The 72,089-nt window shown below is 39.5% G+C and overlaps 2 protein-coding genes across 7 annotated transcripts; one reads left to right on the top strand and one right to left on the bottom strand.

The window, feature by feature from the left end:
* Positions 1-24,446: 24,446 nt before the first annotated feature.
* On the bottom strand, positions 24,447-40,610 carry GASK1B (golgi associated kinase 1B). The gene is made up of 5 exons (XM_049833768.1): positions 40,580-40,610; positions 38,697-39,981; positions 29,076-29,290; positions 25,038-25,264; positions 24,447-24,738 (listed from the first exon to the last, which is right to left on the bottom strand). Exons 2-5 carry the CDS (start codon positions 39,691-39,693, stop codon positions 24,531-24,533), a joined length of 1,647 nt encoding a protein of 548 aa, XP_049689725.1. The 5' UTR covers positions 39,694-39,981; positions 40,580-40,610; the 3' UTR covers positions 24,447-24,530.
* A 6,180-nt stretch (positions 40,611-46,790) lies between these two features.
* TMEM144 (transmembrane protein 144) lies at positions 46,791-69,401 on the top strand. 6 transcript variants are annotated; one of them, XM_049833940.1, is made up of 13 exons: positions 46,791-46,911; positions 49,597-49,673; positions 50,851-51,047; positions 52,251-52,373; positions 52,770-52,869; positions 53,302-53,382; positions 55,304-55,385; positions 56,507-56,580; positions 57,502-57,620; positions 58,943-59,062; positions 59,548-59,645; positions 61,643-61,696; positions 62,829-66,043. In XM_049833940.1, exons 3-13 carry the CDS (start codon positions 50,909-50,911, stop codon positions 62,910-62,912), a joined length of 1,074 nt encoding a protein of 357 aa, XP_049689897.1. In that variant the 5' UTR covers positions 46,791-46,911; positions 49,597-49,673; positions 50,851-50,908; the 3' UTR covers positions 62,913-66,043. The 6 variants fall into 6 exon arrangements, with proteins under 6 accessions (XP_049689897.1, XP_049689878.1, XP_049689886.1 ...); XM_049833921.1 differs by having other exon boundaries at positions 46,869-46,968; XM_049833929.1 differs by lacking the exon at positions 46,791-46,911 and adding an exon at positions 47,602-48,064.
* Positions 69,402-72,089: the final 2,688 nt, after the last annotated feature.

Genomic DNA, 72,089 nt, shown 5'->3' with positions numbered 1-72,089 from the left:
TTTCAGACCCATAAACCTGTAAAAATTTAGACCTTTCCAGCATCACAAGTAAGCCCAGTCAGTGAATAATAGCACTGTTGTATCCGAGTCAACTGATCTAATTATTTCTCGTGGCTTAGCAGGGTTTTCAGACATTCACAGCTGCTTAGATGAGGCATCACGAAATAGTATGAGAACACATGGTGCTAAAATTTCACATGATTATTTCAGCTTAGGCTGAAATGTTGCTGTTTTAAGACTGACCCCATATTTGCAATTCACCTAGCTCTTGCGTATTGCTGTCCTCCTCATCCTAAACACTGCTTTATAAGTTATGTTGCTGTTCTCCCTAAGGCTCAAAACACATCCAGCTCTATGGTCAGTACATCTATGGGATGTCTCTGATTACAACCAGCTTTCCTCTTACCACCTACCTTGAAGTAATCCTGAAACGTGAAATAATAGCAAATATTGATATGTAAAATTCCCTATGTTCTTACTATACAATCATGGCAGTTAGAGATGAAATATATACATAGTTCATCCATTGCCTCTGTGACAGATTTAGATCTGTTTCATGAGAATTTAGCATTTACTGTTTACTCACACAATCTGCAGCAGTTGCAGAAATGGTGCCCACAGCTTCAGCAGCATCTATAATCCCTCCTGACTCTGCCTCACCATGCTCTCGTGCAGGAAGAAAAATGGTGCCTATCTTTCCCTCCTTTACTGTACAATCTAGAGATAAGATCCAATACTGCAATATGTAATAAACATCCACTGATTGGAATTGCTGCCCCATGTCCTCCTCTACTGAAATTCTTGCTCTAACCCCAAGTTTCCTGCCAGGGGATCCTATGCTGGAAGAAGACAGGGGGTGGTGTTGGGCACGTGTGCCACAGGGCTGCCGCCTGCCAACACCTAGACATGCACGTCATGGGACCTGAGAGCCAGGTCCCAGGTGCTGGCTCTGATGGAGCCTGGAAATATTGTGAATTAGCCCCCAGCCACAGCCTTGGCACTTGGCGGAGGCCATTGCTGGCTCCTGCCTCAGCTCTGGTTAGGCTGCAGTGGCAGAAACTGGGACCTGGGACTAGTTTCTGTCACATACCAAGCTAATGTGGTAGGTGTGCCATGACATGAGAAGCACTGCCTTTCACTGTTGGGTATTTTTTTTTATTATTTGCTCCACAACCAGCATTAGTGCTGTCCTGTTCTTCCCAGTTACATTCTTACAAACATACAGGTTCACCGTCTCCTGGAGTTCATAGGCTGCAATCACTTATCCTGTCCTCACTATGCTTAACTAAGGGATGCTGCTCTGGGCTTTTTTTCTTTCTTTCTTTTTTTCTTTTTTTTTCTTTCTTTTACTTCACACCCTAGCCCTCCACTCAGTTTTGCTGCTTTTTCCTGAAACCTTTCCAGCTTATCAATGTCTTCCCTCTAATGTAGTGCATTGAACTCAGCGTGATTCTTTAAATTTAGTGGAATTAGCTTGACACGGAGAAACACAGACCCCTTCTTGTTTTATCAGCTGGAATTCTGATATAAGTACCTCAGTAAAGATTTGCAACTATCTTTTTTTAGCAGCCATAGTGTTCTGCAAACTCAGTTCGACTTTGGTGTTCTCCCTCAGATTTAGGCTTTTTTCTTCACTTCTCATTAACATAATTCTTTTCTTGCTATATATGTAGATAAAATCCTTACAAAACTCCTCCTTGCTCCAGAGATTTGACTTTAAAAATTCATAACTTTTATGAATATATCAGCCTACTTCTTTTCCACATAATAACATTGTTTTCTGTAGATGCTTGTTAGCCTTAGATTCTTTGTGCATCTTCCTTCTCTTCATTGCTGTTTTCATTGCTTCCAATAGTAATTTACATTTTAATTAATTAGGTTTATTTTATATCTTAATTTAGATCAACACTTACAAAATCCATTACATTTGAGATTAACATTAAATTACTGAATAGAAACATCTGGGAAGAATATAAAACACATATAAATTATCTCCTCGTTTGCCTTACAGTTTTCAAAAGGGAAAAATTAAAGAAGGCTTTCTCAAGACAAGGACTTTTAAGGGCAGGTTTGCACTTCAGTCTAGATGTATTGTCTCTGGATTTGTTCCTGAGATATTTAGGATTTGTGGGGGAAACAAACAAACACCCCCAAACCAAACCAAACCCAAAAGATTAAACAATACAATTATCAGTCTTTTCCTATGCCCTAATAGCAACTAATGAGCTGGTTTTGGGAGAGCAACAACTCTTGCTCTAAACCCATAGCAGAAAATGGAAGTGAATGTTCCAGGTGAGCAGCTAAAAGGGGAATAAGATTCCGAAAAAGAGACTTTTTTTTCCTTGGGAGCAGCACTGCCTCATGTAAGCATCGGCAGTGGGAAATAAGGAGTTGAGTAGAATGAGAATGGTAGATATTCCTATATATTTATTCTTTCCCATGGCTCAAATGGACACTTAAAGATAGGGAACCAATGCTGAGATATCCAACCAACTCAGCATGCCATCAGGTACACTATAAAAATTAATCTGTGCTGAAGAGGGCACATTGTGAATAACTGTAGGTCACTGAAGGCATTAATATGTGTTGGCACATTTATTTCAATTAAAAAACAACAAATAACTTGGTTATCCCAGAAGAATTTTTCATGCCTTGAATCTATCCATAGAGGTGGCAAGTTAAAATATAACATTTGGTCTTGTCTGTGTGGGAAAGATTTTTCAGTAAGTTATGATATGACTTTATGTCAAAAAATTAAGGCAGAAAAATCATGTGGCTTGTGGCTTTAACTGCCATGTTTTGTTTTGGCATACCCTATGTCATTTTAAGAGGAGTTCTAGTATGCACAGCTGTGCACCTTGGCTCCAGTGGTAATTGTACTAGTATAACTGACAAACTCTCTCTTGCAGGCAAAACCTTGGTTTTCCTAGATCTGATGCATGGGGAATAGCTATGGCTTCAGGAACATCCTGAAACAGTCACCACAACAAATTTGGCCTAAAGAGCATTCTAAACTATCTGCTGGGGCATATTAAATTACCACTTGAATGATGCATTGTGATAATTCCAATCAAACCAAAATTAAGTAATTAAGTGAATAGCATTGGTGTGACAGCCTTCCAATTTAGCAGTTGTACCCTTCTTACAGGCACCAAAAGATTTGTGCCTGCTTGGACGAGCAGTGACAAAGAAAAAACTACTTTCTTCATTTTCTCTGGCAAATAAATGCCTCTGTGTACTCTTACTATATGTTTGATATACATCCTTCAGCTTATCCAGGCTTTCCAATATATTATACATGTTTCGCTAGACCAGCCACTGCTCTACTTCTTTTAAAATTTCAGCATAAAGAAAACATTAATCATCAGTCTTAACTTTCCTGTATTTTTTTCTTCCCTGTGAGCAAGTCATTACAGTATGTCTGATTATTAGGAACAAGGAACAAACATTTCCCCTCTGTGAAGAACAGGAAACAATGTTTGGAGAACAATCAAGTCAATTCTCCATGGAAAAAAAAATGTAGCAACAGGGGAGAGGCTTGATCTTTTTCCAATTAAAAAAAAAAAAAAAATCCATTTTCATCTGAAGAAGAAGAAATCAGCTTATGTATTCACCCAGTCTGACCTCTTTTCTAAAGATGTATTTAATTGTAAAGTATATTTAAATATCAAGTATAACCATGAAAGGAAACCAAAACACTAGGAGTTTTGGAAGAAGTATTTTGCTTTCATCTTGTGAAATTCTTGTTTATATCTGCCTGCCATTGTAAATTATGTTTTCAGCAGAACATGAACAAATACACAAGGTACAAAGAGAGGCCATTCCCCATGAACATGCACTGCCACCTGCTCGCAGCTGTAGTTTACATGCGGGAGTCAGCCTGGGAAATATCATCAGCAAAGGCAAAGCAACTGCTCTTGGCCACAGCCCAGCTGAGGTCTTGTAAACATCAACAGTTCTCTCCTCTGGTTGGAGCTTTTCATTTTGTTCTGTATTTTTTCCAACATTTATTAAAGATCAGGGGAAAAAAGAAGAGGCAAATGTGTATGGCACTGGCACATGCAGTGGTACATGCATTGATTCCCTTAATCTGACACAGTTTGAAGTCATAATGTGTATGTATGCCTCCTGTCACTTGTCTCATCCCGTTGCGTTTCATACTCCAGATATCTGTTGTATTGCATAGTTTTTCCCTTTAGACTAATAATTAATTCTTTAGTGTGAGGCAGTATGCAATTTTGTTGCCACAGAAGCTGAGGAGTCACAATATGGTTCCCAGTTTGGCCCAAAGGGAGGAAGTAGTTGATGCCAATTTTTAACTGATGAACAATACTTCCCTGTGTGTCAGCTCAGACATGTGGTTTGTGCATCTGGGAGCTAAACACAAGGTTTAAATGTTCCCACTCGCACTCCACACAGCAGAAATTTGATGGAAATTTTTCTCCTCACTGTGCTCTACAACAGCTGCACTGACCGTCTCAATACTGCTATTAAAATCCCTGGGTCGGCACTCCTTCTCTGGCCCCACAACAAGTGCCATGAGAACCCTGACATCTCAATACATTACATTTCAGAAGAAAATGCAAATTTACCAGTCACAGGCAGCAACGATGTTGCCAGAGCTTACAGTTTTAGTATTAGTTTTGCCCTTTTCGGCAGTATTTCCCAACTTGCTGATGAACAACAGAATCTCAGGGAACAAAGACTTTTTTTCCCCCCTCTTTTTAAAGCATATTTCTAGATCTTTTGGCTAGGAAAAAAAAAAAAAAAAGAAAGGCTTGAAAAAATGAAACATACACAGTTGTTGGGGCACAGAAAACAGGGGGCTGCAAGAAGCAGCTAATGTTTATTTGTCATATTTTTGAATTCACTATTTTTCATCTGAACTCATTTCCACAGACATAGTCATGGTTTTTAGTCACCTGAGTCCAGTGTTACTGAAATAGCAAATGCTCCTTGCAGTGCCTCTGCGCGCTTAGAGCTGACACATTTCCACCAAGCGCCCAGCCTTCATGCTCGTTTGACAGGAACAGCATAGCTGCTCTGACCTTACCATGTCCAAGACCAAGACACTAAGAAAGGACAACAAGAAGATCAGAACTGCTTATTCTAAGGGGAGAAAGACACGTTGCAAAGGAAAATTCTATGAGTGGTGCCTGTCAGGGACAAATTCTTGCTGGGAGCTCACAAGAGACTGAGGAAACAATGTTCTTTGAAAGGCTGCAAACATAAAAATTGCTGTGAACTGATACCCATGAAACTCATTGCCGTTAGACGTTACAGAGCTTAAAACACATCAAGAAAAAGATTAGTGCATATGGGTGAATTCAAGCACTGACATGCACAAGGACATGAAGAAACTGGGGAGAATTTGACCCGGTGAGAGGGAGGGTATGAAGCACTACCTGCAGTATGTAAAGATTATAGGTTTTTTCCCCCAGAAAAAAGTGCTCCACTGGTGCTTGCCAAAGCACTCAGCCACCACCTGACATCAGGCTGAGAGCTTGTTGATTAATATGTGTAGGATAACCTTTCTGGCACACTTCTTTAAAATTACTGGTTGCATTGTAGCTGTGTTTCAGATTTTACTCCCTCTAGAACCAGATAGTCTGTCAAATGCATTCAGCAAATAATATGTTTACTGAATTTCATGATGTATTAGAAAGCTATTATTCAAAGGAACGCTCTCAATGGTTCATTCATCTTTGCTGAATGAATGGGTCAAGGCTCTGCTATATCGGCTGCTGTTGACTGAATTTGCAAATCCTCCTACACATGCAGCAAAATACCAAGGCATCACAAGAACAAGTTAACTTTATAAATCTCAATCACATTTTCCCTTTGCTTGAAACAATGCTGCTATTGTCTTATTTGCAAAATTCCTCTTGGGATACAGTGAACTTTAGTTCCAACATACCACTGTACTACCACAGAGATCTTAACATTTACAGTTTGTTTGCAAAATTAAGCAATTAAGCTTGCAAACCAAATCCTCGAAACATTTCTTGTCTCAGAATTCTGGTGTCTGGGGGCTACTTTATAATACATAAGGAGTAAATTCTGCCAGTAGTTGTCTCACACTGAGTACAGAGCAAAAGATTGATAATCATATCTTAGAGATTTAGCTGTGCATTTATCATAAACTGTGGGAATATTCTAGCAAGTTATAATTAGTATTCATTAATCACAAAAATGGATTAATTCCTCTGTTCGCATTCCATCCAGGTTTTAATGCATATTATGGACTGTATTCCACCTACTTTGTGGGTGTTTTCCGTTTTAACTCATGCCATTTGTACGGTTAGAGTTAAAAAACAAAACACAAGTACACTTCTTCATATCTCTGTAGCCATACTAAAGAGATTACATACTACCCCAAAAGTTAACTTCCATTTCCACTGGCACTGGAAAATCATTTCTAAATTAGTCTTACAGGAAAAAATCACTGTCATTCTAGTTTAGCCTGTGAAGATTTACCACTGGGTGTTCAACCCCTTCCAACCGGTAGAATACTGAATCCACTGATCCAACCTTTTCTTTTTTTGCAACACTGGGCCTTGTTCTTTCTGTACCTCCTGCTAAGTGTCACATACATTTTGCCTTTTTTTACAGTACAAAATTAAGGCTATCTATGGACCTGTATAAGAGGCAACCCTCAGTGAAAACAATAGCAAAATGCTAGTGACACCATTTCTAGTCTGGCAGTGAGCCTGGCACCACAGGCCAGTCAGAGCCTGTTGATTTTGGCACCAAGACATGATAGAATTTGTCATGGGAATATGCCGTAAAAGTTCATGAAAGGGGAGAGAATGTTTGCATTTGGTGTGTTAGGGAATTGAAGGCTACTAGTAAGATCCAGAAAGAGAGCTGCTATGGTCACAACCTTTGCTAGTAGTATTATGAATGGCTGCATATATGGCAACATTGCAATTAGCAAGCACACCCCAGAGACGAGGGTGTTTCAGGACTCCAGGCATGATATGAGAGCTTGTACAAAACTCTTAGCTGTGGGTGGAAGAGAGAAAGCTCTATCCTATAGAAGCTGCTCAGAAGAACTGCAAAGCTGCATTTGATGGCAAAGTTGCAGGCCTGAGTGACAAGCTGGCTATTGATGTTGTCCACAGCGACAAAGGAGCTGTCTGTGAGGATTTGAGGAAAAAAGATTAAAATCTTCATTAAACTTTAGCTGCTGGCAAGAAACCCATGAGATGGTATCAGGCAGAGGCCAGACAAAACAAACTGGAGGCTTGGTATTTCGAGCCAGTTTAAAAACCACAGACAATGAGGAACTGTTTGAAGCAATAGTGAACTTTCGAATTCTTTTTATAGTTTGTCTTGAATTTTTCCCAGAAAAACATTATCTTTGTGTGAAAAGTGCCATGCAAAAGTTAAAAATTCATACATTTCTGCATTTGAAAAGAACATAAAAGGGTACTGAATTAATAATATATCTGGCGCAAACTTCTAATCAAGAATGACCCATGCCTATGAGGATTATATTAAATACTTATTACGATTATTAAACATATATTATGATTTTCCTTAGCCTGCTCTTCAATTCCTTCAGACATCTAGTTTATTTAAATCATTACGCTCTTTACTATTTACTTACTGTCATGACTGGAAATCCTTCTATATCAAGAGCATGACTTCATCTTAGAAGCCTTTTAATTACAATTTCTTCCATCATTTTTCTGGCTTTTCCTGGCTTCCCCCAGTTTAGCTTTACCTCAGTTCCACATCCCAGCCCTGAAGTGCCAGGGCATGGGAGGAAAAATACTTTATACAGGGCAACTGGAGAGCAAGTGGAGATGGAGACAATAAGGCTCAACTGAAAGGCTAGGAGGGAAAACAAGGCTTTGTCTTCTAAACTCTTTGGCCTTAAAAACAATTGCACCTCTAATTTGCCTTAAAGGAATTGTAGCTCCAAGTCCATAGGCAGCCATGACTGCCAAACACAAGCTGCTGTACAGCCCTCTTGCCCTGGTGCACACACCCTCGAGCCTCCCCTCCTCTCCTCCACAATGAACCTTAGCAGCGCTCCATTTCACTGTCGTCTCCCAAGAGAAGCTTACATATTTCACATTCTTCCTCCCTAAACTATTTTCCCCTGGAGAAAATTTGACCTTGCCTGAGCTACACTGTACATATGCTGTATTGTATATATGCTGTGCCTGGCTTTGCACCTGCCTTGTGACTACATGGCCTTGCCTGGTGGTCACCACGCTGTTGGCTGAACTTGGTTTCACTGGACCCGCTCTGTCCCTCCTGGCCAGGGATGGAGGGACAGCACTCTTGCCCCTGGGGCCAGCCTCAGCTGCCAGCTTGCCTCCACTCCTGCAGGCCCCTAAGATAAATGGCTGGGGACAATCTAATCTTCCAGTGTTCCTCCTCATTGCTTTCCCCACTCCCAGGAAAGCAACTCTTTCTCTATGGCTATTACTGGGGACCTGCCTTTCAATGTGCCGCATTCAGCTGAGTTGTGTTGAGATACTCTTAATCTTGCTCTTATCTCTTCTGCTTGGTTCCATTTTTGAGCTAACTCTACGACAAGCAGCCCAGTCTAGATAAACAATTCCATATATCATCCTCATCCTAAAAAAGACAATTGTTTCCCAGTTCCTGTGCGAGTGGATGCTTACACAGATGGCACAAACATCCTTCTGCATGAAGATTTTGGCTCTGGCATTGTTTGGGTCACAACTGAATGCTCACTGTCCCACAGTGTATCCTTCATTTACATGAAATTGTTCAGCCGATTTACAAAGCCTTGCACTCAGTGTCTCCTTCACTTGCCAGAAGAGCAAGAGACTCAGGAGAAGCTTTACTGATCACTTCTGCCAAAGTGAGCAAAAGTTTTCAAGGAGATGCTTTATGGTACTCATTTTCCAGTGGCTGGCTTGACTTGCCATGCTCCATTAAGACAGCCTTATGTACTAAGGAAGGCTGAGAAATGGAAAACTGTGTCTTACAGTAATTTAGACACCACCACCCCCAAAACCCAAGATTAATTCCTATAGGATATGTGCTGGCACAGTCCCAAGCAGCTGGTCTTGCACAAAGCAGTCTTTTTTTCTTTAAGAGATTCTGGTGAAGTTTTGTCCCTGTCTATAAAAATTGCCTATATTATCCTGAAAATAGAAGCAATTTAGCTTTCCATGACCTGATCTGGAGGAAAAATAAAAAAGCTCATTTTGTTATGAAACCTAATTAATTTATGCTCTCAAAGTTCATGACAAAAACTTTGTTGACAATTACTTGGGAAAGCAAAGGAGGCCTCAAAAATGCTGGTACTTACCATACATTGCATGGCCGTCATCCTTTCTGATTCCCGGGGAGTACGCTGGAAGTTTTCTATGTGCAACAATTACACGATAGTATCCAAACCAGACACATGATTTCCTAATATTCTCCAGTTTCATGCTGGAGAACTACTAAAAACAACTACTTGCATGGCCTTCTGGGATGCAAGGCTAGGCTCGCAGCATCATCATGTTGCTTTTGCAAATGCTGTAACACAGGCAAGGCTGCCATGTTTCATATACAGAGATGCTCGTCTTGTACGAGAGTTTTATTCTACACCAAGGATTACCTTTAGAAACAATCACCCTGTCTTGAGTAGTCAAAAGACATTTAAGGATTTATTTAATTTTCATTTAATGCTTTTGTCCGGTTTTTTGTTTTCATTGACGTCAGCTTGAAACTGTTTATAAAACAATCTTGGAAAGCTCAAACAGTGAGTTCTGCATGGCTGAATTATAGAAAAATAAACAAAACTAGTCCTACTACTATAGTTATCTATCTGTCCTTTTGGATTTTTGATTTTCTAGGGGGGGTTCTTTTTTTCTTTTCTTTTCTTTTCTTTTCTTTTCTTTTCTTTTCTTTTCTTTTCTTTTCTTTTCTTTTCTTTTCTTTTCTTTTCTTTTCTTTTCTTTTCTTTTCTTTTCTTTTCTTTTCTTTTCTTTTCTTTCCTTTCCTTTCCTTTCCTTTCCTTTCCTTTTCTTTTTTCTTTTCTTTTCTTTTGCCTATCTTCAAAGTATTGCTCCATTTTGGATTTTACCTCTCTCTTTTGAGCAATTGGATTTGAAATATGTCTGTCAAACACCTGATTTTTAAGGGCATCACTAATTTTATCCTCAAAATTATATGTATTTCAAACCCCCACCAGCTCTCTCTCGCTCTCTCTGTTGAAATTGTGATCAAATCAGGATTAAGGAATTGAGAAGAGGAGGCTAAGGAAAAATTCAATCAGAATGTAGAAAGAAGTCTATATATCTGATGTATGGCTCCCTTTATTGTACTAAGCATCTTGATTTTTGAGCAAAGCAATTTAAAGAAATAGGTGCTAGCTTTTGAGAAATTATTTGATACACTTTAAAAAAATAGGGAAGTTTTCAGGCACAGACCTTAATCAATCGTAAGTCAATGGCACCTCCATTACAATTTTTAATGTAGTTATTATCACAGATAAGTACACAAGGCAAGAGTCACCATTTTACTAGCTGTGAATCAAAGTACATATGCAAATAAGTAAAGGTATTGATATGCAAATGATATTCAATTAGACACTTAACTGCACTTACAAATCTGTGCTCTAGCTATTTGCATACAAACATGCAGGGCACCTGACCTGGAAGAGACACCTGAGCACTTGTACATGAACTGAACATCCATTCCCACAATCCCACAATATAACCAGGTCTTTCTGCCAATGTTTTTTATAAAAATGCAATTACCTTTTTAACTACTTGCATCCTACTTTGGGGAAGAAAGAAAATGCCATGGAACAATAATTTTGTAAAAACTGAAGCTAGACCTCAGACAAACTCTATAGGCAAACTGAATCCTAATTTGAATGCTTCCAAATTAAGGAATGTTTCCAAAACTCAAATAAAAAACCATCTGATTGCATGTAATTTTTAGAGTGCTCTGTTTTTTCAGTCCATAATATTTCATAAATGTTCTTTTATGTAACTGAATTGCCTTGGATGTGTGAGAAATTCTATACATTTGAAGTTCTGAACTATATCAAAGCTCCAGGGAAAGGGGCCATTTAAAAGGACATACTTCTGTGTAGCTGTAGATAAACCACCTGACAGACAGAATGTCTACAACTCTGATGCTGAGTCTTAACACTGGTATTGCTAACTCCTGAAACACACTTTTGTCTGCTCCCAGAGCTACAATAAAAAATAATCACTACAAGAAAGCAGCTGCCCATAGAAATACAGGAGAAGAAACACATAGAAAAGTAGGAGATGAAAGAGAAATGTGTGTTAACAAGAGCCAGTGGAAGCACATGGGGTTTCATTAACAGCCCTCTGGTCCCCTGGGGGCTTTGCTTCACAACCCAACAGCCCCTGCCTGAGACAACGAGCTGGCAAATGTCACCCGTTCCAGAACTTGGCTCCAAATCAGAATGGCCTAATTAAAGATTAATGCTCTTTGCTGAAAATTAATAACTGCTTCGCATATCTCAGAGAATGAATTGAAATCTTTTCATATTTTTACAAGTAAATTAAAGCTGTCTAATTGGATTTCAGCTTCAGGAATTGCAGGTATTCACCTGGACATCCTGCGATGATAGTTTTAAAGCTGATTTGAAGCTGTATTGTCATACATGGGGCTATTGTCATCACCCAATTGATTGGCTTTCAAAGCTGTTATCAGATCCTAAGTCAGCTGTAACTCATAGAACTTTAGGAACTATTTTTCAATGATAGCATTAGGTTTGTGTCAAATTTTCTAATTAGAGTTTAAAAAAATGTATTACCCTTACAAAGTGAGAAGTCAAAGGGAATCCAACTGTTTTCATGTGCCATACTTTTACTAAAATATATCTAAAATGGTAAGTGTTGAGTTTCCATTTTAAGAACTGTTTGATAGCATAATTTTGTAACTAATTAATTAATATTATATAGTATCTAAGACTATGTCTTCAGTGAAAGAGAAATCAAGTGAACTATATGAATGAGCCCAGAAAAAAGTATTATCAGGAGGCAGCGTCAGAGTCAATGCTCACTTCTGCCCTTTGCTACATTTTTCCTCTGTTGTGCCAGGCAGAAATAACTCCCATTTTATGATTAAAAGAGTTCTGCTCTCAGGATTCATTGTGATGCTCACACACACATATTGTCAGTGTAGATTTCATAACAAACAGGAAGATAGCTTTTACTTTTCTGATCCATTTTGACCACTCTGAAAAATGTTAAACGTTCAGTTTCCCAACATCTGTGTGTTGTAAGAAAACTCACCCATGGAAAACTGAGCTTTCTCCAAGAAAATTGCCTAGTTTCTAAATCTGTTTCATTCATTCATCTTTTTTCATTACTGTATTTAGATTCAGTTTGCTGCATTATTTTAAACTTCTTTGGGTTTTGGCTTTGATTGTCTATTTGGAGCAAATTTCTTAATGATCTTACTCTGGAAACCAGAGATCTAACACATCATGTTGGGAAGCACTGACTCTTGAGGGAGCATGTATCATCATTATCACAAGCCTGAGCCAACGGTTACCATATTCCCTGGGACTGCTGCCATTAAGTCTTCAGGGAATGTTCTACCAGATTTTAAATGAGGAATGACCTTTAGATAAAATGGCAGCATCCAACCAGTTTAGACATCCTGTTTTAGCTGGAAATGTATTCTGAGCTGGAATGATTTTACAATCTTTTTTTTTCTGACAAATATTCTGCTATACTTGATTCATATTACTTTGCACCTCGAAACTGCAGCATTATGTAAAATGTAGCATGTACAGTTTAGCAGCTTTCGTATTGATTATGAAGCCTGAACAAGTAGAGACCTTTGCTCAGACAAAAATTCATGATATTACATACTTATATTGCTTCAAAGGTGAATAGTTTGCCAGAAAGCACTAATGTCCTTCCTCTAGAACCACATTAGGAATTTCTAATTTATCATATCCTTCTATGCAGGAGGCTGTTAAACTGGTTTAAATGAAAACCAGCTCTGAATTGTATTTGCAAAATGTGTGGAATAATACTTGGATTGTTTGTTAAATGAAAAGTATTGTTAACGTAACATGAACCACAGGTGAAAACTTCATGTGTGGATAAGGGTATAAGGTGTTCATTTGCTTGTGTTCTTGCAAGACCCTTGGAGAGCATTCACAGGATGTCTCTGAGGGGTACATCTTGTATCTGGAGTTAATGGAAAGATGTGTTACACCATGTCCAATCTAGCAATTCACTGTTATCAACTGTGCTTCTGAAAAGTTATTACTCATTTTGGCAAGTATAGAATATATTTTGGGATCATTAAACATGCTGAAGAGCCCCATGCTAAAGTTACTGTGAAGAATTCTCTGTTAAAAACCCACCAGTATAAATGAGAATCAGAACCCCATTAGGAACACATAAAGAACTAATGTGGATAATTCAAAGTTTCCATTTTTGTGAAATCATGCCCAGAGGTGTATGTAAACATTGTTAGTATTTAGGGAGGAGCTGGGTAAACTGAGAGAGAACCTAGATACAACCTCACATTACCTAATCCTCCATTAGCTATCTTCTTTCCAAAATCTATTGCTAGCCCCTTCTTTGCCTGTGATTCATGATGTGAGAGATGTGCCACAAAACACAGCACACTGACTGGGCAATCTCCTAACTTAGCCAGAAGTAAATGCTGAAAGCTGGATGTCTACATGCAGGCTGGAGGAAATAATCTATTTCCATTGGGAATTAACAGCTGTGGACTTGGCCAAAGTAGTCCTTTTCCAAAGGATCTTAATGGTTAGAGCACACTTGTGAACTGAAAAGTACCTGGACTGAAAACCTCCACAGTTAAATAGTATTTGAATGTAGGTAACCCACCTCTCTAGGGGGGAAGGAACCCTTACAGTTGTGAAGGAACCATTACAACAGTTTCCTGAAATGGATATTTCTGAATTTCTTCTGTGGAACCCATTTCAACGAGCACTCAGAAAATTCACTAGAAAACTTTTCAGGTCAGAACAGATCTCTGAAATGTGGAGGAATCAAGCTCTGGTCTCTAATGTGTTCATCATCCCTACGAAAAAGACATGCTAATTCCACTGGGCTTTGAGCACAACTCAGTATGAAGACAAAGGCTTAGGTTTATGGAAATTTCTGTAAACCAGCAAATTTTTTTCTCCACTGAAAAATATCAAAGTCGCATAATACATGCTTCATTTCAGTCCAGACTGCTTGAACGGATCTTGGCAATATCCGTATGCCAAGTGAGAAATGAGAAGCTTGGGAATATGGTGCGTTAATTGCAGAAGCTTCCCTGGAACTGGGGGTTCAGGTTTGAGCCTTACATCACACAACCTTCCATTAATGCCAATAAGGACTTTGTTATGGACTTGAAACATATACAAGAGCGGGACAAAATCTAGCAAAACTAACCATACGCTGTGTTGCAACACAATCCCACTGTGGCTCCAAGACTTGAGGTTGTTAGAGTGGCCCCCAGGGATGGAGTCTGGGGGAGAGGATATTAGAGCTGGCTACGTGAGAAAGTGTGGCCTCCCTTGATCCGGATCCCACAGTGAAAGTCATCCAAAGTGCAGGACTTTTCCAGGCCTTTGTCATCATATAGTGGCAGGGAGGGTGGCAGCTTATAAAAACTTCCGTTCGAGGAAATTCTCTTCGTTTTCTTAAACATTCATCCAGTCCTTAAAAAGTAGGATAGCCATGCTATTGAGCTCCACAAGTTGTTTTTGCAAAACTGAATGAATATCAGATCACATTTTCAGACCTACACTTCTGAAGTATTCTTTTCTCTGATGATTTGCAGTCCCTCCTTGCAAGGTATGTTTACACAGTTTTTGGCAGGACTCCTCCACCACCAAAGACGAAAAATTATTTATTTTTCCTTGCTAATTACACTATTACCTATGCTTAAAATCAAGGAAAGTGAATAGGCTGAAAATTTGACCCTAAACTATATGTGAGAGGCAGGATGCCAAGAAGTACTGAAACACATGTGAGTTCTGTTTTCTTAGCAGGAAAGGCAGCAACTGTGAAAGCTCGAGGATATCTACACTGGGTGGTAAAGCTGACAGCAGAAAAATCAAAGAAATCTTAGCACTAAGGCAACAGTGTAACAAAAAATACCCTGTCAGCTCTCCATGGCCATGCAGATTATCACTCAGATAAGACTGTGATAGAGGGTAAGAATTCTTTCCCAGTATGGTGTTGACACTGCATAAGCTTTAATGTGTTGTTCTTTGCCTTTCAGATCTCCTGCCTCAGAACACAAACACTAACAAGTTGATAAAAGCTGTGTTTGCACATTATAGCTACTTGCAAACTAGCATTTCAAGTTCAAGTTTAGACATACGAGAATGCAAAGCAGAATGAAGTGGAAAGCTGTGATTTTAATGGGGATTTAATCTCTTTTGTTCTTTGACTTTTTGTGGCTCTCAGAATACATCAACGCTTCTGTCGCATGAGTTGCCTTATTGGCTTAGTCCATGCTGATATAGCCAAGCAAGCATTCAAGTGTGACTAGAAGTATAGGTTTTGATGGTATTTTGCAGTCTTTCTAGCAGCAAGTACTATAAGCGCTACCCAATGGGGTACAAAACCTGTGAAGCAGCCCAGGCCCCAGCTGCGATGCCAAGCACAGTGACTCCTGCAGCTGGACAGAAAAAGCCTCATACCTCAGTTGGAAAGCAACTTTAGAAAGCAACTGCTCAGGTAGCCGGCAGTGCACTGAGTCTGGGGGAACTGCCATGTTTGCTAAGCATCTTCTCTGCAGAAAGCCAGAAGAAGGCAGAACAGAACTTGAACAGAACTGTGACATCTCATAATACAACTTTTTTAAGTCTGATTATTAAGAAAACAACACACTGCATTTTTAGCGAATGTAATGGGCATTTTTTATGTCCCCTTCCCTTTTATGCTACAAAGCCTTCTCAACTAACAACGCTGTAATGGAAATCTCCTGGTTAAAAGTGCAACAGGAACTGAATGACTACAAAAGGAACCCACAGCAGGAGGAATGAGCTAGCTGAGGCCCTCCACAAAAGTGATCAGTCAAGATGGAGCCAGCAGGAAATTGTGGATTGCCTATGTGATAACAGCTCTCATATTCTTTCACACCACACTGTTGAACAGCCTGAAAAAAACCCCAGGCTTCTGAGATTTCTCATCACAATCTATCTCTCACCTATGCCCTCCTCTCAAAAATTGAGCTAGATACACTCTAATAACGATACACATGAAATAAATTAGCAGATTCTCTCCAGGCATTTAGGTATCCAGGCTGCAACTGCAATTCTGGATAGTAACAGTGGTATCTGCTGTAACAGGAATATTATATGGAAGAAAAAGATCTGGTAAGAAAAAAAAAAGATATTACTTTTGTATTTGAAATCTGCAAGATGATTGGTACTGATGCTTCACATCTTTGGAGATCACCTAGAGAAAAACAAATGGGTATTTATCGGCTGCAAAAGAAGAATTGCATCTTGTGGGGATCAGGTGCAAAATAAAAACTGCAGGTGTAGTTTTGGGAGTTTTTCATTTAAGTGATTCAGCCCCAGAGGGAGGAAAGGTTAAGCCTATTACATGGAAAGAATCAGCAAGATTTAGGAGTATCCTGGGTATTCAAACTTAGAGAGCTCTCCAAGTTCAGTAACATTCATGTTACAGGCCAGTGACAGCTGTGATGGTAGAATTGTCCGTATGATCATGAAAAGAGGTAGCAGAATGAGTGAATGGGAGTTTGTCGAGATATCTGTTACAGCCATGTGGGTCCGAGCATCCTATCTAAGATAAAGAGCCTCAGATGCTTTCTTCACACAGTGAGGATTTTTAAAGCTAGGTCTTGTCATATTTAACAGGGCAAATCCTTTTATCTTCCTTCACCATGATGCTTTTATAAGGCAGCTCTAACTTCTGTTTGAGTATCACCAGTTTACTGCAGCTATGCCACAGCTGCCCTCAGAGTATGCTTCAGTCAGTTCTCACTTTAACTTTTTGACTGCATATTTCTTTTTCAGGAGACCTGAGGTAGGAAAAAAAATAGGTGACCAGAAAAGACCCTGTCTTAGGTATGTGATATATCCACGTATATCTGAAAATTAAGATGTATGACCTGCAGTTGTTTCAGAATTCCCAGAGCAAAGCAACTCGCTGGACTGCCAGCTTTTACCATCTGTCAGACATAGTTCTCACACTTCATAAGGCTGGCTTTCACACTGGTGCTATTTTCCTTAACAGTTAATAAATTCCATCCAAATCTCAAAGTGTTTTGCATAGCTAGCTGAAGAATACCTCTGATAAGGTGTGCTTGTGCAGCTTAACAGACCTCCATGGAATGCCATGCCAGCTTTTCCATTGAAGGAAATACAGATAATGTTCCTGAACAGTCAATGCTGAAACCAAATGATTAAATAATAAGTAAAAGTACTGCAGAAGGCTAAAAACGAAATAACTACTGGAACTGAACTAATTTCTAGAGAAAGCAACTTATTTCAAGATCTGATTCAATTAAATAATGGCATTGGTATACCCAGTGCCAAATACAGACAGAACAATGCATCACAGTTGGGGGGGGGGGGGGGGGAGGAAGTGTTTTGTGTGCATTTAATCTTTTTCAAAAGAACAAAAGCAATGGAACTGCTTTTGGAAAACCATCCTTAGGCATTAGAAGGTTGCCATCTGCTTTCTTTTCTTTCATTGAAGACAAAGCAGTCTCACAACACCCAAGCACCTCCATTCTTGCAAATAAAGATAATTTTATATATTCTTATATATTCTTATAAACAGGGAAAAGGCCTGAACAGCTTACAACATTGCAGCTGGTTGAATAGCCTTCAAATATAAGAACACGTGGAATTCCCTTCTGGGTCCCACCAGTGGGCCACCTAGCCCAGTAGTACATCTTCGACCGTAGCAATGTGAGGTGAGCACATGAGCTTGGTGTAATATCTGTGGCCCCCTTCCCCTATATTCCCCGGCATCCAGAACTGTTGTATTAGTAATGTAGGGGATGAAAGCTTGCCCAATTCTTTATAAAGTACATACATAAACTTGCTGTTCTTGAATTTGTCTAATGCCCTTTCAATCTCCTGATACTATCAGGTTCGACAGTCCATCATGTCAGCAAGGTCCAGAAACGGAATACCTGCTGTGTGAAGAACTTTCTTTTATCTTCTTAAAAGAGATACCAGTTTCACTGGGTGCTTCAGACCTCTGGTATTGCAGGATTTGCTGAATAACACTTTCTGCATTAACCTCATCCATCATCTTCATGATTTTGTAAACCTAAATTACCAGCTTTCTCATCTTCAAACTGAAGAAATCTCTCCTTACAAGACAGTGGTTTCAGCACACTGATCACTTCAGTTGCTCTTCTCTCTACTGACTCTAACTTCAGCTCGTACTTCTTGAGATGTGGAGACCAAGCGGCACACACAGTCCAAGATTTAAAACCTCTCCAGTGTTTTAAATAGTGACAAGGTAAAGCTTTTACATTAATCCACACCAAAGCTCATCTGCCAGGTTTAAGCTACTCAGTTTCATGAGGTTCTTCTAGAGTTCTTCACTATTAGTCTGTCGTATGAATGTGCAAAAGAGCAATTTGCATCCTTGGAAATTTCACTGTTCACTGCCTTCTCTATGTCAGTGATGAAGATGATGAATAAAATCAGTCCCAGCACTGATCATTGGAGGACCCCATTGCTTGACTTTCTTCCATTCTGAGAAGCTCTACCCTTTGCTAGCCATCTTCTAATCAGATTTCAATCCACAAATAAAGCATTCTTCCTATACCATGGAAAATTATTTTTTTCATAATGTAATTTTGAAATACAGTTCATATCATTCATGAGACATAAAAGAAGATACTTCTGCACTGCTTATTTTATTTCCTATTTCTGTATTTGGCTAGGTGAGGGCTTCCCGCAGAAATACAGGTGGAACAGGTTGACAGTCTTCAAAGAAAACTTGTAGATCCTGCTTGGACCCCACAAATATTTGTTTATAGAACTTGCATGCCAAGTTCTATACCCGTGCTATATCTCAGGCAACTCTCCTTCTTGCTTATTTGTCACTCTCCTAAGGTCTTCTTTTGACCTCACACTTCAGTTCTCCAACCTCTGAAAATATGGATTAACCTAACTAACTTAAATTTTTTATCTGGAAATAGGATAATTCAGTGGAATAGCAATGAATTTACACAAATGTATCATCTGAGAGAATTTAGCCTGAAGTATGCAGCAATGTGCAAAAATAAATATTGTTTTTAATAAAACAAATCAAATTACTTTGTGTGGGAAAGAGAATGTTTAAAACTGTTCAAACATCTTTGTGTTTCCTATTAGTCTCTCTTGGATCATGGAAAAAATGTAAGCTTCAGAGACCAAAAGTTCTCAGGTTACTTTAACTGTGTGACTCTCTATTCTACGTAGACTTCAGTGTCTGTCTCCTATTCCTGTACTTGCTCATGGTCTATTATAAAGTTTACCAGTCATCAGTCACTGCTTCTGTTCTGGCATCAATAATGGGCATGGCCTTTTCTGCTTAATGTTTGTTTAAGTAGGCATTGTCAGAATGACTAAAGAAGGCAGTGAATACTAATGCTGCAGTAACCAGAAACTCCACAGCGACAGTGAATCAGCTTAGTAAAAAAAGAGTTTCAAGTCTCGTGAGTAAACAGCTAGAAAATATTTCCACAGGAAGAGCTTCATAGTCTGGTTTGCATTGTTTCTCTGAAGAAGCAGTTTCAAGGCCATACTTCTTTCTAAACACTATCTAATCGTAGAATCACAGAATCATTTAGGTTAGAAAAAACCTTTAAGATCATCAAATCCAACCATAACCCAGCACTGCCAAGTCCACCGCTAAACCATGTCCCTAAGCACCACATCTACATGACTTTTAAATTACCTGCAGGGATGGTGACTCAACCAATTCTTTGGGCAGCCTGTTCGGTTTTGTTATTGCAACTCAGTGATCAGACCTGAAAATCTGATTAAGATATTATTTTATTTTATATATTCCTGGACATTATATGACAATAGCAGCAGAGATTCAAACAATTCATTACTCGTGATAACACTTTTACTGTTACTAATAAAAGGACAAATAAATTGACTTTTAAAATGCACAAATTCCAAAAGAAAATGGAAATTCAATATCTAATATAAAACTCAATAAAAACATCTGAGTTGATATCACTGGCAGTTTAGCTCAGATAGATACAAACATATTGCTGTTTTCCTCTACAACTGTAAGTAGAAAACTCTTAAGATTATATAAATGTGTTAGCAAGGGAAGAGTTAATCCTTTGAGAACAAAAGTTTCATCCATAATAAAGTTTTGTTTAAACTTCAGCTTGTGTATACCCGAAATTGGACTTATACTCACAAATACAATTCTACATGTAAACAGCAAATTGTAAAAACAACTCTTTATTAGCCAAAGTGACTATTTTATAGAAACAAGCCAAAGTATATATACATATACATGTATGTTTGTGTTCGCACACACACACATGCATGAAAGTGTTCCCAGAATTGCTACTGGAAGCTTGTCCCTTAATGTACCCTAAATCTGTATTTGCTCATTTGAAGCCACGGAATTTATCTTTCTTTAATATAGTCCATTATAGGATACACACACAAAAAAAAGAAGGAAACTGCTCTCACAGTGCTCCACAAAAGTTTTCATGTCCTCAGCTTCTGAAACATTTAAGTTTATTAACTTGCTGGCAGGCTCCCGAGGATTTTTAAGGCATCTGTGCCTGTGCTATTTATTTTTAACTCTGTCTTCCAATGTTATGAAATCACCAAACTCTCTTGACTTTCTTAGTAATTCCATTTCATGTGGTTCTGCCTTTCAGGCAGATTCAAGAATGACATAATCGTCTTTTCCCACCCACAGGTTTTGGACTGTTGCCGTTGGTTACGCCCTTCGGAGTAATGTGCAACATGAATCTTTGTCTGATCCCATATGCCCATAAATGGAAGTCAGCCCAGCAAAGATGACTAAAACACAGTTTCTTGGCTTTCTGTCCATCACCACCATAGGTAGAGTAAGTCTTCTTTGGGTTTTTTCCTATTGGTTAATATTACTTAGGCTCCAGTGCAGGAATGTCAGTCCAACGTCATGCTGTCTTAAAAGGAAGTGGACTGATGCCTGAATAAACTTTACCCCTGTTACTGAAGGGAGAGCAGATATATTGAATGTAGTAGCAGCGAATAAACAAGTTCTGCAAAGTGCTTCTTTCGTGTTTTTTACTGGAGCATTTATGCAAATGCACTCAAAAATACAGTATTCCTTTTTTTAAAAAATACTCTAGAACTTGGCTAGTATGTACTCATAAACACTACCGCAATCATACTTTGTATGATTAACAATACTGGATTCAAGTACCAAGCTCCACAGCAACAGGATAAACATTATGGAGAAAAGGCATCTTCTGGAGTTTGTTATCAACTTTAGAGAATTAGAAGCAATTTACAGTCCAGTCCTACTGCTCAATCTCATAAAGCCTCTCCTGACTTCCCTGAAGACTATGAGAGTGTTTGTACACATAAGAAATATGGCATGTGAACACAGCATAGAAAGCAAGGCCTCCAGCTATGCACAGTGCAATGCTAAGGCACCATTGCAAGGTGAGAGCAGGCTGCAGAACGCCTTGACCTAGACCCAAATTCAGACTTTCAGAGAAAGAATTGTTTCTTTGCCCTTCAAAAGTGTAATGTGTGCAGCAATGGCACAGCTCAGTCTGCCTTGGCCATTCGCTCTGGACTCACTGGTCCCTGCAGCAGTTCTGAGAAGACAGTGCCTTCATGTGCCTGTCTGGTCCATACTGGACAGCATGGAGAGATACACCTATTCTTCCCCTTGTACTTTCTATATAAATCTAACTATTGTTTCACCCTGCAGATTAGCTCTAATAACAACTTCATCTGTATGCCTCTGCCACCAAAAATGTCTAGTAAAAAACAGCTTTCATTTCCTAAGGGTATTCATCTGCAGGTTTTGTCTCCAGAAAATCTGCTCTTTACAGTTATGCTTTTCATGCTTGGTTAAATTTTTAAGTACTGCACAGCATCATGACTACTTGGACCTCCTAAACTCAGGACTACTGAGACGCAGTGCTCCAGGTCAGCTTCAGGGCAATTACTTACTAGTTGGCAATTACATTGCTCCTTTAAGAGCTGGCACTGAACTGCCAGGCAAATAAAATGCATGCATCATGCTCAAGGAAACACTAGTCCATGTCCAGAAAAAATGAAGAAGAATGCACCAAGTTATCACCATAAAAATAAATGACCTAACCTGGAAAGATAAAAAAATCCTGACTTCTGATTTCTTTCTCTTCTTGGGAAATGAGTCAATTCTGGAAAAAAATACAACTGGGCAATGTGGGGAAATGACTTGGCATCAGGATGTGCAGTCTAAAGACAGAAGAGGAGAAGCTAGAAGACAGAGTTCTCATGGGATTTTTGTTCATGATCAGGTACACTCTTGTATCTCCACTTGGCCCTCTTCTAAGTTCAGTGCAGCTGAGAATCATGTCTTTCTCTCAATCACAGCAGCGTGTGATAATCCATTTGAACAGGTATCTAGCAGGAAGAAAACTGTGAGATAGGCTATAAAATGAGACAAATTGATCATAATGGTCATCAAGGAGTGGAATTTACTGCAACAGGAATTCCATGTGAAATGGATGCAGAGGATTATTTCTTTCTCAAGGCTCTGTTCACAGTGCAAGCTACAGTAATATTTTTGTTTCTGTGATAGAAATTACCCAGCTAATAATTTACAACATTTTAAGAAAGGGATAATATGAAAATCCTGTAAAATTCTACTTTGGTGCTATTAAAAAGTCCAAGGCACTCTAAAACGTGTCTTCTCAAGGCAATAGTTAAGTTCTAGGAAGGTTTTACAAGTTTGTCTGCCCTTTGCTGACAGAATAAAATAAAAGATTATTTAGATGGCCAAGCTCTTAAAATTTTACTAAGTATCTTTAACTCTGCCTATAACGAGATCTATTTCTTCCAGTAATGCAATTATTGTTAATAGCTGTTCTGATACTAAGAAAGAAAATCTGTTTTAGCTGCAGTGAAATTGTAGTTATTTAAAACATTAAATTCACCCATCCGCATTAACATCAACATGAAACATTTTAGCTTCTCATACCATTACACAAGCATTTTCAAAAATATTTTAAAATCTTATACACTCTATACTTTTTTACTATACATAAAGACAAGAGTAGCTATGAAAGTATTCAACTTCTGCCATTATCTCACAGCAAGAAGATAATAGATATTTCTCTAGAAAGATAGTAAGAGTCTTTCTAAACAGATAGGTAGAAGGTATACGTCATGATAGACTATATCAGCTGATATTTTATTTCTGGAGCAGATGAAGGTTAAGAATCCAAAGTGCTTATTCAACCTTCTCTAACAACCTTACCTGTGGGAATACTTGGGGCGAGCCATCAGCTCGAATCATCAACCCACAGTGGTCAATCTTAATGGAAAACCAGAGCCTGAATTGCTGGCTAGAGCTAAGCACGCAGCACAAACATCTTCTGTGCCGAGTTTGACAGCACTCACATCCTTAGTAGGTCTGCTTTTTGATAATATTCTAAAAAAATATTGTCAAGCATATTGCAAAACCAAAACATGTTCACTTATTTAGCAGCATATTCATACAAAGCTAAAGCTGAATTTCTTTTTTAAAAATAGTGGTAATAAAGGACGATTCTGTGAGTAACACAGAGTTAATAGACAGAAAGTATCAGATCATCCACCCACACATCAAAACAAGCTGTACTGAAAATAGTACATTGTAACAAGTGACTCATGATGAATTGTACTCTGTACTGGACAGGTGAAAACTGTATTTGTCAAATTAATTACTATGTTAAAGCCACATTCTCCTCACTCTGTTTTTAAATTTCCCTCATGTCCAGTACAAACACCTCTGCATTTAAAAGAGCTGAATTTAGTCTTCAGATTTCAAAAGATCAAAATAAAATGAACCAAAAGAAGCCCTTAGAAATGGCGGCCTTTTAGTATTCATAACCAACAAAACAAATTCCCATAGTAGATAAGTTTCAGCAGGTAGATGCAATGACAGTTTTCATCAACGTATTAAGTGCTTACAAATCTCTGTTCCCATTTAAATTTGCAATAAAGTTTTTACTGACTTCAATGAGGGAAGTAAGAGTAATCCAGCCTAATGTACTGAAAATCCTGTTGCTAATTTTCAAACAGTTTAACAGAAGGAGTGTTCATGGTACCTACACATTACTACATAATTTATTGTACCATTTGGTTGTTTTTCATTTCACTGGTGACATAGAATAGACTGCACTGTGTTGAGCTGCAGCTGACATTTAAATGTTGCTTTTAAACCATGTAAGAGTTCTTATGTAAAAATAAACTTGAAAGTTGGGAAAAAAAAATTAAATAAGCCTGAATTATTTTATTATGAATTAAATCAATTTTACTGTCAGTTTTTGCCTCATACATATTTTTTGAAGACTATCTCTCAGATAGAAACAAGACTGCTTCATTCATTCATGGGCAATACTTTGGCTCCATGTGCATTTATGTAAGTAAGAAGAATTTTGGACCTCCTTTCTATTACATCAATAAGCTTTTCAATTCCTTTTCTGCCTCCTTGGCTCTCCCAGTATATTTTGTCAAGGAACAAAGACTGAAGCAACTTCTCACGTAAACGCTGGCTCCTCAGCACTGAAACTGCAGATTCAGGGAATCTGGAAAAGCACAAAGAAATTCATCAATTTTGCCACCACTCTGAATTGCAATATTTATGTTGTGGTTTAGCAATCAATTCTATGAATATAAACTGCAACTCAGCAAAGGAAGTCCATGCGTGCCTAATCATATGCATGTTAATTGCATCTTTTACAGCAGTGGGATTACTCAAACATTTTTAGACACATCCTGTAAATGTCTTAGGACGATGATATCTATTCCAGTAACTCAGTGTCTCATGCTCAACCTGGGAAGAAACTATCTATCTTTTTTACAAAATTAATAACTTAAAACTTACTCATTGATTCCTTGTAGTATTTTGAAGTCAAGATTGTCCTCGTTTCTGTCAAAGAAACCCTTATTGTCTATAAAGGCCAAGTGCCTTCGGTCATGCCTTCTCTGAACTATGTGTGTCAGGTCAACAGCATCCTGATCACTGCATTTCAGCTTCAATCCTTGCTGCATGCAGGAATCCTCCTTGAGAGGTTTGAATCCACAGCAGTTTCTGTCTAGTCGATTATAGATCTAAAACAAAGTACAGCAGAGTGCCAAGTGAAAGCAATATCAAAGTATTTGGGGCACATCATCACTGTAAGACATCATTCACTAACACAGCTGACAGGAAAGCAAGCTCAGGACAAGTATAATTAAAGTCAGCAGTGAATGGCATTGAAGACCTGGTCCCCATACTTCACATACTGATAGAAGCAATTTCTCAGACTGTGTATGTTATCCATTTTATAGCCATGATTTGTTATGTCAGTAGAAATTCTTTGAAAATAATGGAACAACACAACTGTGTAACTGGAATAACAAGATGGTGAATATAATTCCATATTTTTCAGAGGGCTGTAGTTTTTTTACATTTTCTCTGCTGGAGAACAACAGAAATAGCACAGTCTGACACACACAGAGGGTCTCCATTTTGTGGGACCTATTAGACTAATATTACGCAAAATAATTGAGAAGATTAGTAAGGGGCACAGCAAACCATCAAAAGCTACAAAATACAAGAGTGCATTTATAATCACAGAGCAGCCTCCCTGAGTTGCACTGTGGTGTATACTTTAATGACATGATGGTCTAGGCTATTTTTTCCTATGCGAACCCTCCCTTATTCATCACACAGCACTTAGCTGGAAGGAATATATGTGGTCTAACTTTCGTGGTGTAAATGTTAAGCATCGTGATGCTTAGTCATTTATGTTCCCTTTCATAAACAATGACAAGAATGAGGCATCCCCAGAGCAAAGGATGCCATTTTAGGATAACCATCTAATGCAGGGAAGATAAATCACTCCTTGAAAGTGCTTCTACCCCTGTTGACCAGATGAGAGTAAATGGACAACATTGCCAGGGTCCTGAGTGCACAAATAGGCCTTAATTGCCCTAAGCAACCTCACCTGGGACCTCCACACACACCCCCTCTGCCTGTGGGCCCAGGAGCCCCGTTTAAGCTCAGGCCTGGCACCTCAGCCCTCTTTTGAGCCCTTTTGGGGGTGTGGGGAATGTATCTGTTGCTTGTCATGCAACTTGATGCTTCTGGATTGCTGCTTGGGGCTCCTTCTCATTGGCCTTTGAGCTGGCTTGCTGCCTTGTCTGTTCTGGATGCCTGCTGGGCTATCGATGGGACCCGTGGCTTTTACCATCCTTCCTGCTGGGCTGCCTCTCCCACTGCTGGCCCTGCCTGTTCTGCCTGCCATGGGGCTGCCCTTGGCTCCAGCTCGTCTCCCCAGGGAGCAGCCCTGCTCCTGCTGACAGATGCTTACAAAGTGGAAGTCTGGTCTGGTGCCTCTAAGGCTTAATGAGTAGTTTATCAAAGGTAAATAATTTTTTCTGTCCTTGTTTGTTGTACCCTGTTAAGTCTTCAAACTGCTCTAAGCACAAAAGCATTAATGTTCACATAAGCCTTCTAAAATTACAATTTTATTTTTGTGACACCCCAGTGAAATGAACTGTTAGGACTCTTTTCCCGATGTAGAACTATGTTGCATGTTGAAAAGGCCTCCTAATTTTGTTCATCAAATGAAAGTCTCAGAGTTGTTTTGGTTTTTTCTGATGTAGTACTGTTGCCACCAGTCTTGGTGGCAGTGTTTGTTTTCAGATGTGAAAATTCTGAGGAAAGGAACAGATTTCTCTTCCTCTTTCTCTTTTCATGAGCAGCATTGAGCATCTGCAGGCACTAAAGCCCCTCTTGCTTGCAGTCTTCTAGCTCATGGGATCTCCCATTCGACTCATCCAAAGGCTTTGCCAGAAAGTGAAGCAGAGTCCTTCTAGACAGACTCCTTTGATGTATAGCCCTAATTCATCTGCACCACACTTCATTACATGCATTAAATAGATGAGTTCATGTTCTTACAGACAACCTCTTCATAATATCTTGCATCATTCCAGTGTTAAGACAGAATGATGGGACATTGTGGAATTGATGCTGCAAATTTAATAGTTTAGCACTGGGTTTTGTCATATATTTATGTACATGAGAGGTCCAAACCCCCAAAATTAAAGATGACATTTTACATTTAATGTCCTTATTTTACTTGAGTTCTTGCAGAAGGCAAGTGAAGGTCAGCGACAAGCATTTTTCAGCCTGCTCCTATGTTTTATAGCATTTGAAACCAGAGATTAGGAACATCTATTATGGGCACCAAACCCATTCTTCTGAGGTAAGTATGTTTAATAGAGAATACTTTTCACCATTATTCTTTATTTCTGAATGACTCATGAAGCACAGATTTTTTTAAAAAAAATTTTTTAACTTAGAACCCCTTCTTGGCATTTTTTGTTTTATAGCCTTCATGTTCTACTGCTGATAAACTTTAAAGTTAAGTCTGAGCACACCCAGATAAAATTTTAATCTTTAAGAACCATAAGACCCCCTTCCACTCACTTTCTGGTATGCACATTCTTGTCTGGTAGGCAACTGGAGGTTTAAATCACTCTGATACCAGCTACTATTATAAGAGTAATTTCTTTGTCATGTAAAATTCAATCCTGTTGGTACAGTTCAATCATGTTTTATCTTATTTTAACTGACTGCTCCTGGATAATAGAAGTTCTATTATGAAGATTAAAAACTTGTCTTAAAACACCTTAAAATTAGAAATCAACACAGAACTCATGAGAATTTTTAAACTATTCAACAAGAAGACAATGGTATGAAAACATTAACTCTGACACAATCTGTACTATTCCTATAGGGCCATTACTATGTTTAGAATCAGAATAATCCATGTATGACTTTATACCAGTTTCTAAGAATGACTTGCACATACTGGGACTAAAGATGGAGTCCTTAGACAAGTGACTATTTTAAGAGAAGAATTGAATGCTCTGTTTAACATAACAAGTCTGCAAAAATGTAACTAAAAAAAATTGGAAACATCCATTTATCCTGGAACAGGACTGAGAAGGACAGGGATAGCTATGCATAAGCCAAGTCATGATTTTTATATTTCAAGAAATGTAACTCCATAAAAAACTGAATTATATGAACAACCAAACACAGTGCATAAAGCTAGTGTTTGCTGCAGTTTTAAATAAACCAGTAAGTGCTACAGGAGGCTCAGTCAACTGGACCTGTCTGGCAGACAAGGACAATTGGAAGTAGTGCCATATCTCAGGAAGCCATAAAATTAGCTTCCAGACTGGTGGTTCAGTTCATCCTTATTAAAACACTATGTGTATTAATATTCTACTATACAATTGCTGTAACTGTAGCCACACATTATGACACCACTGGGCAGAGCCCTAGTTTGGTGTTATTTGGAGAGCTGATGATTATGTGCAATACCTAACTGAAGAACAGCAGCTATATTATTCATCAGTTCCTGCTCTGTTCTTTCCTTACTAAGTTGCTGTCTAGATTTTTAAAAAGAAGGAGAAATTAGCCACTATAACTTGGTCCAGATTTCAGCTGACCGAAACCATTTAAATCAACCCTGGGGGCTGGGGAGGTGCAGGAAGGACCATACAGTAAAAAAAGGTGTTTTATAGTTGTGAACATAGTCAAGAACTGTGTTTGTACAAAGGAGTCAAGGAGAAACAACATGCTGGCCTCAAGGTGAGGTAAAACAAGATGTCTCAAGACAAAAAGCCTTTGCTTTCTCTTTTAGAAAATGAGTCAGTTAAGTTCCCGATCTCATTCCCTGATTATAAGTTGCATTTTGGATATTTTAATCATAAGAAACAACCAGAAACAAGTTCAAACTGAACTGTGCAAATACATCTCTTTCCCATTTAAAAAAGGGAAATAAACTAAAGTGATTTTTCGAGGAGTCACATGTATGCTCATGTAACTTTTGAGGCAGATACTTGCATTCAGTAAATGTTTTACCTGCAGAAGAAAATCAAAGAGTGCCATCTTGGACCACTCATGATGATGGATTTCAGTACAGCCCCACTCAGCTTTGGGAACTTTACCATTCTGCCAGCATTTCTGCTTCAATAGCTGCTGATATTGCCCCCAGGTTAATCTCACTGATGAATGGGTATTATAATCTGTTGGACTCAGTGAGGAATCCCAGAGAATAACAGGACAGGCTTGACCATCTGAAAAAGGAAAAACAGATCATAGTATAGTGCAATACTGTCAGACTTACTTGATCATTCTTTAGACATTGCCTAAGCATCAATAATTATACCATTTTACAGATGTGGCAGGAAAAATGGCCAGGAGCTAATAACTTGACAGCCTTCATTTAATGTGGCCTTATTCCAAATATAAAACCACCCACCATAGGAATGGAAGAAGCACAGACATCATAAGCATCTTCAGTGTACAGAAAGCTTTCTCTGTTTGAAGCAAGAGATTAATGTACAAAACCATATACTAAATCAGACTATTAAAAAGTTTATAGGTAGATTAAGAGCCTACGATGCCTTTGTGAATCAAGGATGTAATTTCCCTCCGTTTCCAGTGAACTGATGATGATTTACAAGAGCTGAAAACTTATGCCAAGTATTTTTTCTGCATAATGGGCATAGAAACACTACAAATCCTATACTCAAAGTGGATTTATTTTGTTATCTTTAGTATTTTAGGCCTATAATGTATGATTTCACAGCTCTGAAACGATATATGAGGATACTGCAGAGTGTGAGCTTAGCATGAATAAACACCTTGACAAGTATTTTTTCTTTACCCAGGTATAACATGAGATCTGTTTTTATATAGCAGCTCTTTTGGCTACACTGTATAATTCCTCTCTGTAAAGAATATTCTGCTCTTCCCTGAAATGAAGTCAAGTGCCTTAGCTTTGGTGAATTCAAGTGTTCAGACTTCTTAGTGGGAAGAAAGCTCAGCAAAGAATGTAAAATGAGTTTTCCCAGCATAAGAACTGACAAATGTATTTCACCCAGTATCAACTAACAGGCCTATCTATTTTCTTAGGAAAGTAGAACTCTCCTTTTCATTGTTGAGGCAATGCTGCCACTGCCTTAAATGGTCAAGGACCCAGGACTGACTGTGGCTTGTTGTCGTGGTTTAACCCCAGCCAGCAACTAAGTACCACGCAGCCGCTCACTCACTTCCCCCATCCAGTGGGATGGGGGAGGAAATCGGGAAAAAAGGTAAAACTTCTGGGTTGAGATAAGAACGGTTTAATAGAGCAGAAAAGAAGAAACTATAATGATAATGATAACACTAATAAAATGACAACAGTAGTAATAAAAGGATTGGAATGTACAAATGATGCGCAGGGCAATAGCTCACCACCCGCCGACCGACACCCCGCCAGTCCCCGAGCAGCGTTTCCCTGCCCCCCCCCCCCCCCCCTTCCCAGTTCCTAAACTAGATGGGACGTCACATGGTATGGAATACATCATTGGCCAGTTTGGGTCAGGTGCCTTGGTTGTGTCCTGTGCCAACTTCTTGTGCCCTGGCTGGCCATGAGAAGCTGAAAAATCCTTGACTATAGTCTAAACACTACTGAGCACCAACTGAAAACATCAGTGTTATCAACATTCTTCGCATGCTGAACTCAAAACATAGCACTGTACCAGCTACTAGGAAGACAGTTAGTTCTACCCCAGCTGAAACCAGGACACTTGTACACACATTAGAACGAAGAAATCCTTTATATTTTTGGGTGTAGACAGAAGACCAAAATATGATGTCTCGGTACAGAGAGGAGGAACCATTTAACTGCAAAGCTTCTATTTACTAAATAGCAAGTATCAGAACATGTATAAAGATTTACATTTATTTATATTCAACTTGCAGGTCAATGAACCTAAAGCCCACACTATTGCACAATTTGTGACATAGTTAAATGCAGCCTAAACTGTCTCTTTGTCTTCCGCATGCCCGTGGAGCCAGAGATGCATCTGAAAAGAAGCTTTCAGAAACTTGAATGATGAGATCCATGGCACCTCCTTCTTCAGAGGCAAACCAGACAGAGAATAGCACATAGAAAACTGGTATGAGTGCCAACAGCAAGGTAAAAGCTGCTAATGTGAATGTTCCACCTGTAAGCAGCAAGAACTATTAAAAACAGGTCTCCATACAGCTGAATCAAAGAGCAACTTGTTCAAAGGATGCTCAGTGATCTAAAACAACAGGTAAGAAATTCTTTGCCCATACTTAGGAGTAAGTGATCTTGTATTTGCCAACAGAGCATGATAGGTCCCACATGCAATCAAGCCCAAGAGAAAAACTCCTCTCCAAATCCAGAATGTACTCAATCTGCTCTCTGCCATGGCTTGCACATACAAGGTAGTCCTTCTCAAGTCAACCCAATGTGCAGCTCCACCACCTTTTTAACTTCCCTCCCAGTTGTCCAATGTTTCCTTAGGAACACAGAAAGTGTCTTTCCATTAGGAACATCAATCTCTCTCTCACTAGGATCAGTACTACCTTTATCATCACCATGCTCCACACTCTTTCCTTGGATGAAAAAAAGTGCCGAGTGCCCCTGAAAATCAGGCTTCTTCTACTGAGGTGCCTGAATAAGTATTTAGGAAATTAATTTGGGAAATCCTAGCCATTTCCCCATCTTTCTTGCTCTGGCTCCATCACCTGCATTGTAGATGACTTTAACCAAGTCAGGTCAACTATTGGCGAAGCCTCCTTTCCAAGCCAGTTGGAAAAAGTCTATATAAGCATTGAGAATTGTCACAGCTTTCTTCAGGACAAAGTCTGATCTGATCTATTATTTTTATATCTCCAATAACAGCTTATGTAACTATTCATGTATTCTTCCACAAACCAAATACATAAATGGTCTTCTAACAAAACAAACAACTCCTGTCTGCCCAAAAGGGACATGATAAACAATAGTAATATAAACACTTGAAAAATATGAATAATATATTGCCAGTTTCCATGAAGATACAAAAACATTTTTAAAAGACCAAAGCTAAATACAGGAAATGTTTGCATTTCAGAGGAAATGGGAGCAGAAAAGATGAGCCAAAATAAAGTCTTTCAACACTGTAATATAAATTGAATTACAGGAATATGAAAGAGCAGCTTCAGTAAAGAGCAGTGACTCAAATTTTTGACACTTGCAGGAAAAACATGAAGATGCTGAATTAAAGCAGATAAGGGGTCTGATTCATAGCTGCATGAATTGGCATGACCCCACTGAAATCAGTGGAGCTCTTCTGATTCAAACCTCGTGAGGATGGGGCTGAAGTTAAATGAACGGTGAAAAGTAAGGGCTGGCTAAGAATCAAAGCTTCCAGTTTGATACAGCCAAAAGTGAGGCGGTTGAGCACACTTCAGAATAAGTCCAGTGTATTCTGCATGTGCCTCTTTCCTAATCAGCTTATATATTAGCACAAAGGTCTACTGCTTTTCTGTTACTGCAGCTGCATTGCACTGAATCTTGCCCAAAGCTGATTGACTTAATTTTATTTTAATTGGCCATTTTAGATCTATATATCTACTTAACTATCTAAAAATGATCTGCAAAATTGTATGGGAGAGATTTTTTTCAAAACTTGTGTTGGAACCAGCTTCCTAGTAATTCATGTAAGTTTTTAAACATCAAAATATTTATAAAAATTTCTTGGGCCCTTAGGAGGTACTGGCTCAGGATATCCTAAGTTGAATAAGCTAACAGATGAAATCTCAGGCTGCTGAGGCTAGACTACCTCAAGGTACTCAAACTGCTCTATGTGCATTTAGGTAATGTATCACTGCATGGCTTCTTCCACATAGGCATCATCTTAGATATCCACACCCCACATCACTTTGAAAATAGTCTGTATGCTTCTTAACCACAAAGATGCTCTTGCAAATGTTACTCTTCCGTCTTGTGCTCTAATTTGTGTCTACAGCATTTTTTTTTAACTCCCTCAAAAGAAAATATTTTCAAACATGCGCATGAGAGCATCACTAAAAAGAGCAAATCTTTCATGAGGTAGTTAGAATCATAGAATCATTTAGGTTGGAAAAGACCTTCAAGATTGAGTCCAACCATCATCCATGCCCACTAAACCATGTTCTGGAGTGCCTTGTCTATGTGCTTTTTTAATACCTCCAGGGATGATGACTCAACCACTTCCCTGGACAGCCCGTTCCAATGCCTAACAATCCTCTCAGTAAAGAAATTTTTTTCTAATATCCAACCTAAACCTCCCCTGGCCCAACTTGAGGCCATTTCCTCTTGTCCTATCACCAGCCACCTGACAGAAGAGACCAGCACCCACCTCTCTACAACCTCCTTTCAGGTAGTTGTAGAGAGTGATAAGGTCTCCCCTCAGCCTCCTTTTCTCCAGACTAAACAGCCCCAGCTCCCTCAGCCACTCCTCATAAGACTTGTGCTCCAGGCCCCTCACCAGCTTGGTTGCCCTTCTCTGGAGGCGCTCCAGCACCTCAATGTCTTTCCTGTAGTGAGGGGCCCAAAACTGAACACAGGACTCGAGGTGTGGCCTCACCAGTGCCCAGTACAGGGAAACAGCCACCTCCCTGCTCCTGCTGGCCATACTATTTCTGATACAGGCCAGGATGCCGTTGGCCTTCTTGGCCACCTGGGCACACTGCTGGCTCATATTCAGCTGGCTGTCGACCAGCACCCCCAGGTCTTTCTCTGCTGGGCAGCTTTCCAGCCACTCTTCCCCAAGCCTGTAGCACTGCATGGGGTTGCTGTGACCCAAGTGCAGGACCTGGCACTTGGCCTTGTTGAACTTCATACAGTTGGCCTCAGCCCCTCGATCCAGCCTGTCCAGATCCCTCTGTAGAGCCTTCCTACCCTCAAGCAGATCAACCCTGCCTCCCAACTTGGTGTCATCTGCAAACTTGCTGAGGGTGCACTCAATCCTCTTGTCCAAATCATTGACAAAGATATTAAGAACAGGGCCCAACACCGAGCCCTGGGGAACACCACTTGTGACTCACTGCCAACTGGATTTCACCCCATTCACCACAACCCTCTGGGCTCGTCCATCCAGCTAGTTTTTCACTCAGCAAAGAGTACACTTGTCTAAGCCACGAGACGCCAGCTTCTCAAGGAGTATGCCATGAGAGACAGTGTCAAAAGCCTTGCTGAAGTCAAGGCAGACAACATCCACAGCCTTTCCCTAATCCACTAGGCAGGTCACCTGGTCACAGAAGGAGATCAGGTTGGTCAAGCAGGACCTGCCTTTCATAAACCCATGCTGACTGGGCCTGATCCCCTGTTTGTCCTGGACTTGCCACGTGAGTGCTCTCAAGACGATCTGTTCCATAATCTTCCCTGGTACCGAGGTGAGGCTGACAGGCCCATAGTTCCCCGGATCCTCCCTCCAACCCTTCTTGTAAATGGGCGTCACACTGGCAAGCCTCCAGTCATCTGGGACTTCCCCTGTTGACCAGGACTGCTGATAAATGGAGAGTGGCTTGGCAAGCACCTCCACCAGCTCCCTCAGTACTCTTGGATGGATGCCATTTGGTCCCATAAATTTGTGAGTGTCCAGATGGCGTAGTAGGTCACTATTTCCTCCTGGATTAAGGGGGGTATATTTTGCGCTTTGTCCTTGCCTTCCAGCTCAGGGGGCAGAGTACCCTGAGGATAACTGGTCTCCCTATTAAAGACTGAGGCAAAGAAGGCATTAAGTACCTGTTAAAGCCCTTCCTCAAACTCCTCATTGTTCACTGCAAAGCAGTACAGCTTACCAGTGCCACATTTGAAAGAAACAGTTCAGTTGCCTGTATATTAGAAGAAGAGGGTAATTTAGTGTGGAAAGATGAGAGCGACTGACATACAGAGCATTACTTGAATTTTAGAGTTTAAGTTCTGAGGGAAATTACAAGGGACAAAGCAGGGAGAAGTTAGACATTTTTCTTTCTTACCTCTGCACCTTATTTGCATGGTTTCTTTCCTGCACTCATATGGATATCAGAATTAAGGAATGCATGAAACGTGCATTAGTTGCTCTCTAGACTATGAACTGCATTATTGCTTATACATGAACTTCTCTACCCAAGAGAATATTGGAAATATACCCTCTGATACCCCTCTGAGAGGTACAACACCATGGTGTAAGTTGTTTGGGTTTTTAGGCAGAAAACAGGACAGATAAATTGAAACATTTTAGAGCACTCTGAATGCATAAAGCAGTGTTTACTTTTTCTTATTCTGTGCCCTGACATTAGAGATTCATAATATCTTTGCCTGCTTTTGCATAACTTTTGGTGGGATGGCAAAGGCAGGCTGATAGTGCAGGTTATAACGTGGAAAAACCTATGGCTCCATTTATCAACATGCAGAGTAAAGGAAAATGACAAGTACAACCAGTGGAGCTATCTATCATGTCATTCATCTATTTGCACTAAACCAACCATAAAAGGTGTTACTCAAAGGAAGAGTTTCTTGCATGTTTTACGAATAAAAGTGGTTCTGGGCAAACAGTGGGTTTAATCTTTAGCTAAAAAAAGCCCAAGTGAATTGAGTATACCTGTGCTTATTCTTCTCAGTACAGGATAAAACACATTTAGCCAAACTTATGTTACCAGAAAACTAGGGGGGAAGAGGGGTGGTTGTCAGCATGTAGTAGTTCAGGCCCTCAGCAAGTGGCGCAACAAAACTGCATAGCAATAGCTGCACATTTTGTACCAAAAGCTGTATAAAGAGCTCAGCCTTGTTGCTATGATCCAAGGAACCAGAGTCCTATCCTTACAGCTGTCAGCCGCAACACAGAAGCAAGCCTGCTCCAGCCCATGTTGCTCAGGTTGTACCTCAAGCCCTAACACACACTGGCATCATCCTACATTGTGAATGCTATTGCCAAGCTAGAGGCAATACGTGCACTCATTTTACCTGGCTTCTGTGCAAATTAATTAAGGTAGGGCTGCGACACCAAGAAAGGTCACTTCTGTTTTTTCTGTGCCTTAGGTTACCATGAACAAATAATGAAGATTCTCAGTCCTGTGGTATTAATGTGACCATCCCAAAACTCAGACATGCAAGGGTCAGCCTCCATTTTCTCCATGATAGACGCAATTTTATGATTATTTCTTGTTGTTTTACAGGCTTATCCTTCTTTGTTTATAGGTGTTTTGGAGTTCTTGACATTTTTCACACCTTGTAGGTAGCAATGAGAATAATGAATGAATGCTTGCGTATGCCCAGAATCATGCTCTTTTAGACTGCAATATGGAGCTCAGAAGGGCTTTGCCCACCTGTACTCCCTAGGCTTTTTACGTTCAGCCAATTCATTGCAAAACAAATGAGAGAGAGTTATCATACCTGATTTTTCCATCCATGATGGAAAAATAAGCTAAACCATAAAAAAAAACCCGTTAACACTTTAAAAGGGTTTACAATTAACTAGGGAAGGCAAGGGCAGCAGACGGAGGACTTGCATACAGTATTTTGCTAGACTTTAAAAAAAAAACCCCTAAAAACAAACAGTGGGGGATTTGTGGGAATAGGGGAAACAGAACCTGTACAGGGATTTACTAAGCGGTTCTTTGAAACCACTTTTGACAAAATGAATGACAGTTTTGAAAAGCCCATTTTTTAAGATTTTAATGCTACATCAAACATGTCTTGTTAGATCACATCACAGCTGAGGCAAGCTAAAGGGATGTGTCGTGGAGGGAGATATGTCAGCCCAGAAACTGTGTACATTCATACACACATGCACAGTCTCTAATCCTGCATGGCTTGCTTTCCCATATGAATAACCATGATTCACACAAGCTACCCTGAAAAAAACTTTACAGTGCCCACCTACTCTTAACTTAAATGCATATGGGTTATAGAAATGAGCTGACTGTTCATATTATTTTTAAGAATATATTTTTGCTCATTTTCTCAACACAGATGTTTTCCAGATTATACCAAACACAAGCATATAAATAGTAATGAGCTCAAGTAGATATTAGGCATCTAAGCTCCAGCATATTTCCAGGCTAAAGAAATGGAGAGAGACAAGGTACAGTAACTGTTCCAAATGCTCTGTTCACCCTTTAGCTGGAAAAAATGAAGTGAGACCAAAATAATGTTATTTCTCTTCTCATCACCTAGCAACACTCTTCTTGCTATAGGAACATAGCCAGTTATGAGGAAAAGAAAATTAAAGAGGGCAGAATGACACTCCCTGTCCCAGACAGTCCAAAACATACTGTAAGGTGACAGACACTGAGCAACACAATGCACAACTGGGCTACTAGCAGTTTTCAGAGGCTTGCAGTCTGTCATCTCCCACAGCCACGCTGTGCAGAGTTCCTCCAGCCAAACTACCTTAATGCCTTATGACAGCTCTATAGCAATAAATCTTGTTCCAAAAAATAAATGAGGCATAATGTATCTTCCATGCTCTGCAAGTATGAATAATATTCAGAAGCCTCCAAACTGTTGTTCCTAGAGATTCATTCACATTGTTGTACAGGCTGCCAGAGGGAAGGTTTACAAAGCAGGAAGAAATTGGAGATCACTGGGTTGTCTTCCTGCTGTCAAACTTCAGAAAGTCATTCCTGCGTTACTTTTTTTTTTTTTTTTTTTTTTAAAGAAACACAGACTGATATAAAAGTTTTTGGTATAAGCTAATTGCAGCAGCAAGAAATGAACAGCAAAAACATAGCTAGCCACTTTACCAATGATTCATTAAAATGCAATGTAGTCTTTTTGGATTGTGATTTGTAACTGTACAAAACCAGCAGTTAAGCTGAAGACATATTTAACAAGATAGAAATGTTAGAAGTAGACTTCTAATTCACAATGTGTCTGAAATCGACCTTTAATTTCACAAAAGGTTAAAAATCAAACTTCTAATTGAAAAATTTATACCAATCATGCAACAGGTGTATTGAGATATTTACTGTGTAAATTTCTTTGCATGATATATAGATGTGTGCAGCGAACCTCAAAAGGTACAGCAGGATTCACTGAAATGTAGTTTGTTTAGGTTTTTTTTAATTACCAGGGGAGATGAATGCACTTTGGAAAAAAATTTCAGTTCCCCGAGGTATTAGTACCATGAAACTAGCATCAAGCTTTTGCAAGAAGGTCCCCTACCTCTCTGAGTAGGTTATCTGACTAAATACAAAAGCCCTTTCCTACTGCCTGTTTGAGAGATGAATTCTTGTGCTCACATTCAACAATATTTTAAGTCAATTCTAAAAGATAAGAAAACTTTAAAAAAAAAAAATCAGAAATACCCACTGAATCACAGGGCATTCTAGAATTTTTTCACCCGTTTCACTTCAGGCAGTCTGTACAACGTCATGCGATCTACAGATAACTCCCTCTCTTTTTCTCATTCCAGACTCTTGTGGAAGGGAAACTGCTACTGCCCTCAGCAGCTCAGTAGTATTTGATCTAAACTTTGGGGTACTGTGTCCATCAGACAGGATAATTGCACTGCAGAAGTTACACACAGATACCAGCTTTATTTCCCTGTAATGATGGGGTTAGTTCTCAGGCTCTCAGGAGTTAAAGATGGTAGCTGCTGTCCCATGGTTAATGTGGGACGGCGAAGGAAACCTCAGCATCCCACCTGCAAGCTGAAAACCATAGGAATGTGTTACCTTGGAAGAACTCCGATCTCCTGCTTACAGAAGGTAAGCTCCTGTTTAGCCCCAAGATCCTATCCAAATGAAAGGCAAACACCTCACTCATATCGAGGGGTCTTTTGACGATGCCACAGCGTCCCTGATTACAAGCAGCTCCTGTGGTGCTGGGACCTCTCGCAAATACTACCAGGACTGCTTTGTGAGAAGGTACTTCTTGGATGCTCTCTATCTGAGAATCTGCCAGCATGCGCATGTTTAGGATGTCGTCTTTGCTCAGCCAAGAGGGAGAGCTCTCGCTGTAAATCCTGATATTGCTTTCCTCAGGCTGGGGCTGTGCCTTTATAGCTCCAGAAATCCCCCCAGGTCTCCGGTGACCCCTCTCCCTGACTGCCATTCCTTTATGCTTGTGTTCATCCAGCTGATGCTTTCTTGCCTCCAGAGCTATTGCTTCTCCCATTGTGCCTGTGGCATGTGTTGCCCTCCCTGGCTCTTGGGCAAAGGCCTCTTCCCGGCTCATAAAAGTGGCTTTTGGAAAGCGCTGCCCATAGGACAAAGGGGTTGCATGTTTCTTCCTGCGCTTTGGCTTCACTGTTCCTCTGATATTGGCAGGTTTGCTGCGCTTGGACCGCAGGGTGATATAAACTACATTGGGTGGCAGCAAGGTCCCATTGCTACCAAGCTGGGTTTCCTGGAAATTGGGTGGTGACAGGGTGCCATCCAGTGGGATGCCCAGAAAAGGAGTTTGGGCTGCATCTTGGAGACTTCTGGAACTGATCTTTTGATGTCCTCCTTTGTGCTGGGGTAAAACATGACCCACTTGACTGATGAGGAATCCCAGGTAGATCACACACGCAGTGCCCACTAGCAGATTCCTCCTTGTCCTTGGGCGCCTGCAAGTCCAGAGCCTCAGCACCCGTGGGGTGCACAGGCAGCAAATAAACAAGTTTTTTATATTACTTGGCTGATCAAAGGTGGTCATTTCTCTAGTGAATCCACATGATGAAAACAGCATAAAGTCTTCTGTACATTCCAGCCAGGATGATGATGCATGATTTCCCTTCCCTGATTTCTATTTCTCCTTTTCCAAATAGCTTCCAGCATGGGTGATGGACAGAGGCTACTGATATGCCTGGGAATGTGTTTAGCTCTAAGGATGCTGACACTCCACCTTCTCGAGCTGTTAAATTCTTATCAGCCACCACAGGGGAAATGATTGGCTTCAGAGAATGAATGGAGCCAGCTGCGTAAGCAAAGTTTACTGACTTGTAGTCTAAAAGATCTGAAGTACCTCCTTTGCAAACTGCAAAAAGAAAATAGTATTTCATTTTGTTACGTATGGCATCTGTGGTTCTATATTTTTGAGATAGAAGTTCTAGATGATACAGTATGCATCTAGAAATTTGTCAGGATACATCTTTCACTTTCTTATTACAGTATAAATTAAACACCAAAATCATGAAATACAGGCTCAATTTGCAATCTCAGCTAGCTGTGTTCCAGCATTAGAAGAAAAGCTTGTCAAACCCAGATCATTATCATCTTTTTCTTATGAGACAAAGTCTTCACTAATCCTCATGTTATGAAAATGCTGTAAATAATACAATATTAACCACCAGTAACTGTAGTAGCAAATACACGCCTATTTAACTAATAAAAATATATTACCAGTGCCAAATTTCCCTGGTTGAATATGAATATAGTTCACATAATTCGTAAACACCCATTAAAGATGAAAGATGATTAATTCTCTTCACTCTTGTGAAGCCATAGATAGGATCTAGCTAACTATAGTTTTTTCAAATAAAATGACAGTGGCTTATATATCCTTGCAAAGAAACAAAGATAGAATAAGTGCATGTTGTGTATATATAGTGCTATAAAAATATAAAATCTCTTACCTATTCAGCTTGACACATCCTTCATTCTGGTAAACTCCTTAGGTTAATAAAAGTAACTTAGTAAAAGCTGACGATCTCAAAGTATTCTAGCACATATTTCAGTTTTAAGTATGGTTCACATTTAGGTATTTCATTGCAGGCTAAATACTGTTTGGAAGTTAACTGTACTGAGAGGTGGTTTGCATATGAACTGCTATAAACTTACATGAACCTCACGTTACCAAAAAACCCCCCAAACAAAACAACAAAAACCCCCCAGCAACTTCTATTTTAAATTCTGTAATGAAAAGTCCTGTGAAGTATGTGCCTTCCAAAAGTGCATTCCATCCATTTCTAACTCCTGAGGGCCCTCTAGTGCACTGCATGCAAACGTACTGAAGAAATTCCCATTTTTCATGTTTGGTTGGTTGGGTTTTTTTTGGTTGGGGTTTTTTTTAAATTTTAAAATACCCCGCCCCCTGAATTTTAGAACTTGTAGGAATCATATGTTCTTGTGATGAGAAATGAAAAAACAGATAGTGGCTTTTAAAATGCTATTAAACAGCTCAGGAGTGTTTCCTATTTATGCTTTCCAAAACAAGGCATAGCATAGTCGCTATACAGATGGAAAAGTTGAAGCAGAGAGAAGTTAAGGGCTTCTGCAGAGTTAAGCAGTGAGACACTGGCAAAGCTCTGACTTCTGACTCCTTGCCTAGTCTAAGTACAAAATAATAAAACGTATATGTTTGTTGTAATTCAAGCTAATGGAGATATTCTCTTCTCCATTATTAATACTAAGGGGAACAGACAGTTAAGGAATTAGTTTATGTTTCATATGGGTCCCATCACAATTTATAAACTTTGTGAGTGGATTTTTTCACTGGCTGTCACTTTACTTTTTGTTTAAATGTGTACTATTAAGTTTTCAGCATCTGTGCGTATTACCAGGAAAAGAGCCTTCATATCACCTGCTTTTTCCAAATCTAAGTTCTTGGCGGAATAGGGATTGTAAGAAATTTCTCTAGCCACCTAAGTTCTCTCTTTTTCTTTTTAGTTCAAATTTGACTGAAGGGATATATCCCAAACCAAGGTTAATTAAAAAAGTTCCAGACGAGTGTATCAATAAAGTCAGTACAGATGTGGCTACTGCTGCTTAACATTTTCTATGCTTTAAAGGACTTGCCAGAGATGGACATTATTAGATCAGCCTTAGATGTTTGCGGGTCCCTCTGAAAGATGAAGGGTCATTAGTGACAGGTACCAGCTTTGCAGCCCACTTGACCAACAGACACTGTACATGGCTCACAGTGAGAACGGCCTCCTATATCCTATTTAATACCAGTGCAAAGTGAGTGCAAAATATCAGCGAAGTTATATGGCTAAAACCAGGGTAAATAAGGGTGAGTGGGTATTGCAGCCTGAAAGCAAAATTTCACCCATAGCGCATATTTACACATATACATGAAGAAATTTTTTGAAATGCCTCAGATAGACTCCCCCCTTTAAAGATAAATAATGAAAAAAAAAAAAAATTACACCTCCTGGATTCTGTTTTGACTTACCACTGATTCTGACAGCAAATAATTCAGCATGAAGCTTTTACTCCACTGTATTTCTTCCAAGTGTCTTTGAATTATTTTGGGGGATTTTACTTTATATTGCTAATGGCACAGAGTTGCTTGAGTTGGAAATGTATCACACTGCAACAGTTGTTTTCAAATGCCCATTTCTTGCATGTAGACAGCACCATGACCTGTCCATTATAATCAAGCAGTGCCAAAACAGACCATTCCAGTTACTAACAGCTTTCCTTTGCTATGACAATTTTGAAATCTGTTATATAATCTTCCTACTGCAACTCTTTAAAGATTATCTGCAGGAAATCATAAAAAGATATGGAGAATTGTTCTTCACTCCTCATTTCATTTGTAGCTTTGCAATCAAAATGTGTTGTACCCACTGATGTATAATGTTGACTGCTGAGGGGGTTTTGAGGCTTTCTAAATGTGATGATAGCAATAATAATTCCTTTATTTTTCATGTTCAGGAGGGAGAACTCATTCTTTAAATGTTGCAGTTACATTCCTTGGAATGGATGGTGGTAGAAATTCAACTAAACAGGATTCAGTATCTTGTTAATTTAGCAGATATTTGCCTCTAATTTTGGATCTTTAAAAGGTAACATATCAAGAGAAATTCTTTTTTTTCAGCTCTTGTAGTGTACAGCTCCAGCACCCTACTAGATTTCACAAAATAATTAAGGCTGGAATGGCTATGGACTTGTTTGGAAAGACAAAGAAAATGTTGTTCAGGTGGGTAGTAGTATTCTTTCTGGAATCATTACCAAACCAAAGCTGCAGCAGGGCACTAAAGGGCATTACTGAGCTGAAAGGGTGCTTTCTCTGTGGTCATCAAATATTCAAGATCAATTTTTTGAAAGAATAGACTGACCAAATTCTGGCCTAGGTTACTGCACTTTGCCTATCTATATTTAGCCTGTAATGTCAGTTAGATTCTGTATTTATTCCTTGCTCTAAACTATATCTGTGGTATCGCCATCTGCATGCATTAAACTCAACTTCTCGTGTCATTTCTTTATATACCCATATTTCATAGCCAGTGTTAACCCTGCCTAAGTTTAGGAAGACAGGAATATCAAAAACAATATTAGAGAATAGCAATGAACAGAAGAGGGGAACTTAAGAAGTATTTTCTAGTCCTTGACATTCCTAGGTATAATTTGAAAATGTGAATGAGTAGCTGAAGTGCAGATCTGCAATTGTTTTCTTCTTTTTTTTTCTTTTTTTTTTTTTTTTTTGTTTAACTTCTGAAATTCATCTTCACTTGTACCTGCATTTGTAGAAGAAACCAGATCAACTTGTATTTGCGGGAAGGACTGTCACCCAGGGTGCTGCTGATGGTGCTGGACAAGCTATAGACTCTGAAGCAGCTGGTGGGCAGCACTGCTGCCAGCCCCCCTAGTAGGCAGTCTCTGGCCAACCTGTGGGAGACCAGTGGACTGAGCCGATGACCACCAGTCACAAGCTCCTGTGTCTTGACTCATGTGCTGGCAACCTCAAAGAGCACCATCCAGCTACTTACATGCTCTGCTCTGTTTTCAAATCTCTGAAGATGGGAAGATGATAGTAACCCATTTTTTAGGAAATAACAAAAATTCACCAGAAAGTTCTCAAAACCTCCTGTTCACAGGTTTTATGCATAAATCATCCTCCCCTATGCAATCTTCTATAGCCTTTCACCTTTGCATCCTTCTTAATCCTACCAAGTACAGCTTCTTCCTTCTCATCTGAATTATTATTCATACTCCTTTTTTACAGCTTCTTTTGTAGGTGATCTTCTTCCTTCTTTAATCTGAACCAGGTACAGCCTTTTGGGATAGTGAATACTACACCCGGAGAACTAGAGAAAAACACAGAGAAAAACATTTGTACCAACACAGTGATACAATATTATTATTATTAATACCAAAGCTACCTAGCAGCTAGTATGTTTCTCTCCAAAATACCAGACTGGGTGTCACTTTTTACAAGTATCAGTTTTGTATTTTAAAGCAATACATCTCCTATTTCTTCATCTAAGCCTTCCTTCTTGCTCCACCCGGTCATTTCAGTTTTGAGATATGGGATTTAAAGACGTTTATGTTTTTAGTTTTCCAAGATGTCTTAGTTTGGTTCTTCCCACTGTAGTTATGGCTGCACAAGTTGCTGCGATTCAGCAAAGAACAAAATATTGTCTGTGCTGGTTTGTAGAGCATTTTGCAACAAAAGACGTTCTTTAAGTGAACACTTGTTATATTCATAGAAGCCTCTGGAATTTGAAATATGAATGTTGCCATTTTCCATTTCAGTAAACACTGTGCCTTCATGGACTTCCTTTCCCATATACTTTTCATCTCCAACAACTGTATTGGTTTTGTTTGGCGAGCCCATATTAGCCGGCTCTGAGACGGACCCGCCGCCGGCCAAGGCCGAGCCAATCAGTGATAGTGGTAACGCCTCTGTGATAACATTTTTAAGAAGGAAAAAGTTGGGACGGAGAGAAAACTGCCGCCGGAGTGAGGAGTGAGAACATGTAAGAGAAACAAGCCTGCGGACACCAAGGTCAGTGAAGAAGGAGGGGGAGGAGATGCTCCAGGCGCCGGAGCGAAGATTCCCCTGCAGCCCGTGGTGAAGACCCTGGTGAGGCAGGCTGTCCCCCTGCAGTCCAGGGAGGTCCACGGTGGAGCAGATCTCCACCTGTAGCCCGTGGAGGACCCCACGCCGGAGCAGGTGGGTTCCCGAAGGAGGCTGTGACCCCGTGGGAACCCCGCGCTGGAGCAGGTTCCTGGCAGGACCTGCGGATCTGTGGAGAGAGGAGCCCACGGAGCAGGCCTTCTGGCAGGACTTGTGACCCCGTGGGGGACCCGCGCTGGAGCAGTGTGCTCCTGAAGGACTGCACACCGTGGAATGGACCCATGCTGGAGCAGTTCGTGAAGAACTGCAGCCCGTGGGAATGGCCCACGTTGGAGGAGTTCGTGGAGGACTGTCTCCCGTGGGTGGGACCCCACGCTGGAGCAGGGGAAGAGTGTGATCAGCCCTCGTCCTGAGGAGGTGAAGCGGCAGAAAATAACGTGTGATGACCATAAACCCCATCCCTGTCCCCCTGTGCCGCTGGGGGGGCTTGGTGGTGAAATCCGGGAGGGTAGTTGTGCCCGGGAAGAACGGAGGGGTGGTGGGAAGGTGTTCTGAGATTTCATTTTACTTCTCATTACCTTGCTCTGGTTGATTTGTAATAAATTGAGTCTGTTTTGCCCGTGACGGTAATAGTGAATGATCTCTCCTGTCCTTATCTCGACCCGCGAGCCTTTTGTTATATTTTCTCTCCCCTGTCCAGCTGAGGATGGGGGAGTGATAGAACGGCTTTGGTGGGCACCTGGTGTTCAGCCAGGGTTAACCCATCACAACAACCTATTAATTTCAATAAAACCAAACAGCACAAATGCATGAATCAGAATCTGTCCATATTTGAGGTGTTTCATTCATACCATCAGTGTCATTTCAACCGTTGTGTTAATGAGAAAAAACAATGTTCCAAAACCAGCATGGTTTGAAGAAACAGCGAGGAATAGATGAAACAGTGAGGAATAGGTGAGTATCAGTTCAAGTGGGATAGAGACGGTAATTAGAAATGATTGCTGGTGATTCCTCTGAGATCCATCCTTCTAAGTGAAACCAGGGGCAGGAAAACATTTTGTTTAATATCAGGATTCTTCTGAAGCCAAAACTCAACACCCCTTTTTATCCCTGGACGCTTGAAAGGATGTAGTTTCAGGCTAGGCTCCTTATTGTGAGTGTTCTTGCTTTCCATGTGAAGGCAGTTCAATGTAAATGATTCATATTTTTCTTGACATTTTCTTTTTTTTTCCTGAATAAAATAATGTAACATGTAGATGTGCACTGCCTTTAGAATAAAAAGCACTTCTTTTTGTCCAGGCTACATTTCTGATTTATCATATGGGATGATGTTCCTCTTGGATGCACTACAGCTAAACTGTTTCCATAGAGACGTTCTGCAGTTCATCTCTCTAAACGTCACACGGACTGACATTTATGTTAAAATGATCGATAAATGATGCACTTCTAGCTTTACCAAGTCCACGGGACTGAGAAATTATTCTCCAAAGAAAAAGCGTATGTCCTTATTGTGGATAATGCAGATTTGATTTGCAAAATATGAAGCATTACTTTAGAAGGCCTGTGCTGTGTTCGTAAGGGGATCGATTTGGGCTGCCATCTGGAAACTGTATTCCAAGAGGACAGAGAGAAATGTTTGCTTCGTGACTAAACACGCTGACTAACAGTCTGCGCTCTAACTGGTCTGGGTCAAATCCTTACAGGGAAATCTGCAGAAATCTCTCCTCCACACCATGCAAAAAACTTTTTTTTCCTACTCGGTTTTGGCTGTCGAACAACGCGGGGGCTTCCCAGAGAAGAAGGTGGTCAGTTTTGTGCTTAGGGGAAAAAAAACCAAAAAAAACCAAAAACCAAAACCCACCGTGTGCCGGCTGCCCTGACCTGGCGGGGAGCTTCCCGGCCAGCCGCCGCTGCACGGCCCGGGAACGTTCCTGCCCTCCCTGGAGCAGGAGAGGAGGCGCAAGGAGGTCACCCGCTCCCCTCCGGTAGCAGTCCCGCCTTCGCACCGCGCCTGAGGGGTTCCCGGGCACACGCTGCCAAAACCGGGGAGCCAAAAATCACGCTGCCCTTTCTTCCACGGGTGGCGCGCTAACAGCGGCGGGCCGCGAAGGACACCGGTGCCCTGCCGCCACAAGCACGAACTGTCTCATCAGCTGCCGCGTAAGACCGGGCAGGGGCGAAGGCGCTTTTACCGCGCCGGGAGCGCCTACGTTTGAGGTTTCGCTGAGCGTTTCTCCCCCGCCAGACCGGCAGCCGGCGCCCCGACGCGCCTCGCCCTCCGCCTGCGGGCCTCCTGCCCGCTCCCGGCCGGGGAGGAGGCGGGCCGAGGCGCGGCGCAGCGCAGCGCCCGGCCGGAGCGGCGGGGGGGGGGAGGCCTGTGCCTGTGCCCGAGCCTCGAGCGCGGCGGCAGGGCGGCGGGGGCTGAGGCGGAGGGGCGCGGGCAGCGGTTGGCGCGGCGAGGCCCGAGGCCGCACGGAGGGCCCAGGCGAGGGATCAGCCGGTGCGGGCCCATCGCCGGCCGCCCTTCCGCCCCGCCGCCGGCGGCAGCGGAGCGCCGTAAAACGCGCGGCGGCTGTCAGCCGGGGGGTAGGGAGCTGGGGAAAGGAAGGAGGGTGTCCGGCACGGCGGCGGTGGTGGCGGCGGGCGGTTGAGTTTCCTGCCGGGGTGCGTTGCGGAGCGGCTGGCCTGCCCAGCCGCTGACGCGTCCTGCCGCGGCGGCCTCGGCCCAGAGCTGGGCCTGCCCCGCCTGCGGGGCGAGTCCCGCCTGCAGCGTGGGCCCGGCCTGCGGAAGGCCGGGCGGGTGGGCCTCGGTGGAATCCGCCTGTGCCGAGGGCTCAGCCGCGCGGTTTTCCTCCTTGTTGCGTGATGCCGCTTGCTGAAAACCGTGCCGGACGAACGTCTCCCAAAAGCGTTCGTCTTAGGGAAGCAAAGAGACGTTTCTTGAGCAGCTAGTTGGGGGTCGCGGTGTCCCGAGACTCTAAAATAAGGACGAAAGTATTCACCCTTAATGGCAGAGAGGTGACAGGAGAAACATGCAAATACACAGTCAATGTGACGTGCAGCCTCTAAAAATACCCGTTCAGTGAGCTCAGACAGTTTCTCTTGGATCTTGGCAAGAGCTTGGATCTAGCTCGAGGTGAAAGCTCCCAAGGACAGGCTTCTTGATTTCATTGCCTGTCTGCAGAGCCCGTAGCAATGTGTTGCTGTTGCATTAAGTGAGCGTTGTAATCTGTTGTGTCTCTGTGTGAAGGAAGAAAACGGTGGCATATTTCAGAGGAAACAGTGAAAATACAGAGCACAACCTTCCAGTGAGGTAAACCAGTGAAGTTAGTAGGAAAAGGGCAATGAGTGCGGACAAAATTACATTATATTTCCTCTACAGCTTGGGAACCCTGAAATGCCCTTCAGTAAGGACTACTTAGTGAAAAAAACCCTTCAATAACAGCAACAATTCCAGTTGTCTCTGCTTGAGTTTCAGATACAACCACTGTGTTCTAATATCTTAGCAGCTTCAGCAAGTGCTTCTGGATTGGCGTTTGGTAGCTATAAATCTGGCAAGAACATAGGACTGTAGAGAAGAGGCTTTTAGTGAACTCTTTGAAGCTTTGTGACGTGCAAAGTATATGCAAGCATTTGCAAAAAAGTATAGTCAACTTAATGCTGTGTGCCAGTTCATTATTTGCTCTTGATGTTGGATCATGCAATTGTAGAAAAATTTAGCTTGGAAGGGACCTCTAGAGGTCATCTAGTTCAACTCCCTGCTTAAAGCGGTGCTATCATTGAAGTCACAGGCATCTATAGGATCTCTCCAGGCCTTGTCTGGTTGAGCTTTCTCTTGAAGGTTTTGAAATGGAATTGAAAGTTAGGTCTGAAATTAAGCCAAATTTGAAGCTAAGTGCCCCAGACTTTGGAAAGTTACAGAGTTTTAAGCAGTCTGAATGACGCATACTCTTCCTTGATTAATTGGAATTTGTGTTTCCATTTTTGGTGTCATGATTCTCGTTCTCCAATTATGCAACAGCCTTCAATGTGCACAATATAGAGATTTTAGTGGAAGATAAAAAGCAAGCAGAAAAGTATATTGCCCCGCAGCACACAGATTTTCACTTAGAACATAGAAAACTGAAATATTTTTAAAGTAACATTTCTCTGTACATTAACAAAATCAAAAAGGCTGATAAACCAGTTTAGATTTGAAAGGTTTGTAATATTTTACCTGTGTAATGACTTAGTTATTTAAAGGCTAAAGTACTGAGCCCTGCATTCATAGAGGTGCAGTGTAGTTAGCTTTATTTCTATGTTTTTAACAGCATGAAGTTCTTCCTGTGCAAAACCCAGCTCTTGCGTTGTACTTGCCCACTAAATGAATTAAACTTATTCACTTAGTGAATCAAGGTTGATGGAATGAAGGTAGCTGATGTTACCCTTTATCTATCTTAATCCATTCTTGTGGTGTCACAGTGTTTCTTAGCCTCTGAAGTCACTCTTTGAAGAAATCCCAGCATTATTATTTGCACTGCTCAGTGTCTATGGGTCCCAGGTAAAACATACGTTACAGAAGAGTCTTAAATATGGTGAAAACTTCTTGGACAATCTTATCCTCTAAGTAGGCAAGAAAGATGAAGAGTGAAGGAGAAAAAGATAGTAAGATAAATGGAAATACCTGTGCTGTTGTACCTTCATGATGTGTCTTCTAAGTGTCATCTGTGTTTTTCTTAAGTACTCAAGTTAAAAATATACTGACATCTTTCCAGGGGAAAAAAATACAGAAACTAAATGGTTATATTAGTTGTGGGATTGAACTTTTCACCTGCTAATGCAAATAATTAATTTCACCCAACACAGATGACTTTGCTGAAGCTCTAGATAAAAGCACAACCTCAGCAGATGCAGTTGTCAGTGTCCTAAGGACTCCAGAGAAGGTAAGACTGGAGGGTAAAATAAGATGAAAGAATGTGCAGCAGCTCAGCTCTTCCTTTTGTGCAGAGAATGTAGTCACAGGACCCCTTACAAGACTTGGCAAAACTTCCACCATCCTATTTCAGCTTTTTTCCTCCAGGCAGCAGCTAGTGCACCTACACTGGAGAATGTCAAACTGTATTAGGATGTCATTTGATTCAGTATGAATAGCATTACTTTGACAACAGGATTGCGTATGTATTTCTATAAATATGCCCCTTTATACTCACAGCCTGTTGAGTATCCTGTTGCTGTTTGAAGTTAAAATTTCCAAACACTGTTCTTATATGTAGTCTTTTAAGTGTGGTGTTAAGATTATGTATGCAAAGATCACGTTATTACAGTTGTCCTCCTAGCCACCTTTTCTGTCAAAGTCGTAATCCGTATCAAAAATATATATGTGGCATTTCTGTTGAGTGTAACCTTAAGATGAATCTCCCACTTAAAAAAAAAGGGGAGGGGGGAGGTATTGTGGGATTAAAAAATTCTTTGCCTTTCTTATTATAGTTATGTGGAATGAACAAAGAAACTTTAGAGGCAGGTTCTGCCTTTGTTTCCCACAGAAAAAATGAACCTTTATTCATGTTTTGTATCAGCTAGAGCAATCCCTATGGTTACCTTAGGATCCTATATTGATCCAACTGTGGCATCTATAGGATCTCTGCACCTGTTCCTGACTTCTAGGCAGCAGGGCTGCAAATTGCTGTAGCTTCTTCTGCCAGTTAAGATTTTGTCTAGCCCATGCTTTTTCAGACACCCCAGTGTGACTCCCCAGCTTTGGTTACAGGAATAAGGAATATTCTGATAGAGCATCTCCCTAAAGCATCAGGGCTTCCCATAGGCCTCACAGATTCACGTCCTCATAACCTTTGTGTGCTTCTCTACATTCACGTTGTATGTTTTCAGACATGCTTTTCTCTGAAGCTGATTATGAAACACACAATAGTGCTTTTTTGGTGCATCTGTTCTTAAGTTACTTCACTAGCACTTTACAACAGCTTTTCATGGGATTCTACAGTATACTTCGCAGTTCTTTCCAGCTTTTGAGATTGATTAGTAGGGTCCTTCAAGTTTCAGATTTCTGAACTAGGTTGGTATTATGTAATACTCCACATGTTTAATTCCACTTTCTGATTTCAGAATCTGTCAGGACCCACAGCAAAACAGCTCCACAAAAAGAGGCACCTTTAGAACAAAGATGAACATTGGGAACGCTTACAGTGCCTTTAACAACAGCAATGGAACAGATCTAGCTATTGGCTTTACCTCCTCCACAGTAGCTGTCCTTTTATTTGGGACAAACTTTGTGCCTGTTAAGAAGTTTGATACTGGTGATGGTAAACTTATTTATATTCTTTTGTTGGTTTTGTTTTTTTTGCTAATAGGAATAATATTTTACCAGCAAATATGAGAGTTTCTATAGCTAGAGTTATAAATATCATCACAGCCTTAATCCATAGAGCATGTTTTAATTTTCTTTGCTATTGTTAGGGTATAAAGCAATAGTGTATGGGTTCAGGATGTGGCAAATCTTTAGAAGAGTGTTTTTCTGTAGTGTTGTGCACTTTAACAGTGGTGATGTGCATTTCATGAGCATTTAACAATGGAAAGTAAAATGTCCTTTCTTCTACCCTTGTGGGGATTCTCAAATACATACACTGTTATTTATACTGTAAAAGTTGTTGGACTTCGGAGTATTGCTTTTCAATTGTGGACCTAACATAAAAACAATCAAAAATTGAAATTTTAATACTTTTATCTGATGGCTCAGTGAGAGGAAACAATAGTGTCTCTTTCTTACTTGGAATTTTATCACTTTACTGTACTAGGTTGATGGTGTATTTGCACATTTATATGAAGCATAGTCAGTTAGTTACCAGATCCCTACATGAATAAATCTGCCATTATGTTACTGCAATAATAGTATCTGCATTACAGGCTGGATATAACCTCTCTCTCTTCTTTGTGCCAAATATGGTCCTAACAAGACAAGGCTGGTCTTTAAAGTGAAAAGTCTTAGCTCAGCTGGCATAAAGTTACCTGGTCTGCCTAGTTGACCCTTAGAGAATCTACAAAGGTAGAAGAAATGTGTCCAAAGGTTTTATTATCCTCAGTGTCCTGGATTAGTGGAAAAGCCTGAGCCGTGAGCTTTGAAGAGTTTTGTCCTGTGCAGTCATCTGTGTTAGCTGCTAGTAGGGTGGTGGGAGAAATTTCTGGTAACTGAATATCCTCTTGTCAGAAGTATGTCAAAATTTTCATGTGTTTGAGAATTGGGGCTTGTGTAAACTTTGTCCAGCAAAGTGTCTTTTGTAGCTGCGTATAAAGAATGCATGGTAAGGAAAAGGTTTGACAGAATTATAACACCCCACCCTAAAATAGATCTTTTGAATATATTGTGACATGGTTCCTGCAAATTCATGAAGGAGGCGGCCACCTTTCAACTTTTTCTGTACTATTTTATCTAAAACGTAGTATGTTTAGAGATTCACACATGCAGTATTCTACAAATTCTCTATTGTGTGCATTTGATTTTTCCATAGGCATGTTCTTCCAGTGGATTCTCTGTGCCTCCATATGGATAGTTTCTTTGGTGGTCAATTTAATCCAGAATTGCCCCCGGTTTTGGCCTCTGGCTATGGTTGGGGGTTTCCTGTGGGCTACAGGTAAGGATACAGAGATTCTATTTCTTGAAGCACAAAATAATCTTAACTCTTCATAAAAAGACAGTGATAAAAACTTTTCCATATTGAAGGTAGTAGTTATTTGGTAGTTTTTTAGCTTTTTAAAGCCTTGGTATTAATGGAGCTGTGCCCGTATAGCAAATACTGTTTTATTATGCTTGTTTTATAAGCAGCGAATTTATACCAAAAATAACTTTTAAAATGGTATTGAGGAAAAGTCCATGTTTAATGTATTTATTTTAAAAACCTCTATTTCCTACCAGCTTGTAGTTGCCTAAATTTTTTTGCCTTCTGAACAGTCACAGAATCTAAAGCAAAAAGCATACAAGATCACAGTCTAGTTTTTAACTGATTTTAGTTTTATTTTTTGTATTTCAGGCAATGTTACAGTTGTCCCTATTATTAAAACTATTGGCTTAGCTCTTGGTCTTTTGATATGGGCTTCTTTTAATTTGCTGACAGGTTGGGCAAGTTCAAGGTGAGTATGTTTAACTCTTAAGTCATGCATAATTAATGTTGCTAATTCTTCATTAACTCCAGTGGAAAAAACTTATCACCAATAAAGAGGATTTATCATATATATAAGATCTTTTTCCCTCTTAGTGGAAAGTACTCAGGTTAATTATTTTAGCTTTTTGTGTTTCCTCCATCTCAACAGGAAGGAGAGCGCCCAGTGATGCTCATTAACATAATTGAGTGAATAAATAATGTATTTGTCAATGTAAATTAAATTAGTTTAAAGATTATTTTTGTAAAGTAGACATAGCTTTTTGCAAGCCAACCAAAGCACTGATCCAGTATTGCAGATACACGCTTAGACAGAATTATTTACATGAGTAAAGATTTCCAAGACTGGGTTATAATTTTTATGTAGTTAGTGCCACTAAGTGAAACTGGTTAAATGTTCCAGATTTGGTTGGTTTGGAATTGACCCAGAAGAGGTGTCAAGACCAATCTTAAATTATATTGGAGCTGGACTTTCACTATTAAGGTAAAAATTTATTCTTATAATAAATTTCTGTAATGTAAAATATGTATTTAATAACCACAGGGACATTTTAACTAGAGGGCAAATGTATTGAACTATTTTTTGCAAATTGATTTACTGTAGAATTCATGAGCTATCCATACCTAGCTGGTCAATATTGTATGTCAGAATAGAAACATACGTGATATCCAGTACAGTGGTGAAATGGTTATTCATAAAAACAGAAATATATTTTTATGCTGGTACAAATGTTCAAGGCAAAGCAGCGATGCACTGGTTGTCTCCCTAGCTAGGTTATTCAAATGGTTCACTTTCCCCAAATTGTGTGAGAGAGGGGAAACTGACTAGAAGAATCTTGGTGAGAACACCTCTGAGAGATTTCTGATCTGACTTCACTCAGTCAGGGGTAAAAATCCTTCCTCTTAACTAGAATATGCCACAGGACCCCTTTCCAGATCCTTCGGCGTCCATGAAAAGCCAGAGGCTTTGCATTCTTTCTTGTCCTTAATAGCTCCCTGTCTTGTAACTTTTAAGCCACACTTAAAACAACTCCCAAACAGTGTCTTCCTTTGGGATCTTCAGAAGGATTTCTACTCTTATTTTTTGTTTATTATTTTTTTGCATGCACATTTTGGTCCAAACACAGAGGAAAGTTATGTAGCAGTGTTCTTGCCTTCTAGCTGGGTGGCCAGGAAGGTCTTTCTAGGAACGTAACGGTGGCCCTAAATCCCAGGGGCAGTAAGTAGGCTTGCCATAAGCATGCCAAGCAGCAGATGCATGTGATGCCTTTAGGAAAAGAAGGGTCTTAAGAACATGGAGATGATGGAGCCATTCTTGATTGCTAGGAGAGAGCTGCTGCCTTAGATTAATGAATTTTGCTTCCACTCTTCCTCTTTCCTAAGAGTCCGTGGCTTTTTACCTATTACTGTTACACATAGCATGTGATTTTGTGAGGTACTGGCAAAATAGTAGCATTCATTCAGCTCACCATCTGCTTCCTGCCTGTGTCTGACATATCATGGAGAAGTGATCAACAGGGAGAAAGATCGTGACCAAACGTCGTTTTTCTGGCAAGCTGCACAAACCCTGTGTATGTTGCTCTGTAGAGCTCAGAAACATGTATTTAATTTTAGCCTCCTGTGTGGAACTTGGATATGCTTGTCTAGTCCTTCTGGAGGAAGCTGACATCTTTTTATGTCTACCCTTATTCCTTCAGTAGGAGATGAATCATTCTTCGGATGGAGACATTCTGTTTACAGTTATGAGAAGGAATTCCTAAATCATTAAAATATCTTTCATAAAAATAAAAACCAGATCCTGCCAGTTCTGATTACACATATTTACCTGATTTCCTGGAGCTGAGCGTACAAGTAGTAATGTTACCCTTTCTTCTTTTTATTGGCTTAGTACACTGGAGCATCAATGAGCAGTATCCCTTCTCCTTCCACATAAGCGTGAGGCCCTGTAGGAGCAGTATTCCTTCACTCACATATGATAGAAGACTGAAAACTAACTTTTTTCCTTGAGCACAGAGCCAATTCTATACAGGTTTAAGCTGTTCCATATGGAATTTTCATGCAGATGTTCCATTGTATGTGTGGTTTAGTACAAAAGGGCACTGTTTACTAAATCGACTGTTAAGATGTGGTTGTAACTACACGTTGTAAGAAGGAGACATTTCAATCCCATTACATAGAAGAGACATCTATAAAGTGATACAAAGACTAATTTATTTACTTAGTTTCACTTAAGTTGTTTAAGACTGTTAAAAGGAATTGCATTTTTAAAATACATTGAAGTGACTCTAGGCAATAATGAAAAATAAAGTAATGTGCTTCCAAATGTAACTTTTGCCTCTGGACACTAAATGTTATGTCCTTATGAGCTGATGTGGTATTTATTGGTGTATTTTTTCTCTTCTGAGTGCTGTCATATTTCTTTTTATAAAAACTGAAGTCCAGAGTTCTTCAGCTTCATTAGAAAGCACGCCTTTACTGAGAGAAAGAGTAAGTACTCTACAGTTGTTATTTTACAGCAGTGAAAGTACATATCCGTTTAAAAACAAAAAATTTGCTTAACGTTAACCAGATTTGCTAGGATTTATGTTAGACTACATAAAACTACACAAATATGCATTGATTCTATTTAACTTGTGGATCTTGTATATGTAGTCAAACGTGAGCAACAAAGAAAGTTTTCCCAAGTGTTCATTCTCTATTGTCAGCTTTAAATGGCTTAGAAGTCCTTTTTCATTATGACAGAGATGATATAAAAACCAGAGTGTATTACTTAACTATCTGAGAAGAGGAAGCAATTTTAATGAAAACTTAACTATAAAACCAGGAGGGTGCTTAGATGAAAGGCAGCGGTGTATAATTCTGTCAAGAGTTGCTGATTCTCAGCATCAGCTGTGGCACAGGTTGGGAGGCCACGGAAAGGTGTCAGACTGCCTGTCACTCCTTCTGGGAGCCCAAAGTGCAACAAAAGCTGGAGAACAATAGGCTCCTACTACCACTGTACTTTACTCTTGTGGGTCAGTGCTCAGTTGCTACCTGAACAGAGAGCGCCTCAGAGTTTTCTAGCTGTGCTCAATGCTTGCTGGAGGTTCCAGTCTACCAGACCAAATCACAGAAGGCAATCTGATAGCAGGGTTAGAATAAAGGGACGTTGCAATTTTTTCATGCTGCAGACAGGGGTGTTAATTTCCCTGTTGCAAATAGTCCTGATATTCTGATAGTAACACCAGCGCTATCAACAAAAGACAAAACCACATCATAAAATCTATAGATTAAATTATTCATAAAATTTAAGGAAGGATGGGTTCTGAAAGTCAGTCTACCTGCATGCAGATTAAAAAAAATGCTAGTGCTATATTATGTAGTAAACCCAAAGTCTATATCCAAACTTATACTTGTAAGCTTTGAGGTAGGTAGATCCAATAATTAGTTTGTTATATTTAAAAAAAAAAAATTTTCTATAGAGTATTTTTGTAAATTCCTTTTGTTTCTCCTATTTTCATTTTATTTTCTTGGAGCAAAACTGTTCTGTTTAATACAGTATTTGAGATTTTTTTAAAAAAAAAATCAAACTAAACTAAACTTTCCTGAAAACTCTTGTGTGTTTGCAGTCTATTAATGTTTCTGAAGATACCTCTGATGACTCGTGGGTGAAGAGACTTTCTCCAGCAAAAAAGAGACTCATGTAAGTTATTAACAGTTCTTTCACTGGTGCAGGCCAAGTAGCCAGACAAAGTAGTTGAACACAGCTTAAGAGCAGAATTTGTGTCCTGTGGTTTTTCTAGTGCAGTCATGCACTAATAAATATCAGTTTTTAAAGCACTAGTATAATGTGCCAATCTATATCTGAATAGCTACACAACTAATTAGATTATTTCCTTTGTGCTGTTGAGTGTTCTGTACCTTACCAATTAAGTATTAGTTTCTACTACAAAAGAACAACATTTGGCAAAGTAAATAGTAACTAAGTAATTACAGAGCTGGTTTTTATCATGTGGTTGATCAGCACTCCAGTATAGAAGGAGCCTATGCTAATAACGTGCTTCCAGGTGTGGTTTCTAAGTGAATACATCTACAGAAGGCATGGCAGTATGGTAAGGAGACACCAAAAATGCTCCAAGGTGGAAGCAGCAGCTAGCAAGGGGCCAGTGTGGGGAGTGGAGACGGCCAAGAACACAACTGTCTGGAGGCAGAGAAGGGGGCTAAAGAGGCAATGAACCTGGGAACAGTTAGAAAGAATATATAGACTGCAACAGTGAAGCTGAGGGTGGGACCATTTAATTATATTTTTGTTTGTTTTCTCCTAGCTCTGCTTTTAGGAAATCCTAGTTTGTTGATTTACCTTGTCATTAATCTAGACTGCAGGCTCTTGGGGCAAGAATTGTCTGTTACTTGTCCACAAACTATAGGAAAACTAAGTTACTGTATTGAACAATTTCTACACTAGAAAATAAAAATATGCTAAAATGTATTATTTTTATAGTGTTGCTAGCACTTGTCATATGATACACAGTCTTTAACTGCAATACTGGACTTGTCTTAAGTGTATTGTCTACTTCCTTAATTAATGCTAGGCTATTTTCTCTGATTTTTGCTCTTTTTAAAGAGGATGTAGCCTGGCTGTAGTAGCTGGAATACTCTACGGTTCCAGTTTTATACCAGTACTTTACATCAAGGACCATGGAAGAAGAAATAAAACTAAGTACACAGGAGCAAGTCAATTTGGTAAAGGCTAATAGATCGCTTCTACTTAGTTTCATCAGTATATTGTGTTCTGCTTTTGTAAGAGTGAAATTCTTGATATGCCTGAAAATATACCACGACAACTTACTAGTTCTGCACTATGTTATATGTTGTTCTAATCATAGTACTAGGATTTGCTTTTTCTCAGAGATGAATTACACCATTAAAAGAACAGTAAGAAGCAGCCCAGAGGATACCATACTTAACTCATAGCTATGTTTTAGAAGGCATTAAATACTAGCACTCTCAAAATACAAAGTTCATATGCCTGGAACATGAGGTAAACAAGGGCACAAGCTGTACCGATTGCCAAATTACTACACCAGTAAAGGAAGAGAAGGAGGTTGATCATAACCAATGAGCAGAAAGGATATATAACAACATAAATAGTTAAAACCTTGTATTTTTTTAAATGGAAGCCTTTTAACATAAGCCTAATCGCCAATTTCAAACAACATTTCCCCAGAAACATTTTCCTTAAGATTTAGTGTATAGTCTATCAAGTAATACTAGCAGCAGCTTTAAGAGCAACATATTGCTGAGATTGTGCAATGTTGCCATTAAGAAATTGTTTGTTATGTAACATACAATTTCTCTTGAATACTGCAACTTATTTTTTCCCCAGCTAGACAAAACAGATGTTATCATTACCATAGCTGCCTTTCCTGTTGAAAATTTACAACTCCAAGGAGAGAGAGATCACCCTGCTACGTGCTTCTGCTTTATCATGTTGGAAATACTTTTAGCACATATGAAGTCCATAAAGGGTTTATTATTGTTAATGATTATAGTGATCAAAATTGTGATGCATTCTTTAAGATAAAAAAGGACAAAACTGTGCCTTGTTTAGCTTACACAGTACGTGCAGTTGCCTTGCCCTTAAAGGTGCAAAAAAGAAACAAGGCTATATACAGGAATACAAATGGAGATGGTAAGGAGAGGATTTAATTATGTTAAATATCCACCCCAGTTTTGTAGCCTCCCCTGAAGATTTTCTTAAGGTTTTAATAAATTAATTCAGTAGTTTGACTAATAGAGTTCCGAAAATAACGACTAACAGAAATGCATAAAAGCCTGTAATAAATGCTAGGGTCAACACAGCAGTTAATTAATGTTTAATATATATGTGATTGACCAAATCCATCCACAGTCAGACTGGCAGCTGTGTTCGTCACAATCACAATTGAATTTGAGTTGTTAGCCAGTAGCACCTTACGTGTTTTTGTCTGTGTGAATGCTATCAGTGAAATAAATTTAGTTAAAATTAATAACTGATGTTTAATATTTTTAAATTTCTCTTTCAGATTTAGATTATGTTTTTGCACACTTCAGTGGAATATTTCTTACAAGTACCATCTACTTCTTGATCTACTGTGCAGTCAGGAAAAATAAACCTAATGTTTATCCCCAAGCCATATTACCAGGTATGACTGTTTTAAATTAGCAATTAATGTCAGTTACTTCTTCTGACCATTTTGCAGTGATTAGTTCAAACTATGTGTTGGAATTGTAATTTGCTTTTCAAGTATCTTCATTTGACTTTTTGTCTCTATTGAAAGATCACTCCTATTAGGTTAATTAATTAAGGTTAGGAAACAATGATAAATTTTGTTCTTACCTGAAACTAGAACAAAATGACATTGCATGCAGTGGATTTTCCAAAACTGACTCTGCCAGAGTGGAGAGCACATTGCCCAGAATATTATGAACTTTAATTTGCTACTTCAGTTGGAGTAGCTGATTTTTTCCCTTGAGCTTTGGGTTAGATTATCAGAGCCAGCTTGTTAAAGTAGTTGACATACTAAAATACATACATACAGTTTCTGTATTGTGCTATAAATATAAATGTTCCACAAATTGCTGTCTATACCTTGCTGAGCATGTTTTTGATTGGAATTTATTTTTCTAGGATTTGTTTCTGGTGTGCTTTGGGCAATAGCCAATTGCTGCTGGTTCATAGCCAATCACTATCTCAGTGCAGTGGTCAGCTTTCCAATAATTACTGCAGTAAGTATATAAAAAAAATATTTGTGACTGTAACTAAAAGTGAAGGGGTTTTTTTCCCTCCCATTTGTAGAATTAAATTGAAATTATGATGTGTTTAGAGCATTTTAATCAAGCACATACACTGCCTCTTCTGCTTGTCTTTGCTAGCCTTTGTTTTTTTAGGAACATGCGTGACTCTGACAAGCACCATCTTGGTCAATGCCAAGCATAAAAAACCAGAAGAATTGAAAGTGTGAGTCTTTAGGTTATATAAAAGCCAAAGCTCTGTAATCAGAACTATACCAATATTAAATAGTAAACTGAAGTGAAGAAGAAATGTTTTATGCTTTCATCTCAGCAAGTACATTTTGTTCTGGATGTTTTAATTTGTGATTTTTATCCTCTAGCAGTCATTTTGCTTAATTAAAGTCAGGTATTTTTTTTCTCTTTACAGCTCTTGAACAAACAGAACAAATTATGTATTGCTGAAAATAATGTTCTTATGCAAATGAGGGAAAAATAGGTTCACCCATTTTGTCTGGTTTATTCCTTTTATGATACTGTACCTTTAAAGCACTGTTAATTTCCAGAAGCTGCATAAATTCCATCATTAGGTAAAAATAAACTTTGCCTTTACTCCTTTGCCAGTCTAGTAGATGGTGAGGCAAAAATGGGTAACTTCTAGCAAGTGAGAGTTCATAAATATCAAAAATAAAGTTTTGCTGAACAGCTGTATTTTGGAAGCAAACTAATGAAACAACCTTAATAGGGATTAAGCTTTGCCTCAAGATGCAGTAAATCAGAATAAACTCCACAGTATGTAATGAAAAAAAAAGATTTGGGATCATTCTAATTAGAAATTGAAGGATTAATGGAAAGCAGCTTTAGTAACTTAGTTATCAGTGTGCCTAAAGGGCAGGGATATAAAATCACGAAATGAAAAATTTAAGAACAGCACTGATGAGAAACTGGCTATCTGGACCACAGGTTCAGAACTGCTGCTTTGCTTCATCCTAGAGAGAATTTCAGACAGCTATTCATCACATCCCTTTAACAATTTGTTTCATTTTTAAAATGCATTCCTCTCACAGCATACATTATCTAGGAAGTGAAATAACACCTTAGCTATTATTCAAATAATAGTTGGCAATTTCACTAGGAAACAGCACCCACAAATACATTCAGCATGAGGCACTGTTTCCTGCTGGCCTTAGTCTGTGTCCTGTCAGCAGTGCTGAAGATGGAGAGAGGAAGATCCAAACATATGTCAAGTGTTTCTGAGAGCAGCTCTAATGGGAAGCATTAACAGAGCCAGTTTTTGCTTCATATTCAGATAATATTTTCTCATCAGTCATGAAAATTCAGATCGTTGCTCCCACAGGGGAAAAACTGTATTACCAGAAGTGCCTGGAAATTATCGTTGTGTATCACCGTTTGCTGTTAGCTAGGAAATCTGTACAACAACATCACAGATAATCAGTAGTTTTCTTGACCTGTCTTTCTGGCTGGCTTTGTGCTTTATCCAGGTGTCTGCTATACAGGAAATACATTTATGTTCCAGTCTTTCGATACCATACTGAGTGATAAAATCAAACTTTGTCCAACTAGTTAGTCATGCTAATAAAGGAAATGTTAGGAATATCCATGGTAGCTGCCAATAAACCTGAATAGTCCTCTGAAGTGTGGTAACATTGTGGACTGTAGTTTGGACTAAGGTGAGGCATATTATTTAGAGCCTAGTACAGGAAAGTACAACAGCCAGTGCAGATTCCACAGTGTAATTTAGAAAGAAATTGTGCCTTCTCTGAAAAAGCCTCTTGCCTCTTTAGCCTTTCTTGAAGATTTTATTGTGTCTTACTTTGTAAAGTTTTCAGTGATGTTTATGCTTTTGCCGTTAGTGCTGTAATTATACAGAATGGAAAGGCCTAAATTTGTTATCCAGACAAAATTCAACCACCCTGAGAAGGCGGTACACTTTAAAGAAATGCTGTAATGTACAAATGAATCTTATTCTTTAGGGTCCTGGCCTTGTTGCTGCAATGTGGGGAGTCCTTGTATTTAAAGAAATCAAGGTAATCTTACTAGGTCTCTTACCTAGGCTCTCTTGCTTGTCTCTAGCTCTAGGAACAGTACGACTTGGTATACAGCTGTATCTCTTAGATTTCTCCTCATGAGTATTGCATTATGAAGCTGAAAGTCATACCATACAATACCACGTTTTCCAAGAAAGATGAAGAACTGTGAACAATTTTTACAGAAATGAAGATTTGAATTCCATAACTGTATGAGCAGCAGTGGGAGTAAATGAAGACTGTAGCAGGGCCAGGAGGCAGGATGCCAAGCACAGCCTGAAAACAGTCTTTATTTGAGCCAGTTTTTCAGTGGGGGCAGGGGAATGAGCAGTTTTCCTAATAATTACATAGCCAAGTAGATGAAGCTTCTAGGGTCAGGTTCACCAGAGGACCAAAAAATGAGATGGAGGTTAGTTGGCCATGCTCATTACGGTATAATGTAGAGATCCTAAACTGACATGGCAGTGATTGCCTACAACAGGCTAATTTACTCTACAGGATGTTAACATACATGGCAGAAATTATTTTTCTAGTGGAATTCAAAGCATTGAATGCTAGCAGTGTAATCCTCAGGTTCCCTTAGGTAATCTGTCCAGGATCCATAAGTACCTAATTAGCCGTTAGAGATTATCTTACTCAGTATTTTTGGTGACTGTGTAAAACATGTTAGCATCCTTGAATTGGGAACTGGAAGTGCTCTCTCTCCTGCACTGCAGATTAATGTTGCACCACATTAGAAGACCCTCATGTTCATTATCCAAATCTTTGACTCACCAAATCTTTCATTCTTTTCATACATTTTAGAATAGTCTCTGCATAAGTGCTTACTGCTTAAAAATAACCTGAAAATAGACAAAGGCCTTTAAAAATACTTCTAAAAATTGCTGAATTAATTTGTGAATATTTTACTAAGTGTATGACATCATAGATTACGTCTATTAAACTGTTACGAGCAGCAAATGTTACAAACATTATATGAAATAAAATAGTATAAAATTTACCATTTCATGTAGCAGATTTATTAATTTTGTCATAAAATGAAACCCTAGTTCTTTATTTTACTTTTTTTTGTGAAGTGGTATCTATTATGACAACATGATATTTTTCTTTTTCTCTCCCTTTGCCTATCCAGGGACTGAAAAACTACATGTTACTCTCAGTAGCATTTTGCATCATTTTGGCTGGATCACTCTCCACAGCTTTTTCTAAAGTTTGAAAGGATCTTCTGAACCAGTAGATGGTGCTACTGTTTAATACAATCAGAAAGACAATATTGGTGTATCGCAATACATAATAATTTTCAAAATGTATGTCTAGCATTTACCATAACTTGCTTCAGGCAAGTGGAAAAAAAAAACCAAAAACCACACACCCAAAAAGACAATGCTTTGCTAAATGTTTCCATTTGGCATGAAAGAAAATCTGGAAATGTTTTGTTTCTGCATTTCTTGGAATAGTAAGAATATCAAAGGATTTTATTAAATAAAGCTAAATGATTTATACTTACTAATTTTTTTTTTCCTGGTTCAGGTACTAAACTTCATGTCATCATAAATTACAGTTCACTGTTGTGATGGTTGATAAAGGGATTTTAATTCTTAGTCTGTAATACTTCATGTATTTGCAAGCTGATTTGTTTTATTATAACATTCTGTCTTGAATATAAAATACATCTTGGAATATTCTTTATGGAACTGATACACATGAAGATGTGAAGCATTTTTTTGTTTAGAAGCATTATTCTTTAAAGTCATCAGTTTACATAAAAACATTATCTTCCAATTACTTCAGAATCTTGACGGAAATATAGAAAAAAAAAGTGCTGTAAAATAAATTTCTTGTGTTTGCTGCTAAACTGTGCAAGAACATGATGTAGAAATCAGGACCAGGATACAAATAGTTGGGGAACTTTGGGGTTTTTTTATTTAGGTTGTAAATAAACATTACATTTCTGCGTTGTAATAGGAGCTAAGTATGTGGTTCAAAGTTTGTTTCCAATAACTTTGGGCATTTTCTGAATTCTTACTGTTCTTTTCTATGTAGCATATTCAAATCTTAAAAATTATGCATGGTAATGTTTGTTACATTGAAGCATCATTGTTCTACCCAAAGCAAGGTCCTCTATATGTAAATCACTTCTGACAGTTGTTGTCTAATTTGTTTCTTTAAAAAAATAAATAAAAGTAGGTTTCACAACATTTTTAGGCAAACTAGCCAGCTTCTAACTACCTGTCCTGCTAAAAAGCCCTAATATCCAGAGGAAATTCCCTATGAGGAAAGTTACGTCCACTGTTCCATGACCACCACTAAATGGAGAATTGTTCTTCTTGCTCATCACAGCTAGCCTTTATATATGCAAAGCATGTTGTCTGAACCTCACTAATATTTTCTTCAGTATATTGGGCAACCCCAGTTCCTGCAGTCTTCCTTTGTAATGTGCTCATAATTTTTCTTGGTCTTTCCTGAACTCTCACTCAGTAGACTAGATCTGCCTAGAAAAACTAGGCATGACAGTCAGACTACAGTCTTTAAAAAACCAAGAGCAGCAGCAGTAAGATTTTTTTTTTTCATCCAATTTGCAAGCTTTTTTTGTGATTACACTTCATAGTATGACACTTTTTGCCATCACGGCTTGATATCGAGAATGTGTTCAGATTGCAATCATAATTTCTCCTTTACCCTCTCCACCCTTCTTTGTCTACTATTTATCAGATTTGATCTCAGAACTGTTACTTAGCCTGCTTTTTCCCATCCCATATTGTTTATTCCTACCCAGGTGTCAGAACTTGGTGTCTGACAGGTTTTTTCCCCCTTAAGGCATTTCTCTATTTTTGCTCTGTATGTTAACCATGTCCTCCAACAAGTTGGCAGCATTTTCCAGCCAGATGTCATCTGCAAATTTAATAAACATACTCTAATTATTGTAAATAATTATGAAAATGCTGCATGATACTGGCCTTTACTTACTTTTTGGAATCTAATGTAATACTTTCTTTCACTCTGACAGGGAACAATCGATTACTCTTTTTGAGTACAATTTCCCTCTGTCTTACAGTGGTTTTATTTAGACTGCATTCTTCCAGGTTTTATGTTATATCTGATGCAGCTGTTCAAGTCAAGACACATGATATGTACCACCCTAATACCTGATATTGGAAAGATAACTGACTAGTCAGTCTGACAGGTCAGACACAATTTCTTCTTGACAGATCACTGATTGTTACTTACCTAGCCATTATTTTGTTGACTCAGATAAGGAAGAGTAATTTGTTCACATTTTTGAAATAACTTGAATTAAACTGGACATTTATAATTTCCCTGGATCTGTTTCCCTTCTTCTTAAAGATCACAAGAACTTCTATATTCCTGGAATATACCCCATGCCAGAAAATTGCTGATAAACAAAGACTTGGCAAAACCAAAACCAAAATATGGGTCCTCTTCTTCACAGATATGTCAGTTCTTTTCCAGTCAGTGATATTCCTATGTCACTGTTTGCAGTTGTGTTAACACTGACTGTCATATGTTTAAGACTGACGGAACAAGGTTGCAGTGTACTTTAGTTTATAATGCCACTGCTGAATAGTGGGAGATTCTCTCTTATTCCCACACAGTCACTGACAAAATTACTAGTCTTGTAGCTCACTATTTTGCTAAAAGAATTACAGTGCAGTACAATATTTATAAGGATGGTGTGATTACAGCTCCAGTCCACTTTGATGTACCAATGCAATTAATTGCTCAGGAAGGATCATCTGTTTAGTTTACTACTACCTGTAGGCCACCTTCCACATTTGCTTAAAGTCTGCAAGTGCAGTCTACACTATTCAGTGAGCTATAATCTTCACTAGTTTATGTTAAGTGAATTACTAATGCCTCAGTCTGGAAAAATGGTTGGAAAATGTTCAACCAGAACTCTCAGGGAGGAGAACCATGTCTGCATGGGCTTGGACAGTGAACTAGCCTGTTCACACTACTGCTTCCAGGGCAGAACTAGCTTTTAAAGAGTGCGTAAGACCCATATTGCACAACAGGTCTCTCAGGCCCCAGAAATCCCTAGAGCACCTTCAAGGCAGAGCAGGAGCAAGCAGAAACAAGGGTCAGAGAATCGAGATAGAAGACCGCATGGCGTGACTGAAAACTGAGCTAAGCATCAGAAAACCAAAGATGCCTTTTCTAGCAGAGCAAAGCTCTGGGAGGAAAAACGAACTGGGGAGCAGGTGAAGCTATGGGAAGATGTTAACAAGGTTAGGTGTATCGCAGAGCAGAAACGGAGTGTGGTATTTCCTAGTTCTCTTCCACAGCTAGGCAAGCCACAGTACCAGAGTACTGAGGGGCTGTCATGCAACTGCTTGGTCATACTCTGCTTGGTAATCTGCATCCCCAGCTGTGCGAGGAATCAGCAAGCAGGATTGCTCAAGCCCAGTCACTGTGGGACTTGGTTTATCCCTGTCCTTGGCCAGCTGTTTCCCATCCTGCACTATAGTGAAGCGCCATAGGCCTTGTCTACTACTGCAGTACCCTGAAGCTCTGTTTTGTTTGGTGCCGTGAGTATGCTGAGTGAATGCATCTTGGGTTTTTCAGATTTTTAGCCCATAACTTGTAGTGACAGGGCAAGCTGCCTGCTAGTGCTGTAGTGGAAATGTTATGACAGGTTAACAAGTAGTAGAAAAATTTGTCCTGGCAGTGCCTGCTTTTACTTGCCTCAGTTCAGATTCTGTTTTGCTCGCTGCGTTTGTTATTTGTTGTGGTTTAAGATAAATCTGAAAATGGGTAATGAAACTGAATCTGCTACATCCATCCCTTATTAGAGGACTGGCTCTGTCTCATGCTGGTTGTGCAAAAAAATGAAGCTGCCCTATAGCTTGGCAGTTGAGATGGTTTTAGGTCTGAACTGTTACCATATGCTTCTTTTTGCTTTAACCAAAGAGTCTTTTCTAATGTCTTAAGCTTCTACTGTCTCTCTTGAGGGATGCTTTTAAGTTCATGTCTGGTATGGGCCCAGCATCCATCTGGATATGATTACAGGGAACAGTTGAATCTTCCAGGGCAGGAGCACCTCTACATTTCTTGGTTCTGTACAAGGTCATTGGCTTTCTGAAACAAACCAACAAACTGACTCCCGACCATAGCAATTGCCCTGTAGATATATGTAGTTTGATGGAGTTCTCAAGTCTATATTGTAAAGCTATCAGATGTGCAAGCTTAACTGCTGACTGCTAGAGCGTTAATTAAAATTCTTGTTTGTGAAGGCTCAAGTATGACCTTTATTAAATTCTTTCTTAGCAGCTATCGTATTGGATTTGTCTTGCCAACAGCCAAAAAAAACCACCCCACCTCTTGCAGCTCTTTTTTGTGAAAAATCCCTTGTGGTAATTCATCAGGGTTTATGGTTTAAATATGTATTTATTCCAACATATTTTCTTATGATGTTCATTTGGAATATATTGGGTAAATATTCCACTTATTTCAGAGATTTTCTTGTTCTTGAAGTTTCAAGTTTCAAGTAACACTGGTACTTCTGTTATATTAAAATGCTGGATTAACAGATATCTGTTTATAGAGCTATTTATACAAAACAGTCTAGCAGCAACTGAGTTTAATAAGAGAAAATTCTGCAGCTGATATAAATTATCATGGCCCTGTTTATACCAGCATGTTTTTATATTAGTGTAAGAACTGACCCAGAATATTTCTAATATTTTCTTTTTTTTTTTTTTTTTTTTTTTTTTTGCAGGGGGGGGAATGTTAATTTTTTTTGTATATATTTAACTGAAGGCAAAACAAAAGTAGGACCAAGGTGGAAGAATCACATTTCTTGGATAAAATTATACTCTCAAATATTGGTTTGTACCTGTTTAATAACTTCTAAGAATATATTTGAGCTTGCTTTAAGACTTTTTCCCTGGTAATACTTAGAGGCAAACTAGTCTTCAAAATATAAGTAGACTGGGAGTTTCCAAGTAAGATTTTTGTGCAGTGTTGGGAAACAGGTAACTCAGTGTCACCTTTTTTTAGATTTCCCTTACCTCCTTTCCCTATGTTTATTATCGATTAATTTTCTGAGACTCACTGCCTTTCTTCCAGTTTTTTTATTCTTTTGTATCCTTATTAAAAATGATTGTTATCTGGCAAAATAATTTAAATACATTAATTCCTATGTCTTCAAATATAAACAGTGAAAATAGCATTTTTTTATCCTTATATTCATTTTTATATTTTATCTGTATCATAATTTTCTTTTTCAACCAATATTCAAGGTTGATTAAATGCGAGCTCAACAGTCTGACCTGATCCTTGAGCTTTCTTGCATCATGCGTGAAAATAAATGACAGCCAAGCTGATGCATGCTAGCAATTAGTGTCAGTTTTTTTAAATTTTGACCTTGCTTTCAAATAGAAGACTGAAATTTAATGCTGTGTTCCGTAATTACTGAATAACTAATGGATTCCACTTTCCTTTAGCTATATATAATGCTGATAGATAGTGACTACGGAGCATTGTATTTTAGGTGATACAGCTGAAGTGATGGTTCTTATATTTTTCATGCTTATCACAAAACATCTTTTAAAAATCTAAAATATATCTTCTCTTTAAAGTAAACACTGAACAGTTCTTGTGCCTCGTATTGCACCAAAAGGCCTGTTTGAGAGTCTAAGCCGAGAGAGGAAATAAGACTCAAAGGAAGTGGGACCTGCATTTGTCTTGCTAGTATCAGTGATTCAGGCAGTCTGACACCACTGTGCATTTTCAGGTTGTGTAAGCAACTCCTGATGTTCTTATGTTTTGGTATTTATATAGGAACCAATATATTAGTAATTAAATAAATTACACTTAGAGATACATTAGTTATTTCCCATGTCCTAGCGTTTTTCATGCAGTGGATCTTCTAAAAAATTTCCTGTAGGATCAGGAGACAAACCACACGGTTCTGAGGGCCAAAGCAGGGAAGGGGTGGGACTGGAGAGGGTCTTCACCTTGCTAGTTAGTGAAATGGGAGAACTGGCGGTAATGTTTATGTGCTCTTTGGTTTGCTGCAGTGAGGGAAATAACTGTCCCACTGCTCTGAGCTACTTTCACTGAGCCCATAGGCAAGATTCAAAGGACATTGTTTATTCTTACCATTCATGGACCAAAGAAAAAATTATAGCCTCTAACTGATGAGTCATTTTTCCTTTTTATTGTTTGCAGATGGAGGCTGGGAAGAGGAGCACTTGTTCAGGAGTTGCAGAATGATAGCTGCTCCCCAACTGTATTTACACATCTGAGTTTAGATTCTAGCTGAGGAAGAGCCCAAGGAATGCAGAGGTCACAGGCTTTTCACAGAACCAGCTTAGGAGAAGGGCTGATCTGGTACTTAACTGGATAGTAATATTTCACATCAAGCGATGCCTTGACTCTGCAGTTCATTTTCCAATTGATTTTCTGCACAGTTGAAAGGTTGGAACTTGTATAAAACCATATCATGGCTTGTGTTCCTTGAAGAATACTGTGCTCATCATTTCAAAGGAAATAGTTTAGACTGTTGGCTTGTTGTGAGTCTTCCAGATGTACTTGGTGAGAGCATGCATAACCTCATCTTCAACTTCTGCTTTAGATGTTTGTGTCTAGCATTTTTAAGTGAAGTAGTTGAAATTTAGTTCATAATTCCATACAAAAGCTACTATTTCTAGCCAACTAAAGCTGTATGTGATTAAAGAATGTGCTCATTTGAATATTTTTAGAGCTTGGCAGCATTTCATGTTGTATGATGTTTGTAATATGAAAAACAAGATATTTTTAAAAAATAAATTAAGCACTTGCAACTTGTGACTCTTAACAACATACATTGTATTTCCTTGGCTTTAGAGAGGCTAGTCACCACAAAACTTTCTTTTGCACTCTTCTAACTTAGCAGACATTGAAGTAAAATGCTTGCCTTTTTTTCTTCTCCACTGATTACACTTACTATAGGTTAGTGCCTGATAGATTCTTTTTCTTAACTTAGTGAGCAACAATCCGTTCAATGAAACAATAGTGGGTTTCACAAAAAGGAGGATAAGCTGAACTATGTACATGTATTCGTGCATGTACAATCTTATGTTTTTGGCGATATCAAGCCATGCTTTTCTTTAGCAGATCACATCTTTTGTTTTAAATTACTTTTATTTGGCAATTGCCAATCTTGCCACATCCCCTGCATCCCCTTTCTTTAAGGAAAATAGTGGTACCAACAAGATAGACTGATCCAATTAATAGACTTCTGCCACTGAATCTGGATTTCACTCGTGCTTCTCATTATGTGGGTCACATTGATTTAAGATGCTGCCACTACCCTACTGTTTGCTACTATCAGATACCTCACAGTGAAACCAGTGGATAGGATTGTGAGGTTTTTTGTGTACTTACGGGCAAAAAATCGGCTACATTAACTTTCTTCACTGTGAAAAGGTCACCTGAGGAAATTCTGGGAGCGCTGAATGGCACCTCAGCCTAGTACTTTAAGAAGAGTATGTCCTTGCTACTTTTTATCTGATTATTGTGACAGAACTGTTTCCTAAAACTGTTTTTTCTTTTTGTTTTCCTTTGGTGAGAAGATTTAGCTTGAATTTTTACCTGAAGATAAACACTTTGCAAACATCTGTAAATTTACTATGCCCTGCTAGGCTTGCAAATTTATTTGCTGCTTGTCCTATTTAGCATAATTTCCTTGCCTTCACAGATAACATCTTGAGTTTACTAGAAATTCAAAATCTTGGCTGCTGTAAACACAGTTGTGCATACGATTTGTTCTTTATCGGCTATGCATTATATGTTGTGTATTAATATTGTCTGCTGTTTGTGGTTGGAGCTGTAAAAAGATGTGATTTATAAAGTTTGGAGGTTTCTTTCAGTTTTAAGTCTTCATAAAATGTCAGTCTGATAACTGGAGCTGAAAACGCACACAAAAAAATCTGTTCACTGGGCCTCCGTGAAACATGTGCTGACCAGGATTTGGAGACCTCTTACATTTCTTTCGTGAGGGAGAACCAAAACAGCATGAACCAAAGGTAATTTTAAACAGTAACAGTGTGCTTTGGTCAGGAAATGATAAAATCTCTCTCACAGTAGCAGGGATCCTTTAAACTAGTCAGTAAAATACTCTTACTCTGCCCACGCTGCTGTTTGTAAACCTGAGCAGGTGCAGGACAGGAGGAGTGGGTGATTTGCCTGTTCCTGTAACCATGCCCTTATCCTCACTTCTGTACAAATCACTGTTGTAAAGAAAATCTGAACTACTCATAGGATCACTGTTTCTGAGATGAATTTTAAAGAGACTTTCTTATTTTATTGGTTTATTCTGACACCTGCTCCAGTATTTCCCTCTTAAACATGGATAGGGAAAAAAATAAAACTGATTACAGTTTTACAAAATAAAACTGACAATATAACCATCATTGTTTAGCCCAACATGCAGGAACCTGTAGAACTCAATGAGGAGGTTACTATGGTACAAGTTGTACCTTAAAAACAAAATTGACTGTGTTTGTTAATCAGGCTTAGAGAGAAATAAAAGCTTCTGAGTGGTCTGGTATGTATTTAAATAACATAAGCTTGTAGAAGCATCTTAACGTTATCTCCATACTTTTTATGATACCTCTGTTGCTTGCAGCATTCTCTAAACTCTTATGTGCTCTACTGTGCTAATGTTGCTGTTCCCTTCACATTCTGGTTACTTTCAAATAGTTCAGCAGTAAAGATCTTAAGCAAAGGAAAAACATTCCTCAGGCTGTGGGGAGAAGAGCTACCCCTTTCCCTTCCTAGGAAAGCTTATCCCCCTGTGTTTTAGTCAGGTAAAATCTTAGTGAAATTGGGTTAAGAAACAATCAATAACTAGTAGCTCTGGTATAGTAAAAGATAAAACTCAAGGTTAAACAATTACTGAATAACACTAGCTACAAAAACCTATCTGGCCATAGCCTAATGTTTTGGGTTTGTGTGGCAGGGTTTTGGTAGCAGGGGAGGTGCTGCAGGGCCGGCTCCTGTGAGAAGCTTCCCCGGCTCCCAGTGAGACCCACCTCTGGCCAGGCCGAGCCCATCAGTGACGGTGGTAGCGCCTCTGGGAGAACAGATTTAGGAAGGGGAACCTGCAGTGAGTGGGGGGATTGGAACGTGAGAGGAACCCCTCTGCAGACACCGAGGTCAGTGAGGAAGGAGGGGAGGAGGAGCGCCGGAGGAGGGGGTGCCCCTGCAGCCCTGGTGAGACGGCAGGCTGTGTCCCCCCCTGCAGCCCATGGAGGGGAGCGGGGGAGCAGGCGCCCACCTGCAGCCTGAGGAGAGAGGAGCCCACGCTGGAGCAGGGGGATGCCCCCCAAGATGGCCGGGACTCCATGGGAAAGGCCACACTGGAGCAGTCTGTGCCTGAAGGACTGCG

This window comes from Accipiter gentilis, chromosome 3 (genome assembly GCF_929443795.1).
Source record: "Accipiter gentilis chromosome 3, bAccGen1.1, whole genome shotgun sequence".
Lineage (NCBI taxonomy): Eukaryota > Metazoa > Chordata > Aves > Accipitriformes > Accipitridae > Astur > Astur gentilis.
This window is presented reverse-complemented; position numbering and strand designations above follow the sequence as displayed.

Bases quoted from the DNA above. Each gene is read 5' to 3' on its own strand.
- TMEM144 (XM_049833940.1), top strand. From the start codon at position 50,909: ATGAACATTGGGAACGCTTACAGTGCCTTTAACAACAGCAATGGAACA. The intron at 52,374-52,769 runs GTAAGGATACAG...TTTGTATTTCAG, and splicing joins GGGTTTCCTGTGGGCTACAG to GCAATGTTACAGTTGTCCCT. The intron at 52,870-53,301 runs GTGAGTATGTTT...TAAATGTTCCAG, and splicing joins ACAGGTTGGGCAAGTTCAAG to ATTTGGTTGGTTTGGAATTG.
- GASK1B (XM_049833768.1), bottom strand. From the start codon at position 39,693: ATGCTGTTTTCATCATGTGGATTCACTAGAGAAATGACCACCTTTGAT. The intron at 25,265-29,075 runs GTAAAACATTTA...ACTTTGTTTTAG, and splicing joins TCTTTGATTTTCTTCTGCAG to ATCTATAATCGACTAGACAG. The intron at 24,739-25,037 runs GTAAGTTTTAAG...GTGCTTTTCCAG, and splicing joins ATACTACAAGGAATCAATGA to ATTCCCTGAATCTGCAGTTT.